Genomic DNA, 72,089 nt, shown 5'->3' on the forward strand with positions numbered 1-72,089 from the left:
TACTCCCAAGCTCCAAGGGCCCTTCCATTTTACCTATAACTTGTTTCCTAAGCCCATTCCTTCTACAAATTACTACCTGTGATTTACCCAATAAATGTTCCCTTATAGTTGGAGTCTTGGCTCTGAATTCTTTCCTAGCCAGAACTCAAGAACCAAGGTCCAGTCTGACGCCACTGGTCAGACACCAGGTCCCCTTCCCGCCATCGACAACACTTCCACATTTACTTCTTTATATTCTTCATAGTATCTTGCTTTGTCCAGTGTTATTAGCAAATCAATTAAAAATTAGCAAAATATAATGATAACAATCAATAAGTGCTTATAACATTGCAAGCACTGGGTGTTTTAAATGAATTAAGTTATTTAATAATAATTTCAACATTTCATGGTTATTAATATTACCCATTTTACAGATGAGGAAATTGAGGCTTAAAGAGGATGCTTAGGTTTTCTCAGTGAGTGGTGAAGCTGGGCTATGAACAAGAGTTGCTTGCTCCAAAGCCCACCCCCTAAAACACTGTGGTTACTTTTCCAATTTACATTAGCACAATCGGAAAGCATGAGGAATTAACAGTAATTAGAACAAATTTATTACTTTTAAGGCTATTTTTTCCCTTTTGATATATTTGGGAGATATTTTACTAAATAATGACATTATATTTCTAAAAATTTACTTGAACATTTTATTTTGATATTGTGGCATTTGATAATAAAAGTAGGTAAATTAATTTTCTGTTAATCATATCTCCTATTAGAGAGTATAATTAATTTTAATAATGGAAGATAGTGTTGGATTTTGTAACATGTATTATATAATCATTAGACTACATAAAGGCAATTTACCGAAAGCTAATCAATGAGCGATTCCATGGAAGGCTGTTGAGAATAAAAATATACAAATCACTACCTAGCTAAATAGTGTGACACTCTCCAAACCTTGTAGTAAAGCTTAGTCCTTCCCTAACCCATCATTACTAACATTATTAAACCTAATTATAGCAGGACAGCAATTAACTTAGTTCCTTGTAGAATTAAATGATGGGCTTATTTAACTCTGAAGCAGGTGATAAGATCTTTGAGGACGTTTTCAGTATAACATATTTCAGTCCTGCACAATTTAGAGAAGCCAAACAGGAAAGAGAAGTGATCTGAGTCCCTATATATACTGCCATGCTGAAGATCAAAATATGCTCATCTCCCTTGGGACTTGGGAACATCTTATCCCTCCCTTCTGCTTATCTCAGGTAAAACGATTGCTGCATTATTTAATGATAAGAGGTATCTTTGGTGGGAGAAAAACCTTTTATAGCCTTTAATTTTATCCTCAACTTTACTACTAGTAAATGGGAGTGTATTAATTATTAGCGTTTATTTAAAATACTTTCCTAGCGTTGCCTTGGTGTAATGCACCAAATAAACCAAAAGATGGCTCATGCATGGAATATTCTGTTTATAGTTGGCATACCACTTTGTAATGGGGTTGCAGGTAAACGGGAGTACATTCAGGACAAAGCCACTAGGGTGCTCAGGATACTCAAGGGCACATGGTAAATAAGTTGAAGGAGGCAGGTTGTCCAACTTTGCAGACAGGGGCCCTAAAGGGCCAGTGATAGCCAGTTTTCATAGTTGATGGTCATAAAGAAGATGTAGAACAAGACTTAATAGAAACAAAAGGTATTTCAAAATTAAACTTTTGATGTAAAAGGGGGAATTATTAAAAGTAACACTTGGCAATTGTTTAATAATAATAATGATGATAGAAGAAAATTATAGGAACTAAGAGTGAAATTGTAATGGAACTACTCCATCACTCTTTAGAGGTAGCCACTGTTACTACTTTGGTGTATAACCTTGCACATCTGTGACTTACTTTTTTCAGTGGTGCATTAAAGGTTGGGCTAGAGCAGTGGTTCTCAACCTTGGCTGCACATTAGAATCACCTGGGAATCTTTTTAAAATCCTGATTTCTGGGCCTCATCCTCCAGAAATTCTGTTTCTTTGTTACTAATGTTGTGGCCGCACCCCATAACAAAGAAACAGAAACAGAGACACTCATCAGCGATATGAACCATTACAGATTGAAGTTTTACTATTTTCCTTTGGTTAGGTCTCAAATGCTTGTCTTTCTAAAGTATTAAGAAACATTGCTGCTGAAACCGATGTTTCTGACTATCTCTCTCCCTTCCTCTCTGTAAAAAATCAATAAAATATATTAAAAAAAAAAAAAAGAAACATTGCTACTATATTCCTGGTTTCCAGTCTAGGAATGGGTAACACAAGAATAAAACCTACATTTGCAGGTAAAGGATGACACTGATTTTTAACCTATCTGACCAAGATAATTTATTCTTATGGAGAGTTTCAATTACAGAAAACTATACTAGTCTATTCTTTAAAATTATCATCATGTTTTTTTTATAAAGTAAGCTATTTTATGTACTCATAAATCTCATAAATACTTAATTTTTTTTTTCTCAGAGACAATGATGCTGGTGGGCATTTGCTTCATGGTACTGCTGCAACAAGCAGCCAGCATGGTAAGAATTTCACTTATAAGATAGATTTTAAACTCTATTAAGAAGAGTATCTTACCCATAGTTCATGGTGAATGGACATCAGCAACAATGATGGTTCTTTGTTATGGGGTGAGGCCACAACATTAGTAACAAAGAAACAGAATTTCCGGAGGATGAGGCCCAGAAATCAGGATTTTAAAAAGATTCCCAGGTGATTCTAATGTGCAGCCAAGGTTGAGACCCACTGTCCTAAACAAATATGAAGCTATCATTTTTGCTTCCTAAGGTTAGCTTAACACATTTTAATTTCGTTCAATTCATCAACCACTTATTTAGTGTCTACTCTATGAAACATGGTGCCAGATGCTGGGAATAGTGCAATAAATTAGATTAGCATAGGACTGCCCACATAACACCTCAGAGTAGTAGAGGATGAATGAGTCAACAGGTAACTTGAAAAGTATGACAAGTGCATTGTGAAGGTTAAAATGAGGTTCTGAAGAATGTTATTACTGAGCATTGCTATTTAAAAAATATTCTAAGCATTTTGTCTTTTTCATCTCATTTAGTCCTTATGATAATATAATTAGTAGGATTTAGACCAATAATGAGAGAAGATAGAGGTGGAGAAGGGAATGTACTTGAAGAGAAAGTTGCATCTAGTTGAAGTGTAACAGATAAGAGAGCATGGGAGTTTGGGCATAAGTCAGTTTGGAGTAAGAAGAGGTAAAAGACAGCTGAAACCGGTTTGGCTCAGTGGATAGAGTGTGGGCTTGCAGGCTGAAAGGTCCCAGGTTCGATTCCAGTCAAGGGCATGTACCTGGGTTGTGGGCACATCCCCAGTAGGAGATGTGCAGGAGGCAGCTGATTGATGCTTCTAACTCTCTATCTCTCTCCCTTCCTCACTGTAAAAAATCAATAAAATATATATTTTTTTAAAAAAAGGTAAGAGACAATATTTTTTGGTGTGGTTAGAAGAGATGCAATAGGCAGTGGTTCTCAACCTGTGGATCGTGACCCCTTTGGCGGCCGAACGACCTTTTCACAGGGGTCGCCTAAGACCATCCTTCATATCAGGTATTTACATTACGATTCATAACAGTAACAACATTACAGTTATGAAGTAGCAACGAACATAATTTTATGGTTGGGTCACAACATGAGGAACTGTATTTAAAGGGCCAGAGGGTTGAGAACCACTGCAATAGGGGATGAGGCTGGAGTAGTAAGAGCAGGCCCAGGTCCCAGGGGCCTTATAAGCAATTTTAAGTGCAATCAGGGAGGGTCTGAATAGAGGGTGATAGAGAGATTTGCATTTCAGAAAGATCACTCCATCACATGGCAGGGAGCAAGACTGCAGGCAGAGACTAGTTGGGAACTTGTTCAGTAATGTAGGTGATAAACTATGATAGTGGCCTGTACTTAATTCTGAGAATTAATTCCAAATAGTGCTTAATTCCAAAGCACTATTCGGCTACTTTTCCAATCTATGTTAGAAGCCACAGGACAGACATGGGTTAGACAGGGAATGTGAGGAGAAGGTGGCAATTTCTCATCTGTATCCCTGGGAGATTGGTGATGACATCACCTGGAATGGGAAGCACCTGATGATAATCAGGCTCTGAGAGAAGCCAAAGATGGATTCCTCTGGGGCAGGTAGGTTTCAGGTGAGGCGTGGATAGGATCTGAGCTGGAGATAAGAGGGTTAGGGTCATTGGCACACACGTGGCATTGAAACTACAAAAGTGGGGATGGAAAGAAACCACAAAAGTGGAAAAACTATAAAGTGAAAAGGGAAAGAATTGTGCAGAATACCAAAATTTAAGGGTGAACCAGAGAAAGGGAAGCTGAAAAGGAAGGAGGGTGAGAAGAAAGAGAAGAAATAGCAGCATCACAAAGCCAAGGGCAAGAAGAATGTATGCAACATTTCCCAGTGCCACCTAGACAGGTAAGGTAAAGAAGGAGAGGTTTCCATTAGATTTACCACCGATGAGGTTGTGATGATCTTGGCAAATGCCAGTTCAGCGGGGTGGTGAGGACAGAAGACGGAGTGCATTAGGTTGAGAAGCAAGTGTAACATGAGAGGAGAAAGTGGAAGCTTTGAGAGGAGAAAGCCATATCCTTCTCCTTAGTAAGTGGGGAAATTCAATCAAGCAGCGCAAAATTTGGCTTCTAAGGTTCCACTTCCTTTTATCCTCTTTGGGAGAGAAGTCCTGGCATGTGGACTATAAGACCAAGCTGGAAAAAGGAAGGCAGAATATTCTTATAATCTGACTTTGTATTTATTTAAAGGGATCATTTTTGCTTCTAAAGAACTGAATCTTTTTTAAAGACTAGCAAGTTATTTGAGGAAACCAAAAAGAATGATGCAACTTCCATATTTCTCAAAAGAAGATAAGTAAAAACAAGTTTCATTGAGTTATTTGCCTACAAAGTTTTCTTAGTATAGTCACCAACCACATGGAGTGATTGGTATTCACACGTGGGAAGAAGTTGAAAGTTTGGAAATGCTGTTTCCTAGTCTAAAGTTTAGAAGTGCTATTTCCTTAGTTCTAGCAGTGCATTCCAGGACCAGTTAGTTGACTTAGAAAGACCCTGGGATTTAGTTAGTGTCATAGAATTTGGTTCAAGTTCTGGGTTTTGGGCTCACATGATTTTATAAGTTTAGATCGGAGAACTTTAACATGTTTAATTTTCAGGGTCCTAGTCTCTAAAATGGCATACAGTTTTGGTCAATGTAGCCATTTATTCTGGGCAATGCCAACTAAGGCGTGGCTTATCTGGTCTGGAATATCCATGAACCTTGTTTTTTATTTTTTTATTTCAATTCTCAGTGGGGATAATAAATCTTACCACAATGCATTGCTTTGAGAACTGAATTCTATAATAGTACTTCCATGAAGTGTAAAAATTAAAATTATTTTACATATTAAAAGATGCAAAGAAAGAAAATGTGACCTTATTATGAGCATCACCAGGGTTGATTGTAATGAATCAGCTACTTAGTACTCACAGTGTGTTGACTTCCAGAAAATCCATTGCACCCTCCAAGGATCTCAGTTATTCTTTGCTTTGGCTTCTTTTGTCAATGGTGTGAGTTACATATTTAAAGGTATTTTTGACACTCAGCTCTCACTGTCCACACAGCACTTGAAACCATAAATCACTGTTTTTACTGCCGAGTTTGTTAATGTTGTAATTGGAAAGGCAATACTAGTGCATATGAGAAGGTGAATGCTAGGTGATGTCTAAGTGAAAGGTTGCAGTAAGCAACCAGGGCTTAAAAAGATCATCAATAGATCCAAAAAGTAAGAAAGACACATGAGTGTACTAATAGCGAAATGCTTAATGTGGAAGCTATTTTCTAAGGATATGATGGTAGCTTTCATATGTTGCTCTCATTATTAAAATAGAACCTATAAGCACAAGGGATATGTTGTCTGTTTATTAACTTGCACTTCCAAATTTAAAGTAATCAGCTTTAGGCTACAATGAAAAAAAGAGATCCTTACATAATTCAGCTAACCTTTCTGATTCTCGGTTTTATTAATGAGTGAAAATAAGAGAGCTTTTTTTCACTCAGAGTCTAGACAGGGAATTCAACACAGATGTCTTGTTTGGTGTTGTTCCAGCTTTATTGAGATACTAAAGGCCCAGTGCAAGAATTCATGCACCAGTAGGGTCTCTCAGCCTAGCCAAAAAATAGCTCTCTGACATTCCCCCAGGGTTCCCGGATTGTGAAATGGTGCAGGCTAGGCCAAGGGACCAAACTGGTGCATGATCAAGGCCAGGGAGGGATGTGGGAGGTTGGCCAGTTGGGGAGGGACTGTGGGAGGGCTCTAGGGCATGTCCGGCCCATCTTGCTCAGTCCCGATCAGCTGGTCCCCAACAGCAAGCTAACCTACCAGACAGAGCATCTACCCCCTGGTGGTCAGTGCACATCATAGCAACTGGTCAACCAGTCAACTGTCTGCCCCCTGCTGGTCAGTGCTCCTCATAGTGAGTGGTTGAGTGGCCTTAGCATATCATTAGCATATTACTCTTTGATTGGTTGAATGGCCAACCGGACAGTTAGCATATTAGGCTTTTATTATATAGGATAATTGACACATAACTGTGTAATTTAAATTTTCTCAGTAATGTTTTGATACACTTACATACTGCAAACTGATTACCACCATAGCTAATACCTCCATCTTATCACATAATTACCATTTCTTTCTTCAACACAGATGCTTTTAATGAATGAGCAGTAACAAAGCAATATTTATAGAGGAAGGATCAGGGTTAAAGGAACAAAATAGCTACTAGTGGCCATGGAAAGCCTTTTAATTGCTAGGCCTGCTGGACTAAAGGAAGAAATAACACCAGGATCAAAATGGAGCTATCTCCTCTCAGAGATGGAGTGTGAAAGTAAGAAGGAAGTGAGCAGGAAAAGCTGTGACCTCTACTTCTTCCCACCCTCTGTTTTTCCTGTGCCTCACTTTGGATCAATCCATCCAGAAAGCACAAGACAAGGGAGCCTAGGTGGTGCAAGCCAGAGGGTCAGCTCCAGGCCAGGGGATGGGGCAGAGAAGGGTAGAGAGGGCACTAGTCCAGTGGCATAGTAAACAGAGAAGAGCCAGAGTAGAATTTACTAAATGATTTCCAGGGTTTCTTTCAGCATATTTTTTTCATTAAAAAATACATTGCCTTCTAATTATGCTCTTATTAAGACAGAAAAGGATAATTTTTGAGGTTGGCTTAAACATAAGTGTGCACACAATTCAGAATCTTTACAAGATACTGAATATAGTTGGCAGATACACCACATATTTAAAAAACACACACACATATTTTATTGATTTTTTACAGAAAGGAAGGGAGAGGGATAGAGAGCCAGAAACATCAATGAGAGATAAATATCAATCAGTTGCCTCCTGCATACCCCCTACTGGGGATGTGCCCACAACCAAGGTACATGCCCTTGACCGGAACCAAACCCGGGACCCTTCAGTCTGCAGACTGATGCTCTATCCACCGAGCCAAACTGGTTAGGGCATATTTTTTCATCTAAATAATATATCAATATACTACAGTCATATATATAATATTATCTATATATATAAAAGCCGAAGTGACTGTTACGTCCAGTCAACTGAACTACCAGTTGACCAAATGACCAGTCAACCAGTTGCTATGACACTCACTGACCATGAGGGGGCAGATGCTCAATGCAGGAGCTGCCCCCTGGTGGTCAGTGCACTCCCACAGCCAACCTCCCATGGCTGGCCAACCTCCTGTAGTCCCTCCTCCTGGCTTGCTGGCCCCAATTGGCCCCGATTGCCAGCCAGTCCAAGGGACCCCACCCATGCACAAATTTGTGCACCAGGCCTCTATACATATATCCTAAAATTTTCTGAAGTGTGAGTAAATATTTTTGCTGGATATCATTTAGCTCAAATTTTGGTTTTGCAGAATTCCAGGTACTGTTGTTTTGTTCTATTGGAACTTTCTGGTACTAATTAGGCTGCTGATATGGCTTTAAATTCTTTCATGTTATCAGATAAGGTCATGTGTAAAGTTTATACATCAATTAATCTATTGTTAAAGGCAGAGCAAATGTTGATATTCAAAAGGACACTTTCAAGTTCCCCACAAAAATTCTATGACTTACTAGTAGAATACCAAATTATGATCCCTGAGAACTTGTTGGCCCTACCTAATCTTCCTGAATCAAAAACTCTGAGGGGTGGCCATAGCTGATTTGGCTCAGTGGATAGAGTTTTGACCTGCTCTCTATCCACTGGGTCCCAGGTTTGATTCCAGTCAAAGGCACATGCCCAGGTTGTGGGCCTGATCCCAAGTGGGGGGCTTGCAAGAGGAGGCCAATCACTGATTTCATCTCATTATTGATATTTCTATCTCTTTCTCCCTCTCCCTTCCTCTCTTAAATCAATACAAATATATTTAAAAACAAAAAAACAACAACTCTGCAGGGTAGAGCCCAGCAATCTGTATGCTAACAAGCCCTCTGGGTGAGTTTGATGGTAAAGTTGAAGAACCCAAAACTCAACATTTTTTTAACTTCCATGTTGAAATAAATCAGTTGTTTCATTATCTTGATTTTCAATATTGTAACATTGTTCTTATTTTTTGCTTCATTTTAAAGTCAAATACTTCAGTTTTCTCTTTTTTGACTCAACATCCATCAGTCCAAATGGAGATTATTAATAAGCACAATGACCTTAGAAGGATGGCAAGTCCCAGTGCCAGGAACATGCTTAAAATGGTAAGTCCTGTCTGATTGATAGATTGTTATCAATTAGCATCTAACCACGTAACAATGAATATTAAACTATGATCTATCTATGTAAAATACTCTAATCTCTTTATTTCCCTAGAAAAGTTACCATATTGGTTGGTAGTTAAATGTAACACTGCATTTGAACTGGAAAACATTGACTCTCAATAAAGGATGGAAGTATAATTAATGGGCAGTGAAAGAAGCCTTGTAAATTATATTACTTGAGTAATTAGATGCTAAACAACTAATAAAAACTTAAACTATATAATAAAATATGGTGTATGGGTCTAAAAATTATATTCTTTCTGTTATTGGTGGGGTACCCTCTGTGTTCCCACCTGCTACTGGTGGAAGTGGAATTCTTGTGATGTCATGAGAAAAGGAATTTTCTGAGACTCGTACAGGAAAACGAGTGCTATTTACTTGCATGGAATTAAACCCCTGGGTTTCCAAGGTCTCATTTCCCTTCATCTCACCATGGAAAAAGTCCAGCCTTATCTTCATCAGAGCTAGAATTTAAGCCACTGCCTAGCATTTCTGCCCCGTATTAAAGCACAGTCCAGTGCAGTCCAGCATCTGGCTAGGTCAGCTTGTGTTCCCAGCTGCAGTCCATTGCCTGTAGGGTCCCTATGTCCATGGGCCATGCAGCTGATAAATCTACATGGCTTTGGGAGTGCACAGTGAGTGATGGTCAAGGAGCAAGAGAAAGCAGGGAGCAAGAGCACAAGAGCAAACAAGCAAGAGGAACAAGCAAGAGGAAACAAGGAAGAGAGAATTCTTTGTCTGGGGATTATAGCCAGGAGCTTAACCAATCAACCCTTCAGGATTTCACTTGTTTGCAGTGTCTCTGCCTTTTTAGCCAATTGTCTTTTCCCCAAGTTAGTACCTTCCCTACATCACCCCAACTTCACTGCACATGTGCCCAGCTTCCTTCCCCCAGTGATTTGCAGAGAATGGACTGCTGGCTCCCTGGGGAGTGTAAAGTTGCAGCTTCCTGGTTAAGCTGCCCAGTTGACCATGCCTATAATGTCTGACCTTCCCTTTGCTTTCTTCCTACTATTAATATTAATAAACATGTTAAGAGGGTAGCACTGCTCTTCAGCTATGGTCAGGTCATATGTTATAGAATGTGTATGGGTGTAGGCAATACATTATGAAAGGGAGCATACACAGAAAGTGTTGATTAGCATGGTGGGGAGCCTGGAAACTGAAAGGTGAGGCAGTCTGAGGTATTTAAATATTATCCCAGGAGAATATGATCACTGACTCTAGGCTAATTACTTAATCTGAAGGAGCCTCAGCTTTCTTGGCTATTAGTGGAAATGATCATTAAACTTTGCTAACCTTTGTGAGGATCAGTATAGAAATGCCATTGTAAATAAAATTCCATTAACATATGAGATGTTCAATAAAATGTAGTTACTGTTTCTCTTCCCATTTAAGTATTTAAAGTGCTATCATATGATGAATTAAATGTGTTCTGAATTTCCTCAAAAGGCTGATCTAGAATTAACAAATCATAGGTATTTGGAAGTTATACTGTATATACCTCAAGAGATTTTTAAAAAAGTCTATTTAGAAATTAGCTGTCTTAGGAGGTACTGAACATATATGTCCATTGCAGACAAAATGTATATTTTTTTGGAAGAGAGTCCTATAATAAATGAGAAATAGAATCCATTATCTTTCTGGTTCATGCCATTGCTGAGACACTATGAAAGTTGTTGCTAAATCTAGACTATAGGAAGGAATTTTCCTACTGACCCGTATGTTTAGCTTTATTTCTGAGGAAGTATGTTGTGCCCAATGTACAGGACAAATACCTCCTGACCATAATAGCTAATTGACATTGCCTTCTCAAAGGTACAGGCTGTCTGCTCTGTTCTGAACATCTCTTCATCTTAGACTGGAACTTTCCCCCCTCTCTCTAGGAAGTAATGTATAGTAATTTTGGTTTAACTTATCTGAATTATGCTAACACTCAATTCCTATTTGGATTTATTTTCCTATATCTTTCCTATTTTTGCATATGAGATAAGGGTAGACATTTATTTTTCCCCATATTTTGTACTTCACCTTGTTTTATTTTATTTAGTACAGCACAAACTTATTAATGCTTGTTATAGCATCTGGCAATATATTAATGTATATGAAGACTGGTGCAAAGGCAACAGACATTTTGAGAAAAACAGCACATACTTAGTTCTCATTTCTAATTAAATATCCATAACCACAAGCTGTGCTTATCCACTTAATTGGGTTTAAAATATTTTTTCCCTAAAATATTTAATCTGTGACCCCATATGGTAATGTGCTTCCTTATAATTAAGTGATTTAGAAAAGCAAGAAATGTATCTTTTGGTAGAACAATGGAAAAATAAGAAATACTAGAAAACAATTCATCAAATAGGCATTTGTTTTAAATGTGATCATATACATCATGATTGTGTCATGAATACCTAATATTTTTATATGTTTTCAAATGTTTGTCATTTACATCAAGACATGGAATGACGTAGTTGCAAGGAATGCTGCAAACTGGGCAAGCAAGTGTACCTTGTCTCACAGTCCTGCATCTGAACGACGAATCAGCTGTAAGTCACACTTCATCAATCAATAAAAACCAAAAATTAAGCTAAAATTCACTGAAGCGGTGAGCTATGGCAGCTTGGGAATGGTGATGGAGATTTTGTCTGTTGGTTTTAACATCATGACCTATCCTCTCACACAGGAACCTTGCTTCCTTTTGCTTCCTTTCTTATATTCCTTTGTTTTCTTTTTTTAAAACTCTTGTCCTAAAATGTCATTACTCCTGCTACTCCAAGAAAAAAGAAAATGACTCTAAGTTAGAGATCCAAGGCAAAAGCTATAGGGGAAGGAGGAGGAGACAACAAAAAACATTGTTTTAATTTTTTTTTTCTGAACTTCAGTTCATGTAGATACTCGTCATTCTTATTTAGTCACAAGCCAAGTTTATTCCTGAAATCTAAAAACAAACAAACAAACAAAAAATCCTCTCACTTATTACATTGTAGTCAAATTTACCAGACTATAAATTCCTGGTGAAAAGAATTATTTATTTTAATATAACTTTCCAGGGCATAAGTGTAAATTATGTTCATGAAGAATTAACTCTCTACCTTACTTTCGAGGCCCTCAGTTTGCTTCACTCTGCAAGCCCACCGTACCCAATCCTGTCTTACACTTTTTTGCTAAAATCTGATGGGCCTCCTCGCCACCGCTCTTGCATTCATGGCTTTGATTTCATTTTCCTACGGGATATACCATCTTATGTCTGATCTATTTGCTGTCTGCTTCACATGTGCTCCTCTTAATTCTCTAGCTAAAGAGCGGAAGGTCAAAATCATGTCCCCTATATGCATACTATGAAGGCATAGCAGATAATAATAAATACTTACTGTTTGTTAATTCATTTACTAGTGTTGCCAAAATGGGATCTGTGACTGTGTTAACCTACACCATCAGCTTGAAAATGAATCATTATTTACATATTTTTAAAATGCTATTCATATGTGGTTGGGAGGGAGTGATTCCAATTCATAGAACTGAGCTTTGGAAATTGAAATTAGATTTATTCAATCAGTCAGTGAAAGATTTTGAAGGTGATATTGATCACAAAAACTAAAACATAATATTCTAATAGTTTTCTATGAGAATTATTTGAAACTACTGGTTTCACTATTTTTTCATTGTCTTTTCTAATTTTTAGCCATTGGTTGTGGAGAGAATTTATACATGTCCAGTAGTCCCAGATCATGGTCAGAAGCAATCCAATCTCTTTATGATGAAGTTAAAGATTTCAAATATGGATATGGAAGTACGCGAGTAAATGCTGCAACTGGCCATTACACCCAGGTAAAAATGTAATGACAAAAGTTTAATGTTTTTTTTTCAACTACCCTCCCAGAATTATTTATTCTGCGCCGTTTATTCTGGAGATGCTAAGCATACATCTTAGCTATGCAACCTATATGTGAGTGTAAAAGCTGCCCTATTTACAAAGTATGTGCTACCCATTAATGTACATAAACATCAACCCATTATCTCTTGGGTACCCACCAACTTCATCTGCTTATTGTGATCTCAATTTACCACAATGGATTTTTTAAATGACAGCTCTGAGAATAAAGTAATGAATGACATTAATTATATTTAAGCAACACTTTGAACAAGTCTCAAGCTATTTTCTCTAGACTATCACAGGATGAAACACTGAAGAGAAAAATAATAAAAAAAATTAACTCATATATGCAAGTTATTTTTAGTCGTTCAATAAGTATTTTTGTATTATATATCTTGGTCCCCTAAGATTATCTACACACACACACACACACACACACACACACACACACACACCAAGATCAATAGTTTCTTCTCTTTTCCTGCAAAAATCAAATTGTCCTTAAGTGACTATCCCCTTATTGCCCAGCATGCCATTGTCCATATATTTATGAATTTAGTGTGATTCACTGTTATAAAAATGTATCATGAATATATAAAGCTTGTTGGATGTTAAATGAACCCCCATAGCTGGAAGAGATATTTTAAAAGAATACTCATCAAGTTTATAAATTTAAAAAAAACTGAAGGCAACATTTTTCAGTTTTTAAAATTCCCTTCATTGATAACATCTAATAAGCAATTAGGAAACAAAGCCTACAATGTGAACAGCATGAGCTTAATTAAAAATACTATTTTAAACTTTTCTCTTACAGCTCGTTTGGGCCACTTCCCACCAACTTGGCTGTGCATTAGCCCATTGTCCTCACAGCCGCTTTCAGTATTACTATGTTTGCCAGTATTGCCCTGCGTAAGTATAGCCCAGAGGGCCACTTTGGGCAGATGGTAGGCCAAATGGCCTGCACCTTGAGCTATAATCCAACCCCTTTCATCAATCTGAGGTTCTAAGGTAGCTTCATGGAGAGCTTTGAGGGTGGTTTTGAAGAAAGGAGAAAATTGGAAAAGACTGGAAAGGCCAAGCAGTGCATTCTAAGGATTGAAAGAGCCATGGAGATATTGGTAGCAAAGTCCAGAAAGAATGGGCTCTGTGGTCCACAAGGCTCAAGAATAAATGTTGGCTTTGTCACTTACTAGTTGTGTGACCTTCAGTTCATCAATAACTTAGCAACTTGGAGTTCCTTTTTCCTTATCTAAAAGAGACAATGGCAATACATTTCTTGCAGTGTTTTTTTTTTCCTGAGAATTAGACATAATAAGCTATTTTAAGTGCTTAGCATAGCTCATGGCACATATTAGATTCTCAATGAAATAAAAATTCATCCAGTACAGAAGTAAGAAATACTCTGTGAGATGCCAAATCCAAAAATTCTTAGGAACCTTGCTACAAACCTGTCTTCTGGTGGCATACCTTTGATTTACTGTGAAGATAGTGGAACCCCATCTTCTTTTTTCTGCATATATTTAAATCCTACCAATTTACCTTAAAATTTTCTTTGTGGACCTAACCTTCATAAATGTCTCCATTTTATAACATGTGACTCTTGCTATGTATTTTTCTCCCATGGCATGATACTATATTACTTCGTGTTGTCACTGTTTCTGTCTTTCAAATATTCCATCGCCAGCGGGAACGTGTTTAATACCATCAGGACCCCATACAAAATAGGGAGACCATGTCAAGACTGCCCTCATCATTGTGATAATGGGCTTTGCAGTAAGTACTATTCATTCTGCATCTTTATGTGCTAATGTCTACATGGGCATGACCTTGCTGAGTATAACAGTCTCAGAATCTGCCCTGATATATGGATGACCTCATTCTGCTTCTGCCCCCCACCCCCTTTCCTACTTCAGTCTTTTTGATCTTGGCAATAAAAATGGAGCTAAAGCCCAGTTGGTGTGGCTCAGTGATTGAGCATTGACCCATGAACCAGGAGGTCATGGTTTGATTCCCAGTCAGGACATATGCCCAGGTTGCAGGCTTGATGCCCAATGGGGGGCATGCAGAAGACAGCTGATCAATGATTTTCTCTCATCATTGATGCTCCTCTCTCACCCTCTCCCTTCCTCTCTCTGAAATCAATAAAAACATTTTTTTTTTTAAAAAAAAAGAGAGCTAAAAATGAAAGTGGTAATTTCAGCTACCATTTGAGAGTGATGACTACTAAATTAAGATAGACTTTGAGGTAGTCATGCAAAGCAAAATAAACCATGCCAGTGTGGAGATGAAATTGCCCTTTAAGCCCTTCTAGTAGTCAGTTCTCAGTCAGGGTGGTGAAAGGTAAAATTACTTGAAACTCACTATACAACCTCAGAGAGGCTCAGGCTTGATTTGCTGTTGCTCCTAAATAAAAGCCAGGGAACAAAATAAAGGGAAACTCCATGTTGTTCTCTTCAGTATGGCCACCCCTACACACACACACAGTCACACACACACACACACACAGTCACACACACACACAGTCACACACACACACACAGTCACACTCACACACTAGCATACACTCACATATTCTGCCAACTACACCACTTGCTTCCTTCCTCACAGCTGCATTTCCTGGGAAGCAAGCACCTACAAAAGAACTTTGGAGTGCTTCAAGCGCATGCATTAAATGTTCCTGCCAGTCTTCTAGGAATCCCCAGACACTACATACACATATAAATATATCCACCAGAGCTACTGCTGGGATAGGATACTAATCATTTGTATGGTTTGGTAAATGGGGTATGAGTAGGATTTGTCTTCCATTTGCTGCCCTTGCCCCTTTGTACAATCTATTCATTTCACAAGTAGATATGGCAGCACTCATACCCACAGGGCTAAATAAGTAGCGCCTGAAATATATTGTTAAAAATAAAAAAAATAATTATTTTATTTTGTTATTTTGTTACTATGCACCTTGTTGGAACATGATAGTGAAATTTATTTGATGTCATAAAGTCCTGGGTGTGTGAACTCTGTCTGCCACATCAGGTATATTTATTAAGCAGTTTAAGGCTATTAACCCCCATGTGTGTGGTGAGCTTTGAATAATAGAGTATATAAAGAATAAATGGGTTTCCCCTGAGATAATGTAGTTTTGGATAACTGATCCTTCAATCCAAGAAGCAGCATTTAATTTACTTTTTATTTCATTTTAGCCAATCCCTGCATGAAGGTGGATAAGATAACGAATTGTGAATATTTGGTCAGACAAGTAGGGTGTGATCACACACTCACAAAAGCAAAATGCCAGGCCACCTGTGAATGCCCTTCTTCAATTAAATAAAACACATTTTAAGGCTGATTCTTCATCTCAAGAGCAAAGTGACTCCACTTAAAAACTACTGTAAAAATGCCATTGTCTTTTTCTAAATGATCAAATAAATTTTGAAAAAAAAATCTTCTATTGACTATGTCCTCTTTCATCCATTCAATGTGAGGATATCTGAATAAAGAAAACCAGGTAACAAAAACAGTACATTTAGTATCTGTGAACTATAAATTAAAAATATAATGCTGAATCTAATAAATTCTTTAGTCATCATAATTGGTAACATGTGCTAAAAGCTTTTGTGCAACTTATGAATAAATGTATTCAAAGCTTTTAAAACAAACTCTTTCCTTCACTAAGGCATTAAACAATCCATTGATGAGCGTATGCACTTGTATCCTAGAAGAGCTCTGTTTTGGCTGGTGTTCATAGGACAAAGATGACAGGGGAAGATGCCGATACCAATGATAATTTAAAATATAAACATATCTAAGTCTGTTGGCAGAAACATGAAAGAATTTGCTAAAGTGATAATTCAAAAACACTTACCCAGTCACTAGACCTAAATTAATTCACGTATTTGGCTCCCCCAGTTGAGGGGGAGGCCATGGCTATGTCCCTAGAGCAGTGATGGTGAACCTATGCCAAGCGTGTCAGAGGTGACATGCAAACTCATTCTTTTGGTTGATTTTTCTTTGTTAAATGGCATTCAAATATATAAAATAAATATCAAAAATATAAATCTTTGTTTTACTATGGTTGCAAATATCAAAAAATTTCTATATGTGACACGGCACCAGAGTTAAGCTAGGGTTTTTCAAAATGCTGACACGCCGAGCTCAAAAGTTTCGCCATCACTGCCCTAGAGAAAGGACCCAGCAATGCCATCAAAACATATTCCATGAACTTTTTGTTAAGCCTTCACGCAAAGGAACCCGGGCTATCTATCAAGGTAACTGGCAGGAGTGGAAAAAGATTTTTGTGGTTTATTAGATCTGGACTTAAAACTAATGCTGATCTCCAAAGACCTCAAATACTACCATCGCACATAGATCAGAATAAATATTAGAAAGGTCAAGATAATAAAGTCCTGGCCCAAGTGTATCTCAGAGTAGCAGCATTAGGACGGCAGACTGATGCTATAGGTAATTCTCCAGTTCCAAAAGATGGAGTACAAATCCATACACTTAGCTTGGCCAATGTTGAGCATCAGCCATGAACTAAGAAGTCACACTTTCAATTCCCAGTCAGGGCACATGCCCGGGTTGTGGGCTCGATCCCCAGTGGGGTGCATGCAGGAGGCAGCCAATTGGTGTTTTACTCTTATCAAGATTTCTATCTCTCTATCCAGCTCTTTTCCTCTCCCTCTAAAAAATTCAATAAAACATATTTTTTAAAAAAATCAATACACTTAGAAAGTCTCAAATTCACTACATTGGTTTTCTGACCCAAAGATTTAGAGCTATCATGGTAGCCAGGGCCAAGTGGAAGTCCATGAAACTAGCAAGATAATAAGCCAAAAAGAAATTTAAGTGACTGGGATACTACCGAAATTTATGTTACAATCAATACAAAATTCAGTGGTCATAATTGTGACCCCATCCTTGTCTATTTAGCTAGTGTAAATGCTAAATGGCTTATGGATAATAACTGTAGACCAGCGAGTAATTATCAACGCTTTCATCTCATGGCACACATAAACCAATTACTAAAATTCTGCAGCACACCAAAAAATATATTTTTGTCCCAATGTGACAAAAAATAGGTATGCTTTGATTCATTCACATTGGATGGCTACTATTGTATTGGTTATTGTCATTTTTTTATTTGACCATCTAAGGAGGAAGTGGTTAGTGCATCTGACTAAATAGGCATTGCATGTTTTAAAAATTCTTACAACACACTGGTTGAAAATCGCTGTTGCAGTGGACTATTGCAAACTTAACCACACAGTGGTACCACTCACAATGGTGATTCTATATGCCAAATCTTTATTACAGAAAATCAACAGATTCCCTGGCACCCGGAATACATCTATAGAATTACAGTTGCTCTTATTCTATTACAATCAGCAAAGATAATCACACACAGTCTCCCTCTATATAACAAGGCAAATAGTACATACTATACCTTAGTACATAGTATACCTTTGCTATCTGTCTACTCTTCCAATAGTGCTTCTATTAGATTCACAAGGCATCTTGTTTAGTGCCATAGTACTGCATATTGCTGTTTTAAGAGCTGTGGCAAAAAGATAAGGTTTTGTGTATATTGTGTATATTTCAGAGACCAGTATAATGAACACCCATGTGCTCGCCTGCCAGCTCATGAAACAAAATATTGTGAAGTTGAAACTCACTGTAGCCACCATGACCCCTGACTCTTCCTGCCTCTATCTTGAATTTGTTGCTTCTCATGCCCATGACTTGGTTACTACATATTTTCCCATATGTGTATTTAGTATTGTTTTTCATATTTTTAACTTTTATGTAAATGCTGCCAATACTGTACATACCATCTACAGCTTGTCTTTTTTATCTTAAAACTAGAGGCCTGGTGCAGGAAATTCGTGCATGGGTAGGGTCCCTAGGGCTGGCTAGCTATCAGGGCCGATGGGGCCTTCCAGCTGCTGACTGAGGCCTTCCTTCATTCCGCACTACCCCCAGGTGGTCAGCACACATCATAGCAAGCGATTGAACTCCCAGTCTCCCGGTCAAACTCCCAAGGGGAAAATTTGCATATTAGCCTTTTATATAGATAGATTGTTTGGGAGATTTATTTATTCTTATGCTATCAAGCTGTTCACACTCATTTTCACTTTTGTATAAACATTTAATTGTGTTCTCCAACACTAGATAGTCATCCTCTTTTTCATGTACACTTAGAAAGTCTCCAGCTTTTTACCCTGACATATAAGTTTACACTGAACATTTTTACACAAGTTCTTGTAAACATGCTCCAGCATTCTCTGGGACTAAAATTGACAGGCCAAAGTAATTTGCATCTTCCTCTTTACTGGAACTTGCCTAATTATTCTCCGAACTAGCAGGACCAGTTTACACTCCCAACAGCCAAAATAGGATTTCCAGTTTCTCCATGTCCATAAAACACGTGGTTTATTGTATTTTTTAAATTGGCAAATATGATACCATATTATGGTTTAAATTTTTATTTCTTTAACTATTAGTAAGATTGCAAATATTTTTAATGTTACTTGGACTTTTGGCAATTCCTCTGTAGTGCACTGTCTGTTCTCAAAGTGTTAATATTTTTTTTAGCCCACACAGAGCTGAGATTAAGAAATAGTTATATAAGGAGATTTAACCTGAGGTTTTCTTTTAGTTGATGAGAAGCTGGGTTTGAATTGAGTCAGAAGGAAAGAGCCTTGTAGGCTGATGGTATTACTTCAGGCAGAAGCCATTGTTAATAGACTGTTCTATGCAGAATAATCCAATGTCAGTTTGATGGGGGAGTTTCCATAGAAACTCATACAGAAATTGCCACATTATTACTCCTGAACAACACCTGTTTATATGGTTTTCCTACATGCAAAATTGTTTCATTAGATTTTTTTTTTTTAAAAAAACAACTCTTTTTAAAAGAGTGATAAATAGCCATTTAATTTCCCATTTACCTTACAATTGACTTTTCCTCCAAAGCGTGTGTGTAAATAAGCAGCCTCATGATTCCAACTCATAAAAATGCCCTAAATCCAGTGACAGGTCCAAAAGTACATTGCAGCTGGGTCAGGGTATCCTAATGTGAATGTATTTTTTCTAGGCATATCCTTGAATTTGTTAAAGAGGAACAATTTCACAGGCTCTAGTGTTCCTGTCAGACACAGACAGTCCTCAATAAATATTTTGAGTGAATAGTGAGATTAAAGAAGGATACAGAGGGGATACTGCATCATCAAGTTCCTTAGTTGTAAACTATAGAAACCAAATTTTCTTCTTAAAGAGAAAGTGGGATTTGTTGGACGGGTACCAGGCTGCTCAGAGAACCAACCCAAATGTCAGGAAACAAGTCTGACCAAGGCAAGCTGAGGTCACAGGTAGAGGGCACCACAGGAACCTTCCAGATAGAAGACCTACTGTGTTTACAAGCAGCCCCCAGGTGTCAACTCCTGTGTATTTTGCATAGCTGATCTCTAAATTGACTGAACCCAGGTCACAGGCTTGAACTGCCAAAGTGAGGTGGGGGAGGGCTGGAAATATCCACCCAACTTGAGTTTCTCCACAATGGAAAGCAAGACCTTTATTTAAAAACTCCCTCGAAATAGAAAGTGTTTGAGTGTGGGTAGGCAAAAGTGACAGTAAGAATAATAGTTACATTTAATGTGTCCCTACTACGTCCCAGGCTTTTTCTTTCATATGCACTGTGATTGGGATCCTCATTATGACCTCTGAAGTAAACAGTACCCCCATCTTTTAGAGAGAAAAACCAACCACAGAATTTCACTTACTCAAGTTTACATTGCACTTGGGACCAGAAGCCAGACAGTTTAGATTCAAGTCTGAGGTACTAAACACTGAACTGTACTATATATCCCCAGATGCTTCCCAACACCCCCTTTCCCTGCTTGTCCTAATGCCTGAAGTTTCCGAGTACAGTTTGGGTTGTAATCCTCTAATAAGAATCACTAGTGATCCTCTATTAAAAACTTCAAAACCTATGGTTCATCTACAGTATGAAACATTTTACCATCTTTAAAACTCAAGAAATAAAAGTGATATTCTAAGACATATAGTAAAACTGTAATTGAAAAATAAAAAATATTAAAGTCAAATAAATAACATATATGGTTAAGTTTTAAATGAAAGGTTATTATGAAGTTACTGATATTAAAATATAAGACATATGTGGCTATCAAAACATATTTACATATAAATATATAGAGGGAGCCCAGAAAGATGAACACCAAACTATAGATATGGGAGTGGCATTGAATGATTACAAAGTTTCAAGTGGTATGAATGATTTAAAAAAGACAAATTTGTTTATAGCTTTCATCATTTGAAAACTGAAACTAAACCTAAATATGCATACATATGTATGTATACATATACAATTATTATATTCCTATGAAGGGGAGTACTTTTTCTAGGATGGGAATAATCCCCAAACAACTTGGCAGAAGAGCGCCAAAACCAATTAGTCAAATACAGAGAACAGCAGTTTCAGAGTCAGACAGACTTGCATTTTACTTCGGGTCCTCAACTTTTCTAAATGGTATTAGACTTTGGGAGTCATCTGGTGTCTGGTTTTCCCACTTGTAACATGACATTAAGAAATGAACCCCCCTGGCTGGGCTGTTTTAAGGGTTATAATTAGCAGGTGTAAAGAGCCTGGTAGTTATCTGGTGGCAGGGGATGTTAAGGCCACAAAACACTTACTCCAGTGCGTGGGCGCCTGAGGCTCAGCAAGCTGAGGCAGATTGATAAAATGCTATGGGGAAAGGACCAAGTCCTGGAAAGAAAAAAAAAATAATAAAGGTCTGTCATATTTTCTGGGAGGCCCTCGGTTCCAACCTTATCTTTGAGCAGCAGCTTGCCTGGTTTCTGGGACTTCCTTTCACTTAAGCTGTCTACTCCCTTGGGTGCAACGGCCACTGCACTAATCGGGCGGGATCTCTCTGGAACTGAGGTGCAAGTCTCTGTCCCCTGCCCTCCTCCGCTACCTCCTTCTCTTTTGTTCTTTATTTTAATCATTACAGTGGGATAGCAGCTACTGCACACATATTTATTATTAGTGAAGCAAGGGAAGCATGTTTGGGACGTATCTTTTCTTGGAAACACTGTGGAGAGTGATTCCCCCCAGTTACAATTAATATTCAATAGTGTATTAGTTTTGGGTGTATAGCATGGTGGTTAGATAATTATATAATTTACAAAGTGATCCTCCCAATAATTCTAGTACCCACTTAGCCTAACACGCAGTTATTACAATATTATTGACTGTATTCCCTATGCTGTACTTCACATCCCCGTGACTATTTTGTAACTACAAAGTTGTACTTCTTCACCACTTCACCTTTTTCACCCAGCTCCCCAACACCCCTTCCACCCAGCAACCCTCAGTTTGTTCTCTGTTTCTATGAGTCTCTTTCTATTTTGTTTATTTATTTTGTTCTTTATATTCCACATATAGGTGCAATCTTATGGTGTTCATCTCTCTCTGAGTTATTTCACATAACATAATGCCTTCTAAGGTGCATCTATGTTGTTGAAAATAGTAAGATTTCATTATTTTTTTATTGCTGAGTATATTCCATCATTTACATGTATCACTGCTTCTTTATTCAACCTATAGATGGGCACTTAGTTTGTTTCCATATCTTGGCTATTGTAAATAACACTGTAATGAACATAGAGGTGCATGTATTCTTTCAAATTAGTGTTTTGGATTTCTTTGTGTATATACAAAGAAATAGAATCATTGGATCACGAGGCAGTTCCATTTTTAAGTTTTTCAGGAATCTTGATATTGTTTTCCATAGTGGCTGCACCAATCTGCATTCCCACCAACAATGCATGAAGGTTCCCATTGAGAGAGAGGCGGGAGTAGGTGAGTAGGTAGGAAGAGATCAACCAAAGGACTTGTATGCATATATGCATAACCTATAGACAACAGGGTGGTGGAGGCCTGGGGCAAGGGACTGGGGCAGACTATAGGGGGTCAATGGGAGAAAAAAAGTGGACATATATAGTACTTTCAACAATAAAGATTTAATAAATAAAAAATAAATGGGAAAAAAGCAGCAGTGGTCTAATTTTGATCAGTCATTGATATCAAAATAAGCAACTCCAATGCAAGTTTATAATAATAACTGTTATCCAAATGTGCATATATTCAGAAATTGAGATAAAGAAATGTGTCATGCCCTGACCGGTTTGGCTCAGTGGATGGAGCGTTGACCTGCAGACTGAAGGGTCACAGGTTTGATTCCGGTCAAGGGCATGTACCTTGGTTGCGGGCACATCCCCAATGGGGGATGTGCAGGAGGCAGCTGGTCAATGTTTCTCTCTTGTCGATGTTTCTAACTCTCTATCCCTCTGCCTTCCTCTCTGTAAAAAATCAATAAAATATATTTAAAAGAAATTGTGTCACTTACTTGAAGCCACACAGCAAGTTAAGGATCAACATAGGTTGAGAACATGGCTTACTCATTCTTGATCAGTTCACATTTACCTCACCCACTGAAAGTCTCTGAAGCTCGAGAAGAGAGCTGTCTCCCATCATCGACACTTCAGAACCGCCCTGCCCCCAGCCTCTTCCTTTTGTGGTTAAGAACTGGCAGGAGAACTTTCATCACACTACTGTTTACCTTCTGCCAGACCTTTGGTTCTTCCAAGCTCCGTAATTTGAGCTTGATCCTCAGCTTTGCTCAAGCCCAAGGGATCCAGATGAGAAGCCCTGGCTGACTGAAGTAATGAGAGAGTGAACAGCACTATTAACATTACTGTTGGGATTCTATATGTTTATCATTTAAACGTAATTCCTTACAGCATGGCTGTCTCTATTTCCCTTCATGACATGATTGGATTGCCTTTGAGCTGTTTTTTTTTTCTTTTCTTGGAGACTGCCCTTAATTTAATTCACTCAAATAATATTTATCAATTGTCCACTGTGTGGTAAGCACGGTATTGATTCTAGATAACAAAGATTTGCCAGTGAAAAAGAGGAAGGGATCACAAAGTACAAATCGGTAATTACGAAGTAGTCAATGGGATGTAAAGTACAGCTTCAGGAATAGAGTCAGTAATATTGTAATAACTATGCATGGTGTCAGGTGGGTGCAAGACTTACCGGGGGCAACACTTCATGAGTCATAGAAACCATTATAGGAGCCAGTCTAGCCAAGATGCTGTACAACCTGAAATTAATGTAATATCGAACATCAACTATAATATCAAAAATTTAAATGCTGTGCAAAAGAGACCCTGCCGCTGTCTTCAGGAGCAACAGGCCAGTGAGGGGAACAGCCATGTAAAACGTGTCAGCTAAATAACAAGCACCACATAAACCAGTGATGGCGAACCTATGACACGCGTGTCAGAGGTGACACGCGAACTCATTTTTGGTTGATTTTTCTTTGTTAAATGGCATTTAAATATATAAAATAAATATCAAAAATATAAGTCGTTGTTTTACTATGCTTGCAAATATCAAAAAATTCCTATATGTGACAGGGCACCAGAGTTAAGTTAGGGTTTTTCAAAATGCTGACACGCCGAGCTCAAAAGGTTCGCCATCACTGACATAAATACACACTTTCTTATGGGAAGTGCTGTGACAGAAAGGTCCTGATCCCAGGAGAGGGAATAGTGAGAAGCTGGGTTAAGATGGGAGGTCAAGGAAGGCTGCTGAGGATGTCACCTTTCATCTAAAAACTGAAGGATGATGTGTGTCTGGTGCAGGATGTGGGGAGAGAATGTGTGGAAAGAATGCTCCATTTATAAAGAATAGCTTGAGAGAAGAGCTAAAGAGAGAAATAATTATTTTCCCAGATTGTTCATGACTCAGCTTATTTCAATAGGAAGTTCTATGCTCATAAGGGCAACAAATGTGAACTACTCAACCAGTCAAATGCTGCAGTATATGTAGCATACTTTATTATTTTGTTCAATTTGATTAGAGAGCATAATTCCCACCAATGGGCGGGACATTTTAACCAGTCTTGCCCGTGCTTTTTTTCTTGCAATGTCATTGGTGTACCTTTAACATGCAGTCCACACACAGAGCAGTCCCTCTGCTTTTATCAACCTCCCGCAGCCTGTGAAACCCACAGTGTGCCTCTGTCCTTTGCCACCAACATGAGGTTCAAATTCCCTCTCATGGCCATTGGCCTGGAGGTTGCCATGATTGTTTTATTTGGATTATTTGTTCAGTATGAAACGGATCAGAATATTCGCCAGCAGCTCCGCAGCTCCAATTCAACAGATGTGGACAGATTCTTTGAATTATACCCTCGTGAGTAGGCAATCTACTTCTTATACATTTTAGGTTCTTCAGGTTCTCAGAATGTGAAATTTTTGAATGCTGTAGCCACTTGAGCTCCACATTGGAGCCCCTCATAGAATTATGTGACAGTTGTAAGTACTAAGGGTATTATAAGTCTATGCTGTGGCATCTGGTCTCTGTAATTACGGTGTTTAGATAGAATATGTGTCTATTAAAATATCAGAACAAGAAGCTACAAATTAAAATAATTGATAAACTTTTTGGGTTGCCTACCCATGGCTAAATGGCCTTATTTTTCCTTTGAAGTATTCATTAGTCCTGCAAGGTATAAAAATATCACATCCCACCGAAAATAAAAATAAATAAATAAAAAATAAATAAAAAGGAACTTTGGAAGAGAGAGAGTAGAAACAAATTGAAGTATTTTGAAGAGCAGCCAGGATTTTTTGGAGCCCTAAGATATAAGAAGTAGTCATTTGGGATCATATAGGATATAAATAGCGCTTTAATTGAAATGAATGTGCTCATGGTTTTATAATATTCTGAAAGGAAGGAAGTTTGTTCCTTTGAGATGAAAATTGTGAACACCTAACATTTTAAAAGCAGAATCCTTCCCTGAAAATGGTGACAGAGGAAAGAATGAATTTAATCTCAAGTTTGGAAGAGCAAGCTATGAAATAGTTAATATGACAATTACTACCATACATACACTAATAGCCTATGATGAAGCAGGCCTGTTTGGTACCTCAGTAACCATGAAAGGCAGTAGCAATATATTTCTCTTATCTAGATTGTTTATTTTTTTAAATGAGGCTCAAACAATTTTAAACAGTTAAAATTATTTAAAATGGTAGCAATGCTATTATAGTTTCATAAAAAATGTATAAGCTTTTAAGAAACAATTTGACATTTGTTTTCTCATTGATATACATTTCGAAGGAGTTTTTAAAGTGGGGAGTATTCTCATGTAGAAATGATCTAGAGCTACATGACTCAGCTGAAATGCACAATTGCAAGTTAAGAGTTAGAACCATAAAGTGGAGAGTCAGACTTCAAGTCTAGTTCTATGTACAGTATATAGATGTCTAAGAAGGTCCTTGATTAAATAATTTCATAATTTTCAAGCTAGAAAATAAACACAAATCAGAAGTTTGTTCAAATCTACATGCTTTTGTACATTTCACTTATTCATCTAATAAGTGTTTTTATTTCATACCAAGCATGTGCTACAGCAAACTTATTCAGAGATAAAAGAAATATGATCTCTTTATTCTAAAACTCTGTTATCTGGTCCACATGTAAACAAAATATACCAGATAAAATGCCAAACTATGATCTAAGATGAGTGTTATTGAAGCAAGGTTATCTTGAGAGCCTCATAATTTGCATAATTCAAGCTGAATTCTCTAAGTTCCAGCATAAAAATTTCCTAGGTAAAACTTCAATTCAAAATTTGAGGGTAAAAAATAAGTTGGAGAGAATTACTAAATATGCTCATTTTGTCAGTTGCTTAGCAATCATATCACCCTTATACTTTGCTTGCAAAAAAAAAAGGAAAATTAATTCATTTCATGATTTATTAAGAAAATATTTATTAAGCTCCCAATTCTTGTAAAACAATCTTCAGAGCTCTAGGTTCTAGGAAGTGAATAAAACAAAACGATGTAGGCAATGTCCATGCCTTTATGAAGTTTATGTTCCAGGAAGACTGACTACAAACATACAAATATATATGTATATTAATATTTATAAAAGTATTTATTTTTAATTTATATATGTACACATACATACGCTCACATTTAGATGGTAATAAAATGCCACAGCGATACATGAAGCGATATTAATGAAATAGATACATCTGAACAAGGGAGGATGTCTTTTCAGCCTTTCACAACCAGGGTGCTGCGACAGAAGTAAGTCTTAATAGGCCAAGCTACCATTGCTTGCAATTAATTAACTTCTATCATATGCATCTAGAATGATACCAATCCTGTATTGTCCTTGAGAGAATTATAAAATAGTCACTTAAATTGTCTTATTGTCCCGTGGTTTAAATGAGAAAGCTGGTTGAGACAGGCAGTTAATGTATAATCTAGATCAGCGATTTTCAACTGGTGTGCCACTGCACACTGGTGTACCACAAGAATTTTTAAAATATGTAATACCTGACCTCTTTTTCCTTTAGATTGTTAAATTTTAAAAGTTTCAATGCTCAACAGAACAAGAGCTGTCAGCAGTAAATGCCCTGTCTTGAACCATAAATATATCAGTCATATAATAGAGTTGCATCTTATTGGTCATGATATGTAATAAGATTGCATCTGATTCTTGGTACCAGACATTCTTAAATACAAATAGACATTTGATTTTTTTAAAGTTACTTTGGATTAAAAAGGATATGTAATTACTATTATTTTTTTGTAAATCAATCAACATTATACCTATTTTTTGTCACAGTGGCAAAAAATATGTTTTTTGGTGTGCCGCAGAATTTTAGTAATTAGTTATGCGTGCCATGAGGTGAAAGGGTTGAAAAGCACTGGTCTAGATCTTTCTGCTTTAAAGTGACAGTAAATAAAACTAAAAGAAGCAAGAGAGTAAGCCATATCCTAGATATTTGGACAAGGGCGTTTTATGTGGAAGAAACTGCACGTGCAAAGGCACTGGGGTATTTAATATATGTAGTGAGCAAGTGGAGAGAATAGTCAGAGGTGTGAGAGCCTGGGTGCTGCTTGAGCATTGTGAGTTCTTTGTTTTTATGCTGAGTGAGTTGAGAAGCCGCTGGAGGACTTTGAGAGGAGGATCTGTTTGTTGTGACTTCGGTTTTTAAAGCTTTCTTCTGGCTGTTAAGTGGAGAATAGATTGCAGCGGGTGACAGAGATGAGTAGAAAGGCATATTAGGAAACCAGTCCAGTCACCCAGCAGAGACATGATAGCAGGCTTCACCAAGGTGGTAGCGGAGGAAGTACTGAGAAATGGTCAAATGTTAGCCTGAAAGTGTAGCAGGCAGGATTTTCTGATATATCAGCTGCGTCAAACATGAAAACAAAAATAAAGGAATCTAAAATGATATCAAAGGCAGGATTTCTTTTCACTCTGTAAAGGAAACATCAAATTACAGTTGGCAATAATAGTGATGATGAACAATTATTGTGTTGTCCTTGAAACCAACAAAAGTTTCTTACTTACAAACAGTCCCCCCCCACCCCCCCACACACACACACCACCACCACCACCATGACGGTGACCTCTTCCTCACTTATAAAGCAGTGAGGCCAGGATATGGACAGGGGGTGGGGGAAGGGAGGGAGGCTTCAATCAATAGAGGGTGCTGGGCATTAAGCAAAACACACAGTGAAATTTTACATGGGAGGCATCTTCACTCCTTCAAAATGCTGTCCATAACCCAATCTATACTCAATTCAACATTCTCTCTTCTATGAAGTGGAAACAAGACCTAAAATTATGGCTAATACTAATCTTCTAGGTCACCAATATTATCCCTGGTTAAAATATTGTGTAGAATAGCCCCAGGAACTACATGATTGTGGTTGTACATGTATATTTTTTCCTACATTTTAAACAATGAATTTGCACAAAACTTGTAGAACAGCATGTTGTTGGAGAGAAGATTATTAAATATTAACTCATTAAGAGGCAATGTTCAAGTCAACAGATGTTTTGGGGGGCCTCCTGGAGCCTTACCCTGTGCCAGGTGCAGGGATTCAAACAGAGAGGAGGTCAGTCCCTGCCTAAGAAGCTACAGCGTATTTCTTTTCTCTTTTTTTAAAAAAATATTTTTATTGATTTTAGAGAGGAGGAGAGTGGGAGAGAGAGATAGAAACATCAATGATGAAAGAGAATCATTGATTAGCTGCCTCATGCACACCCCACATTGGGGATCAAGCCTGCAACCTGAGCATGTGCCCTAACCGGGAATCGAACCATGACCTTCTATCAGGGGTCCTCAAACTACGGCCCGCGGGCCACATGCAAATACAAATATTGTACTTGTTCCCGTTTTTTTTTTTTTTTTTTTACTTCAAAATAAGGTATGTGCAGTGTGCATAGGAATTTGTTCATAGTTTTTTTTAAACTATAGTCCGGCCCTCCAACGGTCTGAGGGACAGTGAACTGGCCCCCTGTTTAAAAAGTTTGAGGACCCCTGTATCTAGTTCATAGGCTGATGCTCAACCACTGAGCTATGCCAGCCAGGTTCACAGTGTATTTCAACAGTTCTCAATTGCAATGTGGTAGAGCATACGAGTTTTTCACAAATAAGTAAAGTAAGATATTTGTATTTTAAACAAATTCAATCAGATATCTCTTTCTCATTTCCTTGCATACTGCTGTGCTTTTGTGAATAATAATAATAATAAAATGATGTTACTTATACAGGCCTGGGATTAGCATTCATCCCAGGGCACAACCATGGAATGTGTGGCACTCCTGAATGGCACTTCATGTCGTGAATAACCCGACATACGCATTTGATAAACTAGCTCTACTGGATGCTCTTTGGCTGCCATGGCATCTAGCAAAGTGTTGGTCACACTGTTGAGGCAAATAATTTGACAAGGAATAAAGCTTGACCATGACTGTGAGCTAATCCTTGCTAACATGCACACAGACTGGAGAAAAGTAAAGTTTAAGAAGAAAGCCCTTTGAGGCTTGTTAACATTTTATTAGAGATTCTACAAACACAGTGATGCCTATGAGACAGTAAAACTATATTAATGATCTTTTGGTACTTCATTACATTAAAATTCACTGGTCTATCTTGCACTTTGAATGGATCTTTTAGCAATGGGTGATCTTATAGCATTCTATATTGTTCATAAGAAAAATATTAATTCATGGCTATGCAGGTATTCCAAACATTGACATATTTCATCCATATTATTTTTAAGTATACTTATTAATATCATCAATAATCTCATCAGGAAGCCTTTGGGAAGTATTAGAAAGCTAATAAGCTTGTAAGTGACAGACACAAACTTTCCAAAACTCTAAATGTTTAAAAATTCAGTCAGTATTCCTGGCAACAAGTGCTGTCATTTTTTTTTATCGAAATGATAGCCTTACTTCATTCATTTTTCAGGAAACATCAATACCTATCTGAAAAACCATAGTCTACATCAGTCTTTGTTCTAAGTAAAAATGGAATTCCATGAAAAAAGGTGCTCATTTCATTCTTAACTCCAACAATAACAAAAGTGCCTTTTGTTCTGAGAAGACCATCATGTTTCAGTAGTACTTTGTGTGTAACTACATTTCAGCATACAGATTCATAGATAATATTAAAAAGACATGCATGAGAAAGTCAATAATTAAAATGAACAATTTTTACTGCTTCGTCGAGGAATTATTAAGAAAAACTGGGTCCCCCAAGTGTGTGGTGGTAAAAAAAATTCCCATGACTACTTGTATAGTTTGGTGTCACTTCTTTTATTCATGCTAAAATGCTAGTAATTTTACGTGCCATTATGTTTCACCATCTGTGGAAATACCAATATGCTGAAAAAGGCAAATAACATCTTAGAATTACATGCAATAATTTTAATCTATCAGACCCCTGATATCTGCAAATTACATTTTGATAACCATGTTAGATATAGGTAAACTGGAAAAGGGTGTACATAGCAATAGAAACTATTTTGTGAATATTTATATTAGCAATGGATTAAATACAATTATTTATTTTTAAGTCTACATCTAAGACTTTGTTTCTATATTTATTCAGATATCATTCAGTTCATTTGTTACCAAAAGATTTAGCAAATCTAGATGTATGTTTCAGGCAAAGGGTAACTCATTTATGCAGTGAAAAAAATTCCTTGGAAATTGCTGCCATTCTAAATATTACCTAGAATTGTTACAGTGCAGTATTGTAACATACTATATGTGGTTTATGAGTTTACAATAAGATACCAGCCTCCACTGGGTCCCTGTGTGTTGCCTTTGAATTGAATAGTTTTGTCTACTTAAAAAAATAGCAAAAGGCACAAATAGAACCCAAATTTTGGTTTTTACGTACCGTTCCCCACTCAGCAGCTCTTTGGAGAAATTGCTAGTTCCAGGTCAGGGTAAAGACAGCACAAGGTAAGCCAAGTGCATAAAGGCTAATGGGATGGGAGTATGTCAAAAGAAAGCAGTGTCCTCCTTGAGGGAGCACTAACTACACAAATTAGGAATAAACAGGATATTAAAAATAATAATGATAATAGTAATAGTAATAGATCATGTCACATTGAGACAAACAGGGAGCTCATAGATATATTCCTTAAGAAGAATTAGGGGAGAAGGAAGAAGTTTTTTTACAGAGAATGCCAATTCATTAATTTAATTGAAGTAATAGATATAGAAAATTAACATGTTGTAATTAAAAATATAGTAATTGATTCCAGCATGGTTTATCAATGGCTGTAAAACGATTAGGTGAAGAGTTATTGGAGAATACATAGTCTGAAAGAATTACCCCAGAGATTACTTAGTTCTTTTTTTAAATATATTTTTTATTGATTTCAGAGAGGAAGGGAGGGGGAAAGAGAGATAGGAACATCAATAATGAGAGAGAATCATTGATTGGCTGCCTCCTGCATGCCCCTCACAGGGGATCAAGCCTGCAACCTGGGCATGTGCCCTGACCGGGAATCAAACCATAATATCCTGGTTCATAGGTCAATGCTCACCTACTAAACCATCACCCGGCAGGCCAGAGATTACATATTGATTAGAGGGCAAAAAGTACATTCATAAGGAAGTGATCTCCCAGAACAATCTTAACCAAGTGCTCAAACTTACCATCACAGTAACAGGATAAAGGAATTATGTGTCACCTGGTGTGATAAAATGGGAAGTACATAATACCACTTGTATCACATTCCTACCAAAACATTTTGTTGAATTCTAATTATAGTGAAGCAATCAAACAAATGCAAGCTGTGAGACATCCTATATAATAAAAGCCTAATATGCAAAGTGTCTGACCGTTCATTCAACCATTCAACCAGTTGCTATGATGTGCACTGACCACCAAGGGGCAGACACTTTGACCAGTAGGTTAGCTTGCTGCTGGGGTCCAGCCAATTGGGACTGGGTGAATTGGGCCGGACACACCCTGGAGCCCTCCCATGGTCCCTCTCTGGCCCCAATCATGTACCGGTGGTGTCCCTCAGCCTGGCCTGCAGGGATTGGGCTAAAACCTGCTCTCTGACATACCCTGAGGGGTCCTGGATTGCAAGACGGCACAGGCCAGGCCAAGGGACGCCACTGGTACATGAATCCGTGCACCGGGCCTCTAGTCTTTATATATAAAAGACTAATATGCTAAGTGTCCATCTGGGTAATGATGTCATGTAGCACCACCCAGCTTCCTCTCCCTAGCAACTAGCCTCCTTGCAGTTTCTTCAGCCCAGGAACACGACTTGCTTTATAGCGAGGTTAAAACATTTACACTTTAACTAAATGTCTGTGAAGCGTTTTTCCATTCCTCATCTCATTTGATCCTCACAGAAGTCCTGGAGTAGGTAGATAGGAGACTCGGTGGAATCCTATTTTCTTTTCATTAGCCAGAAAATGGAGATTTAGAAAGCTTGGAAACTTGACCCAACTGAAAAGAAGTAAGAAATGGTGGACTTTGAAAATGACTTCAGGTTTTCTTACTGTGCAGAATATAGTCAAACACTGCTGCAGTTAAACATTTTACCCTTTGTTCTCCCTGAGTGATCTACAATAATAATCTGCTCCATGTTGATATTTATTGCTGTGTTGCTGACAATTACTTGAAAGAGAAGTTGGGGTGCTTCACTGGGCTGAAAAAAGTTTAGCTACATCAGAAAGCAGGTCTAATTAAGCAAGTTTATTATATATATATATATATATATATATATATATATATATATATATATGGCTAAGTTGACTTGTGCATGCATGATACATATAGAACTCTCGCTAGCGCCAATCACATGTGTGTGTTTTGATCTGTCATTGTCAATTGTGAATTTGGTTGACACTTCTACTTCGACAAAACTTCATGACCAATAAAAAGCATGTGAGAAAACTGATCTAAATTAAGAGTCTAAAGACATATAACAAAGAAAATGTATGAAATTTGAATGGATAATGGGTCAAAAAACCCTATAAAAGAACAAGTTGGGACAGCTTGAGAAATTTAAATATAGATTCTATATTAGATGATATAGTTGTATCAATATGGTATTTTTTGGATGTGAGAATAATATTGTGGTTATTTGTGAGAATGTACTTTTGCTTAAGAGATTCATATTGGTTGTTTGGAGCAAAATGACTTTCAAATGGCTTATAAGAATACATACATGTAAACCTGAAGAAAATATTTATGATTGATAAATCTAGATGAATAGTATAGTGTTAATTATATTATTTTTCTAAATATTTGAAATATGTGAAATTAAAATATTTGGCAAGTGGAGGAGGAAAGATTCTATCTTCAGGATACTATTCTCTGAGAAAAGAGTTCAACAATCCCAATGGTTCAAAGATTGGAACTCACTAAGAGCAAAAAGCTATGTGGATGCAAACACCTTATTGACCCTCAACCACTGAAAAACAAAATATAACAAGAAAGCTAACAAATGCCTAACTAGAAAGTGAGCTGGGTAGTTTTTAACACTTTATTCAGAAAACAATATCCTATCTAATAAAAGGGTTATATGCAAATTAACCATCACTCCATCACAAAGATGGGAGTGCCCATAGCCACAAGATGACCGTGCCCTGTCCTCTCAGCCCCGCCGGAGTCCCCCAGTCGTGTTGGGGTGGCCGCTGAGAGCAGGCAGAGTGAGTGGCCTGGAAGAATACTTACTTTGTCGCTGTGGCGATGAGGCAAGCATCCCTGGTCCACTGAGAGCCTCTGGGCAGCGGGCACGGAGCGGCGAGGCCCCGCAGAGAGCAGAGAACCACAGGGAGTGGGCCTAAGCTGTCAGAGCTCCCAGATTGGAGAGGGCTCGCCTGCGGGCTCCCAGATCGGAGAAGGTGCAGGTCAAGCTGAGGGACCCACCCTTCACTGGGCCTCTAGTTTCTGAATAAAGTCCTATAGTCCCAGTTAGATCAATTCTCAGTGGCCCTCACCAGTGGTCCATTTATTCACACATGATAGGCATTTCCTGAAAAGCTACACATGCCAGACTTTCTGTGGGGATCTATCATGGACAAGCACCTCATGATTTTGACCTTCAGACTTGCACTCACTTTCTCCTGAAAGAGTGCCTAACTGGCAGTGCTGGCTCATTTGTCTATCTGAATAAATGATAGGCGAGCACATAGAGTAACAAAACAGGTAAACGCATAAACAAATGACATAAAATAAGAGGACATGCACAGTGTTACAGCCGGGTCTGGTAATACTGTGTAGAGTATCTGGTTGGCCAGGTAAAGAAGTTTTGGGTGTGGAATGGAAAGGATATTGTAGGCAGCAGGCATACACAGGAAATAGAGGAAAAGAAGAGTTCCATTTCATTTTGTCTGGCTGTCAGTGATGGCAGAGGTGAGTTGGAATAATCAGTTGCATTTTAAGCATGTTGAATTATCAGGGCTTGTAAGATATCCTATTGCAAAGCAAACGTGGAAGTAAGGTAGAACAGAAACAACAGACATTTCCAAATTTATTTTGGAGGCTAAAATCACCTCTGATTGAGAATATCTGATGTAGATGTGTCTTGGCAATTCTTAGACCTGTCAGAAGACTTCACATTCAAACCACTAAGGGAATTCCTTTTTTTCCTCTACAAAGAAGGTTCTTTATTCCTTTAATGGAAGTCTTGAACCAGAACACTAAACTTGTGGCCCTATTCCTAGTCCCCACCCACAGAATCTTATGGCAGAATGAAAGATAATACAGTATCATAATTATTTATAAACCTTTTAATCCATATATTTTATATAGAATCATTATCTGTCGAGAGCTTTCACAACTTTGTTAGCTCTCTTTAGCAACAAAATAGATGAGGTCTTAAGCCCCCTTGGAGCAGAAAGTAGTAACAAGAATTAAATCAGAGAGGAAAAATATTGGAGCACAGTTAATATGAGAAATTCCTCCCTCCATAGAAAATGTCTGGTTTTCCATCAAAGGGGAATGGGGACAGAATCTGAAAAATTATTGCTACCAGTGTGAGCCATTACAAAATCATATAAAACAATTTTTTCAATAGTTGGTTACTGACTGCTTTAAAATCATGCCCTGGCCTGTGTGACTCAGTTGGCTGAGCATCGACCTGTTCACCAAAAGATTGCCAGCCTGATTCCTAGTCAGGGTGCATGCCCCAGTTGCAGGCTTGATGCCCTGGTGGGGAGCATGCAGGAGGCAGCTGATCCATGTTCTGCTCTCACATAGATGTTTATCTCTCTCTGTCCCTCTCCCTTCCTGACTCTCCAGAAGTCAATAAAAATATTTTAAAAATAAAAGAAAATCGGTAGATCACAGGAAGAACAAGAGTACTCTAATTTATAAAAAAGCAAAGGATGTTCAGGAAAATAACTTTGTGTAATTAAAAAACAACAGTGAAGTCAGTAGAACTGGGTCCTTATTTTTGTTCTGTCTCTGTAGCTGTAAACAAATTGTGGAGCTGAAAGAGACTTTGGACTTCATGTAATCGAAACCTTCCTTTAAGGAGGAAAAATTGTCCACGAAAGACGTAGTAAAGCCAGAGAATAAGCTATGTACTAGAGTATATTGACTTAGTTTGTTCTCCAACTTAGCTGATGATCTATATTAAACGTCTACATAAACAAAATAAATGGAGGAAAAACAACTTGTAAAGAAAGAGGAGTGTATATGGTCACCCATACTTCAAAAATCAAACAAGTTGATCTTAGGTAACAGATGTCCAGCAGCAGGTAAAAACTGCAGCTTTCTCCTCTGTGTCTTTCCTCAAAGCTGCTGACCAGGGATGATTCCCAGAGATGGATTGTTTCCTTTCTCACCCTCCTCATCCTGTCTCTCTAGGGAGGGGGCTCCAAGGAACAATGAAATGGCCAAAGTCTCAGTGTGTGCATGGGGTTGAAAGCATGACTGACACTAAAGTGTGCCTGGATCATGAAAGACTGGCCTGGTTTCTGTCTCTTTATGTGAACATTTGCTGCACTCATACTAAACAGACTAGCTGCGAGACCAGCAAAAGAACCTAGTGACGTAATCTATGATGTCTATTCTGTTATTTGCAATAGAGTAATACTTGATATTAAGTTCCCAGGCCTCCAGGGGCCCTTTTTAAATGTTGGGAACCTTAGGAAAACCAGGCTCTTCATCCACATCTGGGTGTGATCAATGCCACAGATTAGTTTGTCGGATTTAATTGGCAATGTTTCAAATAAATGTGGTATACAAGTTGTGTAGGGGAGAAAGTCAGGAAAGTTCTGTGGAGTTGGGGGTGGGGAGTGAAGCCCATAGGGAAGATGCTGCAGATTGGGTTCCTCAAGAAACAAATTCAAAGACAGACGTTAGCCTGAAAGAGGTTTCTTAGGGAATGCCTTAAGGATCCACACCTGTAGCAGAAGGGTTTGGATAGAGAGAGGTGCGGCTTCAGCTGATCCCAACAGGAAACTCTGAGATTAGGATGAGCTAACAGGAGATGTACATGTGGTCCTTTCCTGAGGCAGGCGATGCTCATGTGAATTAGTCATGGGGCACAGGTTACCCTAAGAAAGGACTGTGACATTGACAAGAGAATTGAGAGCTTAGGGCTATCATCTAGCAGCACTTCCTACGGCGAGGGAAAAGGAAGAAATAGATCTTTCTTTTTTTTCTTTTTTTTAAAAATATATTTTATTGATTTTTTACCAAGAGGAAGGGAGAGAGATAGAGAGTTAGAAACATCGATGAGAGAGAAACATCGATCAGTTGCCTCCTGCACACCTCCCACTGGGGATGTGCCCGCAACCAAGGTACATGCCCTTGACCAGAATCGAACCTGGGACCCTTCAGTCCACAGGCCTATGCTCTATCCACTGAGCCAAACCAGTTAGGGCAGGAATAGATCTTTCAGTGCTAAGTGGGGGATCTGCCCAGTGTATCAAAGCCTCTCCTGCAGGAGACAGACCCCAGGGTCATCGTCTCCCACCCTAAACTCACCGTGGGCTAAGCCTGATGGGAGAACAGAGGTAGAGAGAGGCAAGAGGTAGTAGCAGGTCTCCGAGTGCTGGCGAGGCCAAGACTCTGCCTTGGTTATCCTTACACCCCACAGTGCTCCATGCATGGAGGAGCAGGTGTCATCAGGCCTGAATTGAAATCCTGTGTCCACCCTTTGGGTAAATTAATTGGATGCTAATGTCAGGTTCCTTTGAGATATAGCTTCTAGGCATGTTCTCCCTCATGCCTATTTGCACTTAAACATCAGGCCACAGTGGTTAATATTAATTCAACACTTATAGGTTTAATTTAGCTCCGGTTTTATATTTGTTCCCAGTTTGGTCTTAATTTGCTTTGAGTATCTATTGAGTTGAACCATAAGAAATTGCCAATAGTCCAACTTTCATTGGTAAATTCAATGCAAAAATGTCAATTTCATATGGTTCTACCAAATATATGTCTCACCAACTAAGCTGTAAATTTCTGGAGGAAAAGGCCGTGTTTTGACAATCTCCATTTAGTCATGTGTTTCATTTATATAGCACATTACTGATACTCCCTCCCACAGAGGATTATCCCACTCAGAGTCACTCTGTGAAACAGGATCTTTTCAGTATTGCAGATGAGAACACTGACGCCCACAGAAAATAAATGATTTGCCCAAGGTCACACAATCATGTGATAGAATTTGGGAACCGGAGCCTATATATCCAGATACCAAGTCCAGTATTTGCTTCCCCGAAAGATACAGCCTTCTTTACATCAGTTTAGAAATTGCTAACAAACACATTATCTCATTTGACTCAAATAGTGATTTGGTAAGATTTCCAGGGCTGATACTATTATTTATACACATTTGATATTGGAGACTAGTTCATTCACTTAACCATTATTGCCTTTTTTATTATATGCAGGCTTTTATACCAAACCCTGGGGAGTAATGAGTGAATATGTCCTAATCTCTTAAATAAGGAAACTCGCTATATAGTGCAGAAGGACACCTCATTGACCACCTGTTACAGTGTGACACATGCTAAATAAATGCCAACACAATGTGACTGATGCTAAAGCTGAAGTATATACAGAAAGCTGTGTGAAAGACACTAGAAAATATTAATTTTCCCTTGTAGTACTGGGAAAACCTACAAGAAGGGGGTGATGCTTGTACTGTGCTTTGTAAAGATTTCTTCAGGGGAAAGGTAAAGGGAAACTCTTCATGCAGAGGATGAAGAACACACTATGATACTACACAATGTTCCAAGAAAAGGCTCAAACACTGAATAACTTTCCCAGGGTCTCATGATTGCCATTGGAACCTGGCCTTTGGCTGCCCAGTTAATGTTCTCCCTTTACAGTGTCTTGCACAAAGGCTGTCGCATTAAATAAATGGGATATTCTATGATATAACACTTCCTTTGTGCTCCCCTAATGCAGATTTCCCCCCTTTGCTTTTTTGCAGTGTTCCAAAATGTGCATGTTATGATATTTGTTGGGTTTGGCTTCCTCATGACTTTCCTGAAGAAATATGGCTTCAGCAGTGTGGGCATCAACCTACTGATTGCTGCTCTGGGCCTCCAATGGGGCACTCTTATGCAGGGGATCCTGCACAGCCATGGACATAAAATCCACATTGGAATAAAAAAGTAAGCATTTTTTTTTTACTTTTCAAACATTGTGTTTTCAGAGCAATTGTTTCTCTGCTTATTCTCTTGACAGCCAGTCTCTGAGCTAGCAGGCAAATTGTCTGCCTTACACAATAGAAGATGGTTGGGATCCAAGGAGGCAAATCTATGTCTTGCTCTACTGAGCTGGATCATACATGACTGTCTATGTCTTCTCTGGTCTGACTTTAAGGGCATAAAATTGTTATTCTTTTAATGTCAGCTACAGGGAACGCAAATCTACCATTAGTCATTTTTCTAAGTTTATTTTTGAAATGCAAATACTCTAGAAAATAGGTCATTTATCAGATCAACAAAAATAAAGTAAAACCCTAAATGAGATAAAGATCAGGTAGGTTAAAATAAAGGAAATGTTAGAGTGACTAAGGAGTGTACAGTGAATGGAAGAGAGGAGGGGTTAGGAAGTGGGAGGAGCCAACAGCAGGCCTGGGACAAATGACTGATGAGGACTGGCGTGGAAAAGGGCCTTGCACTCTGCGTAAGGTGATGCTATAGTTTATTACAACTCACAGTTTTATTTGGGATTTGCATTATTCTTTAATGTATTCTTTCTCTTTCCCTTAGCATGATAAATGCAGATTTCAGTACAGCCACAGTTCTGATTTCTTTTGGAGCTGTCCTGGGGAAAATAAGCCCACTCCAAATGCTGATCATGACAATCATCGAAATTGCTGTCTTTGCTGGTAATGAACATCTGGTTGCTGAGATATTTAAGGTACGTGTTAGTGGATTTATACTGGCCTAACTTTGGACATGGTTTGTGGTCACAACACATAATGGATGCCCACTCTATGTAGGGACAGACCCTGGCAAGAGTTATATCACAGAAAATAGTAAAAACAGTCCTCATTTATTTGAGTGCCTACTGTGAACCAGGAGTTTTATAGACATTTCTCGTTTTGTCATCACAACGCTATAAGGTAGGTGTTATTTTTGTTAATATTTACACAAGAAGAAAAACAAACAATCATGAGCACAGATACTAAATGACTTGCTGGAATCTAAATTCAAACCCAGATTTTTCTAACTCCCAAACTCTTCTTACTGCATTATATTTCCTACCAACGACCAATTCCTATTTCTTTCTCAACTACTAGGTAAATAGTCTTTCCTAAGTCTTTTGTTAAGGCCTAGGTCAAATTTCTTCTTCTCCATAAAAATATCATTGAGAAGCCCAAGAATTAGAAATAGGATATTCCTGGGCACTCTTCAACAGGCTGTGTATGCTTCTATTGAACATTTAATTCAACAGCAATTATTTTGACAACCTTCTAGGTATCATGTGTTGGTGCTTCCATAACAAGCAAAAGAGTTAAGGTCCCTGTCATTACAGAATTTACAATATAATTGGGGAGACAGACATCAAACAAACAAGCATACATTCTCTGACCCACTCACAGGCATGTGCATATGTGTGCATGTGTGCATGCAAACACACACACAAATATTACTATAAATTAGAATACATAGGATGAAAAAATAAGTAGAGGGGGCCATGAGAGAATGTAACTGAAAGACCTGATTTAGACTGGGGAGACAAGGGAAGGCTTTCTGAGGAAATGACAGTTCAGCTGAACCTGAATGGCACATGGGAGTTTACTGAGTAGGAAAATCTTAAGTAAATTAATATAGTATCATATTCCTGTCTTCGTAAGGACAGAACAATGCCTCGGGTTTGGTACTCTGAACATTCCCTCTAGGGGCAGGAAATGCAGAACATTGGATCAATTCCACACAGTATGCTAAAAGGGACCTAACATATATTCAAATGAATCTTGGACCTCTGGCTGGCTAGTTTTCATGTCATCATATAGCAGAGTGAAAAAAATATGGGAAAGACCCAGGCTTTTTTTTAAAAAAATATATATATATTTTTATTGATTTCAGAGAGAGAAAGGGAGAAGGAGAGAGAGAAACATTGATCATGAGAGAGAATCATTAATCGGCTGCCTTCTGCATGCCCCCTGCACACTCCCCACTGGGGATCAAGCCCACAACCCAGGGATGTGCCCTGACTGGGAATTCAACCCAGACCTCCTAATTCATGGATCATTGCTTAACCACTGAGCCACACTGGTAGGGCAACCTAGGCTTTATGAAGCTTCACATCTTTAAATTGCAATTAAGTGAGTTTTATCTGTAATGTCAAGTAAATGCAAACATTATCTTTGTTTTGTATCACAGGCAAGCATAATATTTCATGGAGACTTACCCTAACCTGGAAACATAACCTAAAATGTATTGAGTGCCCACTAAGGACCAGAGTACTTTACAAACGTGGTCTCATTTATGCTAGCTGGGAAATATTTGCCCATTTAACAGAACCTGAGATTCAGAGAAGTATAGTAATTTGTCTAAAGCCACATCACAAGGAAGTACCTGACCTAGAATTAAAATTCAGTTCTATGTGGCTCCAAAGCCTAGTGTTTCTATTCAACTATCTTGCTTTCTCCCCTTTTCTCTGACAAATTCTTTCTCTCTTGATCTACTTTTTTTTATTGCTAAACCCATAAAGCAGTCCTTTCATTGACTTTCCTCCTGTAGCGAGATTCAGATTCACCTTCTGCATGAATGTTTTGCCCCTTCAGGCCACTGATATTGGAGCATCGATGACGATTCATGCCTTTGGGGCCTACTTTGGCTTGGCTGTGGCAGGTGTCTTATATCGACCAGGCCTGAGACGGGGACATGACAATGAGGAGTCTGTGTACCACTCGGACTTGTTTGCAATGATTGGTGAGTAGTGATGAACTTGCTCGCTTCTTGTCTCTTTGGTCAGGCACGAGGGAGGGTGAACTCCAACACGGCTGTGAAGGTCTTCAAGGAGGAACGACCTCTGAATACTACTTTTGTGTATTCTGACTCTCCTCCTAACTCTTAGGTAACAAAGCCTAAAAGTAGAGACATTATCAGTCTCCAAGGTAAATCGCCTCCCCTGGATTGTCTCTCATATTAAGATCTAATATCTCTTTTTGTGGTTTACTTCAGGGACTCTTTTCTTATGGATATTTTGGCCCAGCTTTAATTCGGCCATTGCTGAAGCTGGAGACAAAGAATACAGGGCCGTGGTAAACACATACTTCTCTCTTGCTGCCTGCGTGCTCATAGCCTATGCATTCTCCAGCCTTGTTGAGCACCGAGGCAAGCTCGATATGGTGAGTGTCATATGAACCCCTGTGGGGAGGGAAAACATTGTCTTCTTTTCCCTCTGAGCTCTTCTGGCTGGGCCTAGGAATTAAATTGACATGAGACAGATTAACAAGAGAAAATAACTAGACTTAATTATGTATGTACAGATGGGGATCCCCACGACTATGTGATCTGAGGACAAATGGGACAGCTGAGGCTTATATGTCATTTTGAACTAAGGGGGAAAGGGGATAGTGGTTTGGACTTCAAAGGGGGAAGAAAGCAATTCACATGGAGGAGGAGAAGCAAATGTTTGCTAAACAAATGTTTATTGGACCATCTTTAAGAATAGGACACAGAGAAGACTGAGCAAAAAGTCCTTGCTGGGCTTCTCCCTATCTATCACACCTAGTTCATATTGAAAGTAGAGTTATCAATGATCATAGTTTCCTTCCTGGACCAGATTCTCTATCTAAATTCTTTCGGCAGCTACTGGGAAGATCCAAGGTTTTTCTTGAGTCTTTTATTTCTTAGAATGAGCCAACTTAAAATACACAACATCCCAAGGAAAAGCATATGTTGGAGTGGCAAAGGCTCCCCTTTAACCTCATGGAAGTTTCACTAAGTGACACGAATGGTTGGTCATTTCAGCTTCTCTGCTAAGCTGCCAGGACAGATCTCAACACTGCAGACCTTGAAGAACATTCTGAAGAGAAGTGTTCATTCTTTTCTTCATCAAATTGGTACTTTGGAAAATTAAAGTGTTATCAAGAAACTTACAGTCTAGGAGTGAATATAATCATGCAAAAAGAAAAGATTTGAGGCATTTTTCTCTACTAATAAAGCTAACTGTTAATAAAGCTATCACCACGTTCTTAGAAAATCTAAAACAGGACATGTCAAGAGAAGCAAAAAGAGAGTAGAGAAGGAAAGTTGATTCTATTTTCCTAACTGCAAATATTCCTCTCAAAGAAATAACAATTAAATGCAATGTGGGATCCTGAATAAAATTCTGAAAAAGAAAAAGGGCATTAAGTGGGAAAACTACTGGAGTTCAAATAAGGTCTTGAAGAGTATTAGAGCAATGCTAATTTTCTAGTGCTATGATTATGTATGATGTTAACATCTTGAGAAACTAGGTGAGGGATATATGGAAACTCTCTGCAGTATTTTTGCAACTTTTAAATAGTCTAAAATTATTTCAAAATAAAGCATTTTTGCCCTGGCCCATGTGGCTCCGTTTGTTGGGCACCATCCATGCACCAAAAGGTTGCTAGTTCGATTCCTGGTCAGGGCACATGCCTGGGTTGCAGGCTAAATTTTTGGTAGGGGGCATGTAGGAGGCAGCCAATCGATGTTCCACTCTCATATTGATATTTTTCTTTCTCTCTTCCTCCTGTCTCCTCTCTCTCTAAAAATCAATAAAAATATTTTTTAAAGAAAATAAATAAACTTGTTTTTTAATGCCCCAAGTTGGTCCTTTGACTTTGTTGCCTGTGAGCTAGAGAAATGGCAGTGAAGGAGTGGTCCTCAGAGCAGCCACTTTTCTTTTCCAACTGGAGGGAGGAAAAGAATATTGTCCCTTTATCAAGCAATGCTCTACAAATTGCTTCATGAAGGAAAATTGGGGGGGAAATTATGTGCAAGTGGTTCTCTTTTTTAAAATATGTTTTTATTGATTTCAGAGAGGAAAGGAGAGGGAGAGATAGAAACATCAATGATGAGAGAGAATTATCAATCGGCTGCCTCCTGCACGCCCCCTACTGGGGATCAAGCCCACAAACTGGGCATGTGCCCTGACCCAGAATGGAACGTGACCTCCTGGTTCCTGGGTCAATGCTCAAACACTAAACCACATTGGCCGAGCTTGTTCTCTTTCAAAAGTACTGCGGACCTTCCTCCTCGTCCAGGCAGCAAGAATAAGATTTTCCTGAGGAATTCTGGTAAACAGAAATGGGCGACTCTCCTCCATCCTCAAATGTCCTCTGTACAATGACACTTGGAAAGCTGTTGTCTTTCATGTGGAATGCATGCCTTTAAATGTCTCTATATTCCCTCTCGAATCCTGGAATAACAGAGACTCAGAAAGCACACAACAGCCACAGGCCTCTGTTGGCTCATGACAACCACGAATGTGTTCCCAAACAGCACCAACAGGCAAAACCTGGATAGAATGATTGCTTTGCTCACTCCTCACCCTTCCACTACACGTTCTCTTATTTCCGCACATCCCTCCCCACACTGGTCTCTGATCACTCATACACTCCCAAGAAACCCTGGCAAGAAAGATACTCTGTGAACTGCTTGGAGGAAAGGCTTTCTGTAATTATATATTTAAAAAACTCATTTAAAAAATAATTCATAGTCTTTTCAACTGAATATTGTGCCCTGGGGTCCCTGAGTCCTCGATTCATTCAGTCCTGAACTTTGCCTGTTCAGCTCACTTCACTCATGTTTCTGGGCTCCCTACAGGTACACATTCAGAATGCAACCCTGGCTGGAGGCGTTGCTGTGGGCACTTGTGCGGACATGGAGATCCACCCATACGTTTCTATGATCATTGGGAGCATCGCAGGAATGGTCTCCGTACTTGGATTTAAGTTTCTGACTGTAAGTATGACAGATGCTGAGTGAAACATTGATTCTGCACCATCATCTTCTCACATCCCACCAGCAGAGAAAAGCTGTGACAATTGCTTTCATAAACATCTCACCTTGTTGCGAGTCATTTGCTTTCCTGTCAAAGGCCCCATTCACATCTTAGTGTCCAGTGTTTATACTCTTTCCTGATTTCCGTTGCGTAGCTGGAAAGAATCCAATATTGGTTATTTATCTCTTGGTAGGATTGAATGTCAAGTACTGTGTTTCTTTCCAAAGTACCATTAAAGTTTTTTTTTCTAATTTAAATTCTTTATTGTTTAAAGTATAACATGTCTCCTCTTTCCCCCATTGACCTCTCCCCGGCCACCCCCACGCCCCAGCATGTGCCCTCACCCCCCCTCCCCATCTGTGTCCATTGGTTATGCTCATATGCATGCATACAAGTCCTTTCGTTGATCTCTTACCCCCTCACCCCCCCGCCTTCCCTCATAGGTTGGACAGTCTGTTCGATGCTTCTATGACTCTGGTTCTATTTTAGTTGATGATGTTTGTTTTGTATAATTAAGAACTCTGTGCTTTTTAAAAGGGGACTTAGGATAAGATCAGTAAGTAAGAAGGAGTAAGAGTTCAAATCACTTGCCTTCAAATCCGTCCACCAAACACTAAAAGGAATAGTTTTGCTACCAGTGTTTTCAGATTATTTGGCTTAAGTCGGTTTTAGACCTGGATGGAGAAGTGGACTGTAGATAAAATGTTTCTTGCATTATCTTTTATTTCAATTATAGAGTCCTATATATCTAATGAAATAAGCTTTACCCTTTTTTACTATTTCAGCCAGTTTTTGCTACTAAACTGAGGATCCATGATACATGTGGGGTCCATAACCTGCATGGCTTACCTGGTGTGGTAGGAGGCCTCGCAGGCATTGTGGCAGTGGCCTTGGGAGCATCTGACACGTGAGTGAAACAGTGGGTTTTCCTGCCTCCCCTCCCACCATCCAATAATGTTTCCTCTCACTCTGTGAAATCCAGTGATGAGAGAGTTTGTTCTTTAGCAGTCCAGGCCAAAGCTGTAAGTATTGTCCTTACTGAAGAGAATAGAATTTATTGGAAGATGTCTTAATATTATTAATATTTCGGTTTTGTTTTGTGGTGTATTTTTTGTGTAAATTAACAGTGCTAATTTAAATTTATATACCATAGACACTGTCTTCAAGTAGATAGGGCAATTTGATCATCACCATCAGATTACAATAGGCTTACTCTTTTACTTGATCCCAGCAAAATGGGGCATATTGAGCATACGTGATGAGCTCAGCAGTAGTTTCCATCCAACTCACACAATTAAGAATGAGTCTGCCGAAACCGGTTTGGATCAGTGGATAGAGCGTAGGCCTGCGGACTGAAAGGTCCCAGGTTCGATTCCGGTCAAGGGCATGTACCTGGGTTGCGGGCACATCCCCAATAGGAGATGTGCAGGAGGCAGCTGATCGATGTTTCTCTCTCATCGATGTTTCTAACTCTCTCTATCTCTCTCCCTTCCTCTCTGTAAAAAAATCAATAAAATATATTAAAAAAAAAAAAAAAAGAATGAGTCAGCATAACATGGAAAGCAGTTTGATCTGGAGAAGCAGGAAAACTGGTGTGAGGCTCCAACTTGTCTACTAACTAGTTATGTGGCCTCTGACAAGTTACCCAACCTATATCCTCTTCTGGCTCTGTATCCTCATCTGTAAAATTAGAGAATTATACCATTTGTTCTCTAAAACCCATGCAGATGTAGATTCTTCCCAAAGGGGGCCTAGGTGCTTATTTAAATGGGCAGAAGAATGGCTATCAATGAAATCCAGGAGCATGGAAGTGGTATCATAAGCCATCCGATGTCACTTTTAGGAAACCATATTGAAGCAATTTGATATGAGTATCATCCATGCCAAACAGCTAGGAAGATCATAGAGTGCAGATCACTCAGAGAGCAAGAAAGGAGGAAACAAAATGCTCAATTTTTAAAGACCGCTCAAACCATGAAGAAAAGGTGAATGTGTGTTTGAAAATGTCTCAAGACAGACAATAGTGAAGTCAAGGCTTGAGGGGTGAAGGGGGCAGTGGGGTGGAGGAAGTCAACGGGAAGTAAAAGGGGGGCATCTGTAATACTTCCAACAATAAAGATAAATTTAAAAAAAATAAAAATAAAGAAAATGCCTCAACATTACTACCAGCTAGAGTTGCATAATTTGAAAAGAAAAACCTCTTCAATTTTAGCAGATTAAAATTTAACCCTGTTGAGACCAATAATAAATATTTAAAAAACTTGCTTATTCACATTTCCTACCAGATAAAATGTTTCATTCTTCCATTTGTATATTTGACTGAGTTTTCTGTATGTTTTATTTTTTTACCCCTTTTACAAATTTGGAAGGCATCTCCAAAAATATGTACATATTATTTCAGTTCTCTCCAGCACCTAACAGGCTTTTAAGACCAAAACTAAAGTGTTTTAATGCTTTAAATCAAGCATGATAAAAGCATGCATCAATGAGTCCAACTCCTAGGGTTATAGTGTATAAACACTGCAAACACTCTAAAGAGGCGCCTCATGATTAAGAACAGAGGAATTATTGAGCATCATTCCTAGACCAGTCCCACAGATGCAGTGAAACAGTCTATCTGGCTCATGAGCTGGATCTGACTGGGTGTCCAGATTTGGGGTAGGTTTCAAGGTTGAGAGTCTAGTCCTTGGGTCTAGGTTTAGCAACAACTTCTCAATTTACTCAGGAGGAGTTGTGGTAGGGAGGGAAATTATGGAAGGCCCATTCAGGGAGGTAAAACTCACATGCCCCGTGCACCAGTTCATATACTTAGTCCAAGAGCCAAGACTATTAACCCACATTGTGTCTCTTGAGAATACTAAAATGCAAATCAGGTTTCTTGGTAAGCATAGGACAATGAGAAGTTAATAATGCTGTTAACTTCTTTTTAAACAAGTGTTTTTCAAGCTTATTTTTATCATGGAACACTTTTCATCAAATATATCTTTTAATATCTTGTAAAAGATCTTGGCAAATTCTGGTAAAATTAACAGTAATCTTACAATAAAAGAAAGTCAAACAAATAAGTATATATTAAATGTTATATCTCATTAGTAATCAAAGAAATTCAAATGGAAACGTTACCAATTCTTCAGTTATTAAATTGACAAGATTAAACAAATGACAAAACAGAATGGTAGCTAAAGTAGAGAAATGGGGACATAAATGTACAACTTTGAATTAGCCCATGTGTAGTTTATTAACTTTTACCAATAATCTCATTTCTAGATAAGTTTCATTTTAGAGAAATTATTGGGCAAGTTCACAATGTTCATAAAAGGATGTATTCTCACAGCATTTAAAAATATATAAAACACTGAAAGCAATCCAAATATCCCACCTATAGTTGGATAGTTATAGTACATTTGTACAGTGTAATACTCTGTAGCAACTAAAATTATGATCCAGATGACATTTACTGCCATAAAAAGACATTGAGATCTAATGGGAACATTAGTATTATAATATGATTGCATTTTATAAAACTACATGTTTTATATGTTATACTGGTAAAATTTGAGGGAAATTAGTTTCCCTTATTTTTTAATTAATGTTTTTAAAATTATTTTTACAATGATTATGTATTATTTCTATAATTTTCATATAGTAGAAATATTTAAACCCTTTAAATAAACAAATAAAAAGAAATCTGAATTTAGTGCACCTTTCCCTTAAATGATGAAGATGAAACCCCAACACACTCTCATTTTCCAGTTGGTTACTTTCATACAATCACTCCTTCAATCTTTCAAAAAGTGTTTAGTGATTGCCTGATAAGAGAGGCATGTGCTAAGGAGATTCCTACATTCATAGTACATTTGTCATTCATGTAGCAACACCTTTTGCATTCCAATAGCTTACTATTACAGTCTTTAATTTCCAAAGTTGAAGTATATTTTTTACACATTTCATTTTAAGGTAACTACTTCTAAGATGACATATAAAGATATACTTTAGTGTCTTTAATGAGTTGTCTCTACAATATTTGTTAAAATGAGCTTTTTTGACCTTACTGACTTTTTAATTTCATTGTAATTGCTGCTATTGGGATGGGGTAAGGAGAGATAGAAGCTCATATTTGTTGTATACATTACTCTATCCTCAGTGCCTAGAAGAGAAACTGGCATGAGAAGCTCAGTGAATACTTGTTGAATGAATCAGATCACGTATCAAAACCTGATACCAAGTTTTTCAGAGAGAGAGAAAGAAAGAACTCATGGACATGGAAAACAGTGTGGTGACTACAGGGTGGAGAGGTACTAGTATAGGTGGAAGAAGTCGTAGAGGGGATAAATGGTGACAGAAAAACTAAACTAAAATAAATAATCATAATAACAGAAAGCAAGATTTTTATATTTTATTTTATTTTATTTTATTTTATTTTATTTTATTTTATTTTATTTTATTTTATTTTATTTTATTTTATTCTATTCTATTTTTTGTTTCCTAGGTCTACCCCAGTCATGCAAGCAGCTGCTCTGGCTTCTTCCATCGGAACAGCTGTTGTTGGAGGGCTGATCACAGGTCAGCATAAAAATAAACACTTCCCCATAGCTTATGCTCTCAGCATGATAGATTATTCATAAACATATCAATTGGTAAATTTGAAAATGTACTACACTTCTGACAACAGTCATGTAAGTGCAAGGGGATGCTTTTATAACAGTAACTACTTTAATGTAAATATTTACTTAATTACTATGCAGGTACGTTTTCTCATCAGCGTCAGTGTCATAACATGACTTCTCCCCACCTTCACAGGTTTGATTCTAAGGTTACCCATCTGGGGACAACCATCTGACCAGAACTGCTATGATGATTCTGTCTTTTGGGAGGTACTGTTCTCTATTCTAAATAAGGATGTAAATGATGACTCCACTAGCGAGTTTTGCTCACCTCAAGCCTAGATGTGTGTATGTGCATTTGTGTGATGAAAGTAAGTGAAATCCCATTAGATAGAGAGAAACTAAGGCAATGTGTGCAGACAGATAAAATCAGAAGTAATGGCATTTTCCAAAGAAGATATTATATGAAGAAAAGACTGAAGCAAGTGTCCTTTCATTCCTCCGAGAGTTATTTAAAAACCTACTCATTAAAATAATAGGGACCCTGGGCATGAAATTTTATAACATACAGAAGCATAGGCAAAAGCTGGTGGAACGTAAAAGGTTGGAGAATCTCAGTGAGTTCACAATAAGAGGTTCTTTGAGTAACAAAACATCAACCTCTTTCTATCCTCCGGTTTCTACCTCTTTATTGCACTGTAAATAATTTCTCCCAAATTATTTCTGCAAAGCTTAAGAGTGAGAGATGTTTGGGTGTGTTCAGCAAGATTTCTGGGGAGAACAGACTTGGGAAAAGGGAATGCAGTCAGGGTGGGTGTGGTAAATATTTTTGTTCTTTCTTTTTTCCCCAACAAATTTTATAAACTATTCTTTCTAAGCATGGAAAATAATTACAGAAAATACCTTATTTCAGTAGTAATCTCTGACAGGCCCAGTGAAAGAAGCTTATAAAATGTCCTAACCTTGTTTTCTTTTAAGGTCCCTCGGTGGAGAGAACACGACCATCATTTCCATGAGCATCATGGCCACAACCATTTGGAACCTGAACTCTAAGTTTCATTCCTCTGCCTCAGCTTCCTTTCCCTTCATCTAGAATCAAGTTTAAATGGACAAAAAGCATCCAACGAAAATGTGGACCAGAATGGAAGATCCTAACCTGAAAATGCCCAGTGTAAAAATGTCTTAGCATAGTGTTGTGTTTTCTCTTGATATTCACTGATTGTTTAGTTGAGGGCATATGACTCATAAAGCAGATGGTCAAGCCTGGCCAGTGTGGGTCAGTGGTTGAGCATCAACCCAGGAACCAAGAGGTCACTGGTTCAATTCCCGGTCAGGGCACATGCCCAAGTTGCTGGCTCAATCCCCAGTAGGGGACAGCCAGTCAATGATTCTCTCTCATCATTGATGTTTCTATCTCTCTCTCCCTCTCCCTCCCTCTCTGAAATCAATAATCTCTCTCTCTCTCTCTCTCTCTCTCTCTCTCTCTCTATATATATATATATATATATATATATATATATATATATATATATATATAGTCAAGACTACTCTTGACCAGTGGGTAGATACAAGATGAATATTTGATGCATAAACATATATATTCCCAATGGAAGTAGATTTATATAGAATCCACACTTTCTAATCATATCACTTTCTTAAATGTAGTTACTATGTCTTCAGTCCCAAAGATTATACAACTAAAGCCAATGAAACAATAATGTATGTATACATGAATCCACTTAAGAAATATGTATTGAGAGACTAGTTTTAATTGCAAGTGCTTTTATCTAATGAAAAAGAATACCAAAAAAGAACTACCTACTATCATTATTTCATATTAAGATAAAAAGATAATCCTGACATCACAAAATGGTGTGGACATATTCAGAATAAAAGACAATTATTTAAATTAAATAAAATTTAACCTTCATAAAAAACTAATAAATTCTCAAACATACTTAAAAAAAAAAGACTGTAAGGAAGCTCCATCTATTTTATTCTTTGATTTGGTATTTACATACCTAGCTAATTGATTCTCTCTTCCTCTCTTTCTCCCTCAAATCTCCAGAGAAACATCATGCAAACACACATGATGTTTGATCGCTGTACAGATTCAAAAACTAGAAATACATAGAGCAGTAATATGATTGTTTTGGTAGTGCTTTCTTGATTTAAAAAATGGTAAAGTTAGTAATGTTATGTCTTTGCTTGAATATTCTTATGCTTAATTTCTTTTGTATGTTTACTATTTGCCAAAAGAACTCACATGTTGTCTGACCAAAGTCTATTTTGTATAAAATTTCAATGAATTAAATATTATTCAATATTTAATATTATTCAAATATTATAAAATATAGCATTAGTCTTTGGCTCTCCTTTTTTTCTTTCTTTTTTTCTTTCTTACTTTATTTTGATTATAGGAATTCATTTTAATAGCAACCACATACACACACATGCACGTGCACACACATGTACTCATCATATTTAATCCATAATCAATCTAAATAAATTGTTACATTATTATGTATTCACTATAAAAATTAAATTAATGTTTTATAGGATAAGTTTTAAAGAACTGAGTTTTAGAAAAGGTAACTCATCATTATATTTAGTCATATAAAATCATTTCTAGGAAAATAAAATAAATGTTTCTTCTTTCTGAAAGCTTTTAATATTTTTCTTCTATTTCTGGTATCCTGGAATCTTTCCAGGATGCACCTAAACATCACTAAGAAAAACAGCTTTGTTGTAATTAATAGAACTTCAATTCCTGAATGCTAGAAATTAAAAATTACAATAGCAAATTATTAAACACTAGAGGTTGGGTGCATGAAAGTCACACACTGAGGGGGTGGGGGAGTAGGGCGTCCCTTAGCCTGGCCTGTGCCCTCTCTCAGTCTGGGAGCCCTCGGGGCATGTCTGACTGCCAGCTTAGGTCTGCTCCCTATGGAGAGCAGGCCTAAGCCAGCAGTGGGACATCCTTAGTGCTGCTGCGGAGGTGGGAGAGGCTCCCGCCACCACAAGTGCTCTCACCAGCTGTGAGCCAGGCTCAGGGCTTCTGGCTGAGTGGCGCTCCCTCTGTGGGAGCACACTGACCACCAGGGGCCAGCTCGCATCATAGCGACCGGTCATTCCACCGTTCGGTCGATTTGCATATTAGCCTTTTATTATATAGGATTTTATTCCTCTGGACAAATAGTTTATTTATAGTATTTTCCTAGACACATAGATGACTTCCTTTACATGTACATCAGTTTCTCTTTCCTATGAGCTTTTGGAAGTGTGCTCATTTATAAATAGGAAGCCCACTGTCCCCTCCTTGCTGAGCATCACAAAGAATCATTTTTGCTACCAGGATGTCCCAACACCTTTCCTTCTGTGCTGGTCATAATGCAAAACTTGCGTTTACTCAGGTACTCTGTAAATTTGATGTGCTAAGGAAGTGGGAGGTGATGGTCATCACCTCTGACTTGTGAACACTCCCTCCTATCTTCCTGTAATGCAGTTCTGATAAACTGTAACATTTTATTTTTTTTTAAATTCTGAGTTAGTGGTCTTTATTTCCAAATAGTGCATATCCTCTTTTTATCTTTGTCACCTGGAATTCAATGATGCATTTTAATCTGAAGATTTAAGTCTGCTTCTGCTCAGATAAGCTCTCATACTATTTCATAACTTCCTCTGCTTCATCTCTTCATTTTTCTTCTTTTAGCACCTTTTTTATTCACTCAGAAAGTCAACTCCATTTGTTATCCAAATCTATTATTTTCTTACCTATTTCATTGGTTTTAACAGAGAATCTCTGTTCCTTTTATTCATCTATTGTGTGTGTGTGCACGCATGAGTGTGCACACACACAAGTTATGGTTCATCTGTAGAGGTCCAGCAAAGTTTTATTTTTTTGTCTGTGTGTGTGTGGGCATGCATGCCTGTGTGTGCTATGCTTGAATCTCCTTGTTTTTATGATTTTGCATATTGAGGAGCAGGAACTTCTTTTTGTTCAAGTTCAAAATCAAAATCTAACCCAGCTCTGTCAACACTTAAATAACATCTATATGCTATCTGGTAAAAAATAAAACACAAAAAAACAACAACAATAAGCATTTAAGATGTCCAGTAAGGTGCAAAATTGCCATTCTCTGGAGCATTTTCTCAATCCATTGAGATTTTGGCTTCCCGGCAATTGACATCAGTTTGGCTCAAATAAACTCACAAAAATTCTCTACAGGTTTGGACATTTCTTATATTGAAAGTGCAATTAACAAACATGGTAATTTCTATATTGGATATATTAGAAAGACTATAAAGACAATTTACTAAAACTACAACAAAAAGGAAAAGAGAAATTGCCTTTGCATTAGGTACGAACCAGACAATAATAAAGATTGGAAAGTATACAACATGATCTAGAATGTCTCTTCATTAAGATTGCTTGTCAAGTTTCTTCATGCTATTTAAAGAGCCTGAAGCTGAACATCTTAGATACCTGAACATTTTAGCTGAACTACTTTTTGTGTAATGTATGCCAGGAAGAAAATGGGAAATTTTTATCAGCAGACTCAAAGGAGAGCCCTTGGCCTTACAACAAAAACTGGTGAATGAATACATACGTATGGATTTTTATTCTCTAGTGCCTTTTTTTAGTTTGAAACACATTTTTAAATAGCATGCCAATCATTAGATAACAGGGGTTTGACAATGATGACTTTTACATCAACTCTGTGCTCCAGGAAAGAGCAAAAGTTAACAGAACCCACCCTTTTATGTTTCACAAAACAGCTTATTGGGAAAAAAAAAACCCTTCCCCACATAATTTAGATAAAACTCACACAAGCTCTATGATGATGTCAGGCACAAACCCTACAAATTCCTACTGAGGAGGAGCAAATTCTGTCATCCCAAAATATGCCTTTTGAGGATATTGATTAAGCTGGTGATTTTTAAGAACAAAAGACACGAAAAAGAGCCTTTTACCTCCTCACTTGTGAATTCAGATGGAAAAATCTGCTCCGGGAAGAGAGATCACCTTAGCATAAGTGTAGCAGACAGGGAGGAACCTGGCCAAGTCTGTTAGACTCCCTTCTGCATCCCATTGTTTCTGGGGGACCCAGAAATAATTTGTTTACCAAATGTTTGCTCCTTCTTGTCTACCTGTGGATTACCTATCTTCTCTTTGAAGTTCTAGACCATTACCCCCTATTCCTTAGCTCAGGGTGGCACTTGAGCCTCAACTGTCCGATATGTCCTCAGGTTACATTTAAGTCAACTCATTACCTGATTTGAATCAATTCTTATGGAACAGTTGCATGTAAATATGTAATAAATTTGGTTTTCTGTCTTGTTTATCTGTCTCCTGTCAATTTGTTTATTAATCAGCCAGAAGAACTAAGAGAGGAAACACAAGATGATTCTGGCTTTGGGGTAAAATATTCTCTGAGCTACTACTACTACCTCATCAAGCTGCTCTTTCATCCCACTTGCACACACCCTAGTCTTTCTGGTCTTGCTCACTCCTTTCAACATATTTTTTATATTAATTTCAGAGAGGAAGGGAGAGGGAGAGAGAGATGGAAACATCAATGATGAGAGAGAATTATTGAACGGCTGCCTCCTGCATGCCCTACTGAGGATCGAGCCTACAACCCAGGCCAGTCATGGCATAAGAATCGAACCATGACCTCCTGGTTCATAGGTTGATGCTCAACCACTTAGCTATGCCAGCTGAGCTCCATACTCTTAAGATACTTGCAGACTTTATTATGATCACAACCTTCGCATTATCACAATAGTCCCTTTCTCTCCTTTGCAATAATCATTTTGAATTAAGTCTCTGTACTAAATCTGTTGTGTGTGTTTTATTTGACAAATTTTGTCAAATGTTGAGATAATAGATTTTTGGATTACATTGATATACATAAAGTTAGGTTAAATTTTGCACTAAGGAAAAACATGGGGAAAAAAATCAAGTTTGTTAAATTAATTAAACAAGGAGGTCATTAGACCAAAGTGGCTTTAATGCCGAGAGGCCTATGTAAGCAAACCAAAATCTAAGCCTGTGAACACCTCAAGATTACAAAATCAAATGCTAAGGATAACCAATTACAGACAGACAGCTAGGCTTTAGGCTATAGACAATTAAATAATTACCTTATTTTTGGTATTGCCTTTTCTGTAAAAAAGTCTTTCTCCAACTTCCTGTGTGTGGAGCCCTCCTAACCACTTCTGATTTAGGATTACCTAATTTGAATCAATTTTTGCCTCAAAACTCTTAAAAGGTTTAATATGCCTCATTTGATCTTTTAATAAGTTCAAGGGTAAATGTGAAAATGTAGATAGAGATTTCTACTCATTTGCTTTAAAGATTCTGAAGGGATATTTATGTAAATATTCATAACCTAAAAGTATAAATGCTGTATGTCTATCCATAAACCCAAAATATATTTTATTTTAGTCTCTTTTTAAAAATGTCTTTCTAATTTCCTTTTTACTGTTTCCTTTAACCTTTCATTGCACTAGAAGGCATCCCTTTCTCTTCTCTACGGCTTCTTTGTGTCACTGCCCCTCTTTACCCCCAACTCACCCTTTCCACATCCTCCTGGTTTCAGGCTCCTCTACCTGAGGGAGAGGCCCAAGGCCTAGCCCAACTCCAAGGCACTGAAACAATGATTGGGGGGATGTTTATGCCTTATCTGTTCCAAAATCATAAAAAGTGGAAAATAACAGTACTTAGATTCATTGGAAGTTTTTTGTGGGTGTTTTTTGTTGTTGTTGTTCACATTTTAAATCTGAGACATTAGTTTATAAATTATTGACTGTAATTATAGACAGTTGGTGAAAATTTACCTGTTTGTAGACTTTACCAATCTTTGTTTCCACCAATAATCTTAAACCCTTTATTTTACAATTTGAGAAGGTTTTGCCTAGGGAGGGAAGGATATGAGACTATACTTTATTCACCTGGGGATTTTATCAGAACTGAACAAATATTTTCAAGAGCCATAATTTACTGATTAGGTAGCCACTTTCATCAATGACTGGTTACATTTTTGTATAAGAGATTATATATATATATATATATATATATATATATATATATATATATCCTCTATTACTCTATTTACATAAAGTACCTAGTAAAGTGCTTGGCATGGAGTAGATTTTTTTTTAAATAAAAGCTTCACCTTTTCTCTTCTCAAACGCATTTTGCAGAGATGGATGTGATTAAGAGAAAGGAGGCCTAGTACTGCCTTTCTTTCGGGGGCGATACACCTTTCATTTGTTTTCTGTCCACAACAGAGATGCTTCCATCTCACTCAGTGATTGGCAGAAGGGAGAGTACGTTGTCCAAATGGTGTTATTAACTTAGAGACTGAGATTTTAAAAATTTGAAACACAAAGAGCTAGACTCAGCATGGGAGCTCTCTGCAGTTATATTCTTCTGCCACCTGGAAAAAGCTGATTTGAAAGAACCTACTTAATAAAGCATACAGAGATGCAAACAATCCACAAGGATTTTTAAACTGATGACGAATCATTCCTGAGTCCCAGCTACCCATGCATTGCTAGGTTCCGTAAGCATAAACATGCTCATAAACGTGGGTTTCTGAACTTATAACTGACAGAGGGAGAGTCAGGGAGACATCAAGGACTATGCACTCTTGTTGAAACGATGCCATGGCTCCAGGCTTTCTAGAAATCCACTGTGAAATCCTCCAGGCTTTCTAGAAATCCTGAATCACAGAAAAGGAGTAAGACGCCACGGTGACGCTCTCAAGCTGTGGTGCAACACAGTTCAGCTCAGGGTGGAAAAATAAAAAATAAAGATCATTGGTCCAACTGGCTGGAAGGGGTCGCTGTGGAGGCAGGATGGCCGGACCAGGGCTGGTGCTCGGGTGCAGCGGGTGGAAGTTGTGGTTCCAGGAGCGAACGCCAGGTGGCAGTGCTGTGCCTGCGCTAGTAAGCGCCCAGCGCCAGCGGCGATGTTGTCAGCAAGGTGATCCTCGGCGCCTTCTCTGCTCCCAGGGACTCTTCCCCGCATCCTGGCGCTGTGTGCGGACTCCCACCGCTGCTGCGCGCCCGGCGCGTGCCCCGCGCCTCCCCCCCTCCTCCCCTCTCCCCAGGCGCCGCCTCTCGCGCCTGGGCACCCGCCAGTCGCCAGTCGCACCGTTGCCAGAACCATTGCCAGCCCGCCGCTGTGACGCAGTGCCTCTACCTGTGGTCCTCGCTGCGGGTCGCCTTTGGAAAGTACTTATTAGATGCATGTCAGCGTCTGCCAGTGTCCTATGCGCACACTGTCAAGGACACCATGCCCATCGGGGTGGTCCTCCCTTCTGATCCTCATGAAGGAGAAGCAGAGGACCAGGTCCCTCATCAGCATCATCAGCGGCTGCCTGCTGGCCGCTGTCTCCAAGCTGTAGTGTGACAAGCTGGGGCTTATCGGTGCTTTCTCAACCACACTGCGCTTCCTGCTGCAGAATATTTTCTCCATAAAGGTTCTGAGAGAGTTGTGGATCTGCCATTCCTAGCTGCTGAACATCTTGGGCTGCCACACCTTCTTCTTTGTGATCCCCACTTGGGTCCTGGTGGACCCCTGCTTTCCTGGTCAGCAGGGACCTGACCTAGTGTCCCAGTGGCCCTGGACACCCCTGCTCCTGCTGTCAGGACCTCCTCCCCATCAGGACAGGGGACACAGCAGTAAGGAGCACTACCAGAGTCCCCTGGAGATGTCTCACCACAGCGTCCTCTTCCCCCAGCAGGGGGACTGTCCAAATGACCACAGTAACATCTTAGCAGACCACTTCCCAAACTCAGACAATTTGAACGACTCTGAGGTACAGAGCCTAGCGCCGTGATTTTCAACCACAAGAATTCTGAAAACATGCAATACCTATTTAGGCAGGGGCACTCACCTCTTTCCCCTTAGATGTCACATTTACAAATGACAACAGCCAACACAACGATAGCCGTCTGGTGTGAATGAATCAAAATTATACCTCTTTTTTTTTTTTTTTTTTTTTTTTTGTCAGATCGACAAAATTTTTGTTGTTGTGCCGCAGAATTTTAGTGTTAGTTTATGTGTGCCATGAGATGAAAAGGGTTGAAAATCGTTGGCCTAGGAAAGGGTGGACCATTCTATGACTCCTCCCCCACCCCCAGCAGGACCAGAAACAAATGATAACCAGTGAATGGAAGCCCAGCCTCGGGGTCCTGCACAGCCATCAGAGGACTCTGGGGTTCCTGGCCCGGGTCAGCAGGAGGCCCTCCCTGCAGTGAGGACCACTGCCTTGTGGCTCAGGCGTTTCCTGCCTTCTTCCTGCAGCGGTCATCTGTGGGTGGGGGTGGTCATCGGTGGGGGGGACGCTATGGACAGCTTGGCCAGGTCTTACCTTCCTGTGAGCACTTACTGCCCAAGTATGTATTTCAGAGTCCCTGTTCTGCTTCCCAAATATTTCCGGATAACACCCAGGAAAGTTGGGATTGCTGGGGATACAGACCTTGGAGTGGGCAAGGGATGAACTCAGTTTCCCCATCAGTCCCTTGGCCATTAGCAGCTACTGGCAAGTGCTCCCAGGAGAACAGCTATTGCCGCGAGCATGGAATTCTTGGAGGCTGATTCTTTGACCTGCAAGTCAGAGTCCTGGGTTTTGGCATCCAGAGGGAAGGGCTGAGCTGGCCAGGGTTCCTCTTGGGGGCACTAAGGAGGGGGTGACTGTGGGGCTGGGAGAGGGGTCATTAGGAAATCTTATTCAGTGTTTCAAGCTCTATTTCTGTCTTTTCTGGTGGGTTTTCACTGCTGTGGCGACCTAGCAGGATGCTGATTTCATGAGGCTCTCTCATTTTTGTAGGAATGTTTTATAGTTGTGTGTATATAAATGCACACATCCCCAAGAGGGGATGCATGAGGACTGGCTTTTACACTGGAAACCTTTTGTTTTTAAATGTTTCAAAACAAGAAAGTTACTACTGGTGATGCCTGTCTTGACACATTTCAGCACTGGGTAGGAAGCAATGAGCTGTTGAGAAGCACCTTCCGAATGACCACAATCGCTGAAAGGGGAATGATCAAGAATGTCATCTCCAGGGCTGATGTGACAGACAAGAGCACCGTGCTCTGATTCCATGGTCGGTTCTTGTGGTGTTTACATTGGGATCTGAATCGTGTCCTGGTGAAGGGGAGAAGGGGGGAGCACCAACCTGGATCTGGTTGGCCAACTCAATTCCTTTGGTCAAGAAAAAGTTTGGGTTTTGGCAAGTGCACATCATTGGGAGGATGATGTGAGCCCAGCGGATCCCCCTGTGTGCTGAAGTCCAGGTCAGGGACTCCGTCAGTCCTGGCAGCACCAAAGACTGTGTCCTTGCTCCCGGAGGAGACCACTGGCTGGACTGGAGGTCTCTATGGTGATGGCTGCTTTCTTTCTTTAGCACAGCCCGCAATAGATGGATGGGGTCACCATTTACCTCCTGGGGAGTGAGGCATTTCCGTACAGAGAGGAAGTGATATAGTTTATGCTTAACTCCTCCTTGGTTTGCTTTTGATAACTGTTATTTTTGTATCTAAGAGGTTCTGTTTTGCCAGAGCATGAAAGGGCTGCTCCTGAGAGGTCTCAGATGCCATCTGGCCTGTCAGTTTATGAGCCACCAGCCTCAGGAGTCCCTGTTGGTTGTCCTCATGCTTTAGGGTGATAAGTTTCGAGATGATTGCTGTCCGAAACCTTCGAAGGGTGCGATGGGTGCCAAGAGCTAGCTGAGTGCCCTCCGCAGAGGCAGTTGAATCTACAGTGTTTTTCTCTCACAGGTGAATGACAAGCGCAGGTAATTTTGCACTGCAAAGATATAACGGTGGTTGTCTTTATGATTAGAGTAGCTGACTCCTTGAACATATACTTGAACTCCAATATGGATTAGGCCTCCATGCAGGTTTCATGAAACTTCTGTGTTGCTGAAAGTTGTATATTTGTGTGTTTGTTTTCTAAAGCAAGATCTGCTGGTGAGGGGAAAACGATTGACTGGATTTATTATGGTTTAGAAATTAATCAATGGGACACTTAATTCCATTAAAAACATAAAATGAAGATCCGTGTGTTTGGCTCACTTAGAGCATTTCTTATTAGAGATGCCAAACTCAAATGCATTTTCATCTGTGACAATCTGTAATACATTGACTCTGAGGTGAGAGTCATGGCATGAATCTACTGAATTTTATATTTAATGCGCCTTCCAAAAAGAAAACATTACTTATTTCCAATGTTCTACAAAGAACATTTTGATATTTGTAATATATCACTCCAGTTTGAACCTAAGCATAATCTTGACCTCTTAAGAAGTAGTAAATAATATCCTTCATTTATACCCATACCTGAAACAGACTTAACTAAATATAACATAAAATCAATTAGTATGTATGCATCAGGCAGCTGGCTTCTGGTAGCTATGAGGAAGTCATTTGTTCTTCATTTTTCAAAAGTATATTTTGACAATTGCCAGATGAATAGTTAGTATGCATAAATAATGAGGTGCATTATGAAGAGACTTAGAAAATTAGCAGAATGCATTCACTAGACTTTTCTATATGAAAAGAATGAAAGAAAGCATAGTCTATTCAGGAAATGGCTATAGGCATCAAGGAGGTCTTTTGAGAAACTAAGCTAGAAAGATAGCTTGTACAGGTGTTCTCAGTCCTGGAGTCATATTAGAATTACCTGGGTGTCTAAATATATGCTGATGCATAGGATCCTCTACAGAACTGTTACAGGGCAGGACTCTATGTTTAATTGCCCCAATCTTGCTTTTTTTTTTTTTTTAATAGTTGATCTACAGCAAGAGCCTTGCTCCTCATTGCAACATATTCCAATTCTTTCTCCTTTCTCATCATAGAAAGTTGCCTATTTGCCTCTTATAGTGCTTGATTTCCTGTTTCCTTTTCTCTTGATGTTTCTCCAAGTTTTTCATTTTTTTTGCTTTAGTTTCCACATGTCGATTTTGAAATTCAGTAGTCTCTCCTCCAATTAAGTTGCCGCCTGCCTCAAAAGTTCATTTTCGCTCACTTTATTAGTGAAATTGTCACTGAAAGAAAAGAATTAATCACATTTTGCTTTGAATAAGAGCTCTCTTTTTTTTTTCTTAATAGGTTTTGTCAAACATCTGGTTTCTCCTTTAGCTGCTTAATTTCTGAATCAATTTGTTCACGGTCTTTTAGTTCAGAGGTGGCAGCAATTGAATCAGACAATCTCAGGTAATCTTTCTCTCTTTCTCGAGGATTCTAATTGTTGCTCCCTTTTCCTGCATTGATTTTCTCAGCCCTTGAAGCCCTTCGGGGAGCAATTTAGAAGGCTCACTGAATTCATCAGATTTCATTGCCTTCAGAGAGACTGCATTCTGCGGTCATTGACCCGGTGGAGGGCTGTGGTGAAATAAGCTCAGACTGACCTGAAAGACCGATGTTGGCATTGCAGAGCTGCCCTACACTGAGCTGAGTTAGTGCTGGTTCCTTCTCCAAATGCTGGTTGTTGTCAGTGAGATTGTTATCCTGGTTTAAGCCGCTCCATCTCAGTATTTTATTTTCCGCAGCAGGCAAGTGCTTGTTGCACTGTCGACGCTCCTTCCGTGGATGTACTTTGTACAAGGCCAGCTCCAGAATTTCCTGACCAAGTGCTGACTGAAGTCTGCAGCGTATTCTTTAGCACGGTTTGTTCTTTTTTTCAGAAGTGTGATGCCTAAGTCTTTCTATTGAAAACAGCAGAAGCGTGAGGGTTGATGTCATTAAAGCGTGGGGTGCGGGGAGCGGATCTCCCCTCTTGCGGGTTCTTGTCTCGTGAAGTTTGAAGAATAAAATCCGAGGACTGAAAGGACTTGTTAGTTAAAAGGGTGGAGATTTATTGGAAGCAAATACAGACTCCCAGGTAGGGAGGAGTTTCCAAGGGAGTAACTCACCAAGTTCCTTTTTTCTAAGGTTTATAAAGGCTGCTGTTCTTTGTCCGTTCATGCTCCCTTCTAACTGGACCCCTTCCCCACCTCATGACCCCGGGCTTTTCCAATTGGTCAGTCTTTTGTAGAATATCAGCTTCAAAGTCCAAAACCCACGTGGTGCCGGCCCCCTTTCCTCTCCCCCTTCCCTTGCAACGTTCCTCTACCTCATGTAAACACAGGTTTCCCACTTTCCAGCATCTGTCCACGTTTCTCTCTCCTCTGTGAAAGTGTGTTTCCTTTTCCCCCATACTCTGTGACTTTTCTTTATCCTCTGTGAATGTCTTCTTCTCCCCTTATCCTGTGGCACCTTTCTCTTCTCTGTGAACGTATGTCTTCCTCACCCCTTATCCTGTGGCACCTCTTCTCTTCTCTGTGAATGTATGTCTTCCTCTCCCCTTATCCTGTGGCACCTTTCTCTTCTCTGTGAACGTATGTCTTCCTCTCCCCTTATCCTGTGGCACCTTTTCTCTTCTCTGTGAATGTATGTCTTCCTCTCCCCTTATCCTGTGGCACCTTTTCTATTCTCTGTGGATGTACGCCTTCTGGCAGCTCCAAGCCCTCACCTATGTATTCCTCCCCATGGACCTTCTTTATTCCTAAGACTCCCTAATGCTGCCTATTTTATCCCTAGAATTCCTTTTCTCATCACCAGGGATGGTGATGCAGTGGTTTCTTGGAGGCTAATTCCAGGTCATAAATGCAAGAAGTTTCATCAAAAGGTTGATGGAACCTTGAGGCTTCAGCAAGGCTGAAGATAAATATTATTGCCTGCTGCTGGAATAGCTGAAAGCATTTCCCCCAACCTGAAAATCTACATGTTATTACCTGCTGCTGGCCAAACAGCTGAACAGCTGAAGGCAGTTCCTCCAACCTGACAATGCCTACTGTATACCAAACTTTACCTTTTGATATGTATATCTGCTTTGCTATAGGCCAAAATGTGGGAATAAAAAGCCCTGGGTCCGGAGATAGAGAGAACTTGGTTACTGAAGCTAGTTCTCCTCTGGATCCCCAAAATGTCTTCCAAATTTATATTTCATGCCTAGTCTCTTTATTAATTTACACGCAGCCCCTTCTCCAGATTCCTGAACCTTTCTAGATGCTCAGAAAGACCCTGGCAGTTGTTGATGGTTCAAAGCCTTCTCCAGAATTTCCTGACTGAAGCTTCTTCAACTTATTCTTTAGCGCTACCTGTCTTCCTTGCAGAAGTGTGATGTCTAAGTCTTTGTGCTGTAAGCAGCAGCAACATGTGGGTTGATGTCATCACCACTGAAGGTGATGTTGGTGTTGATGGTACAAGTCCAGCTCCAGAATTTCCTGATCGAGTGGCTGACTGGGGGATTCTGCATCTCATTCTGCAGCACTATCTGTCCGTTTTTTTGTTTGTTTGTTTGTTTGTTTTTAGAGTTTGATTTCTACATCTTTTTGTTGTAGTTTATGTCAATAAGTAGCATTATGCTGCTTCATCTGAAGCTCTGATATTCATATTTCTGTTCTAGATCACTACAAAGAGTTTCAAGTCTTTTATTCTCTGCTCTTAAAATTGCCCAAGTAACTTCCACCTCGTTCCTCTTAGAGTCAAGTGTCTCTACTTATTTTTCAAATTTTTACATCAGCACCTCTTCTGTGAAGTTAGAGATGTGTCTGTGAAGGAAGCCACACAGCCGCCCACTTGCCCCAGGGAATGGCCATCGCTGGGGGTCATAGAACTGACCTGGTCACTCTGCCCAAAGCATCCAGCCCCACCAGACAACCTGGCCAACTGTCCAGGAATCACTATGTGGGCGGAGCTAAGGATCAGATCGCAATGAGCTGTTGCTAAGCAATGCCTGTGGGGGGGGGGAGTGCGGGGGGGGGGGGGGCGCTAGGGGGGAGGCTGTCAGGTGGAGGCACCTGGGGAGGAGGAGGCTTGGCCTGGGCCTGAGTGTGGGGAAGCATGGGACTTGGTTGGAAAATCTATAAGGAGGAATTTCTGAAAGGTCAGAGGCCTCTAAGGGGACCTTGCCAAACGGAGCAGACACTGCCTTGACTTTTCCAAACTGAGCCCCTGGATGTTTACTGGAATCTTTATGTTTAGTCTTTAGACATCCTTGCTTAAAGGACACTGCAAACACGTGTGTCTTCTCAAAGATACTTACCTTGCTGATAGTATCTAATAGGTAATTTTAGTTCAAGCTGTTGCTACAATAAAAGCCTGAGGAGGCAGGTGAACGGGACTGTTTGGTTTCTCTAGCCAGGCAATCCCTTAACCCTCTCTTTCACAGAAATGTGTGTCAGAGTAATCATTCATCTATTGTTCAGGGTCTGCTTGTCTGAGGAACGCAACGAGATGCATTGGAAACCTCAAAAACAAAGAGTAACCGTTCAGTAAGTCATTGGAGTCCACTGGGGATTTCAAGTTCAAGAGGATTGTTTCTCAGCTAAGGTTTCACAATGGGACAATTGTCCACAGAACAACAATATATCGCAGTGTTAAGCAGTTATTAAAAGCAGGTGATGCCTTTGTTACAGAGGAACTACTAAAAAGCCTATTACAGACTGTTATAATTTATAACCCTTGGTTTCCTGATGCTGGAATGCTAGACCTTAATCTCTGGGAAAAGTGGGCAGAAATTTAAAGAGAAATCAGGTCCAGGGAAAATGAGTGCCCTTGTCATCATTAACTATGTGGGCTCTTGTTCGAGCTGCACTATACCCACTTCATATTGAGGATCAAAAGCCTACAGAATGCCAGGGGGACTTACCACGACCCTCCTCCTAAAGTAGAGCCTGTAATACCTAAAACCCTGCCACTGGAGGAAATAGTTCCCAATCCTCTGCCTCCAGTGTGGGAGAGTCCACCAACTAGATCCTTGATTATGGAATTCAAGCAAGCCATGTTAGAAGGAGAGCTTTTGTTTTTATTCATTTTTAAAAAATTCCTTCTGATAACTTTTTTCTTTGTAAAGAAAAATTTTAAGTCAAAGATATTAAACCAAATTTTATAACTACTGCTGGAGGAATATTTTCTTTTCAAAATTTTTTACTTATTGATTTTAGAGAGAGAGAAAGGAAGATAGAGAGATTTGTTGTTCCACTTATTTATGCATAATTGGTTGCTTCTTGTATGTGCCCTGACCAGAGATCCAACCTACAACCTTGGTATATCGGGATGATGCTCTAATCAACTGAGCTACCCAGCCAGGGCTATAAGGAATATTTTTTTTATTAGGGGGACATAATTATCTGTTTAGATCTTTAAAAAATATTTTTTTTCTTGTAAAAATAATGGAATCCAGTTGTTTCCTATTTTGTATTTTTTATATAAAAATAACATTTTCATCATTCTTCATGTTGCATTTTAGGAGACTGGAGAAGCTGGATGGCAGAAGGGTGAAGTTAATGGTAAAGAAAGAGTATTTCCAGATAATTTTGCTGTTCAGATAAATGAACTGAATAAGGACTTTTCTAGTAAGCTTTAATTTTTCAATGATGATAAGGTTTAAAGGACCCTTTGCCAATATTTATTTTAAAACAGGGTTTTTAGCCCGACTGGTATGCTCAGTGGTTGAGCATCAACATAGTAACCAGAAGGTCACGGTCCCATTCTTAGTCAGGGCACATGCCCAAGCTGCAGGCCAGTAGGGGGTGTGTGGGAGGCAGATGATTCTCTCTCATCATTGATGTTTCTATGTCCCTCTCCCTTTCCTCTCTGAAATCAATAAAAATGTATTTTAAAAAACAAACAAAAACAAAGGGTTTTACATTGTTATTGAATAATTTTAGATTCGTATCTTCAGGTAATTTACTTGAATTATAGTAAGACAAAACACTATTTCAGTTCTGTGTTTTTTCCCTGGTTTACATTGGAAAGTGACCTTTAATTCATTACTTTATTACAATTAAAAGGAAAAAAAGCTGGTCATACTAGCTAGACAAATTAGACTTGCTTGGAATAAGTTATATTTTATTTAATTTTGCTGAAAATATCTTACCGTTATTCTATCAGTGCAATTTTGGGAGCGTAAGAAGAGGTTTTTGCCTTCTTATTGGATTTGATATACCTATTTCACTACTTATGGTTTATAAAGTGAGGCATGGAACTGATTTATTTTTTTAAATATATAGAAGGAATGAGAGTTAGAGAGCAAACGCACAGCAAGGCAGTCTGCCACGTTTGATTTAGGCAATGCCGAACTCTCTAATCTTCTCAGTCTCGCATTTAGTTAAGTCAGTTACCAGAGGTTACTCGGTGGAGGCTCACACTGTCTGAGGCCCTTCCTTAGCTGGATTTGATTCACTATTGATTCAGCCTCCAGTGTGCTTTATTTTTATGCTGTTTTTGATTGAACACATTCTTTTTGTCTTTTATTAGGTGTTTATACAATATTGATTATCAATTATTTTTAATGTAGAAAATCTAAATGCACATACTTAGAAATGTCTCAAGCTTTTAACACATTAAATAAGGTCTTAAAAACAAGGGAATGCTTATATAAATCTAAGAGAATTTGAGCAAATTGAGGAAACACCTATGTTCACCTTTAATCTTTTCTTTGAGAGTCCTGAAATGTCAAGAATGAAAGCTACATATATTTACTGGCTGCTCGTTTTAAAAAACAAAAAGTATCTTTCTTTTTTCCTGCTTCCCCTCCCCACCCCCCACCCAACTCAACTGTTAAACACAGTGAAATGATGCAAATGAATCTTAAACTATGGGATGTAAGACAGCATGTTTTTGTTCATCATTAAGATATGTAGATTTATATAACTCTGATAATTTTTGAGATATTTCAATTTTGATCAAGGAGGTATTTTTTCAGATAGAATAAATTTGTTCAAATAGAATAAATTTTGACCTTTTGTGTAGTTGTTAGGATTTTATTTTATAATTTTAGCAGGTAGGGGCTGAGGAGAGATGTTAATATAATTTTGATTTTTAATGATCAGTTTATTTTAACCATATTTAATATAGGTGTTGAACTGTTTTCACCATTATTATTTTACTAAAAACCAAAGAAACCACCTCCCCCACCTCCCCCTCCCAACCCCCACCCTCGCTAAGGGTCCAGGTTTGTAAGAACACCATTATTCAGTTTGCTGTTTTCATATATGTAAGTTCTAAAATGGTAAAATTGGGTCTTAGCTAAACCATGTATTTTATTACCCCAGAAACAAATATATGTGCTACATAAAAAAATTTAGATATATATAAAAATTGTGTTTACATGCATTAATATCTGTCATTACTTTTTAAATATAAACTGTATAAAGTAGGGGTCTTAAAAATAATATGTATACTTTAGTTCTATATAATTTTGAGTTAAGAAAATTGACTAAGTTTAAATCTGCTGACAAAACTTAATATATTGACCTGACAAATTATTCTAATTTTTCAGATGAAACCCATTTGTTAATGTGTCAAACAAAAACTGATTAGTTTATGTACTCCTTTTTGAGAGAGTGTGCTACGATGAAACATATCAGATTTTATTTTATTAAACAGTTGAATTAAACAAATCTATAAGAGTTTTCCAGGGTAATTGTTTTATAATCTATAAATTTCAATCTCCAATTTCTGATTTTTTACAAATGCAGTACAGTCTTTTTTCTTGGAAGTTTTGCTTTTAGGGGATATATGCAATACTTTCAACAATAAAGACTTAATATATACAAAAAGAAAGTTTTGCTTTGCTCTTTTTAGGATAATGGATATCTTCCTTTATTCAGCTTTGTATTTGCACCCAATCCCAGAGCAAGGAGAGCACAATATAAAAGTAATGGTTATAGTGGATGGTGTTGAATACTTTTTAGCTACTAGTTAAATGGGACTTTTAAAATTAAATAAAAGAGCATTTTAAGCATTGAAAGATGCCCTATGCTGAGCTGAATTTGTGCTACTTTCTTCACCAAATTTTTGACTCTAGAAAGTTTCTTTTCATTTTGTTTAATATGTTCCTTTAGCTCAAAGTTCTCTTTTTGGATATTTAAATTATATTTTGGTGACAGGTTTAGCTGATCTACTAAATTTTGTGTTTTATCCTCAAGCTTCTGCTTGGTTAAATACAAATCATTAATAGCCAATTCACTTTGAATTCACTTTTATTTCTGCATGCCTGACTCTTTAGTGTTTTATATTTTATCATCTTAAAGTTGATGAACTGTCTTTTTTTCATCATCAGAGCTAGTTTTAGTTCAGTGATGATGCTGTCTCCTGCCTTGTGCTGTGCTGTTAGCTGACCTTTTATCAAAACGGGGTGAGTTGTAGGTTCTTGTTTCTGTTGGGTCAACTCTACTATCTCAGTTACTATCTGATTAAGCTTGTGGTTCTTGGCCTCCAAGTCACATCTTAAATGACTTAATTCTGATCTGAATTCATGTCTCTTGCTGTTGTACTTCTACTTCCTTCAATTTTAAAAGAGATAGTTGAAGTTCTCCCTTTTCTCAACTTAATAATACATTTTCATCTTGTAAATCTTGAACTCGTTCTTTAAGTTTCAGGTTGTCATCAGTAAGATTGTTACCCTGGTTTAAGCCACTTCATTTTATTATTTCATTTTCAGCATCAGACAGCGCTTGCTGCACTCTGAGCACTTCCTCCATGAGAAAACAGGCTCAGAAAGGTAAGCAATTGGCCAAGGCCACTAAGCTAGTAAGGGATAGAGCTAAACCCAGACAAAGGACTTCTGAAGCCTGTGCTTTGATCATACGCTATTCCTACACAGATAATCTATAGGAAAGAAGAAATCTGAATTGGGGTACTTTTCTGGTCTTAGTTCTTTGATTCTTTGTAATACTTTATAATATCTCTATCAATTTTTTTTCATTGGTAAGGAAGTTAGACTAAATAATTTACAAAATAATTATTTTTGGAATTATTTAAATAATGGCCTGTTTAGATTTCTCTGTGTGACATAGTTATACATAAGTGAAGATTTTAGGGAATACTCTTTGTTTCTTAGTGCACATCTATTTGCAAACAAAGTATTTTCCTAGACTTTCAGCAAAGATGTGATAAACTAAAACCCTACTTGGCTTCCATAAAGAAAATGACCACTAGATGGCAGTCAAATACAGCTCAGCTTCCTTTCTGTGGCGGGTAAACCACAAACACAAGAAGCTGAAAATAAAATCACAGAGAGCTCCTATTCATGAAATTCACCCAGAAAAAAGACATAACCACTGCACGCTCCTAGCCCCCTAACTTCCATGTGATCGAGTGGAAGACCTGAGGCCTTGGAATCGGACTGATTTGGCTCTGAAAACTTCTCTCTAAAAATTAGTAGCTGTGTGAACTTGCAAGTCACTCAAATCTTGTGACCTTACCTATAAGAGGCCCCCCAAAAAGCAGTGCTACAGTTTAAAGCCTTTCCCTCTTATTATATACTCAGAGAAGAGTGAGAAAGAAGCCCCGAGAGCTTTATGCTTGTGTTTTCCCTGGGAAAGCAATCATGTCGCAACAGCAGCCACCAAACCAATTTGCCCTTGTTTGTCATTCCTGTTGGAGGTAGGTGCCATGAAGGCTCCTTTGACCCAGGTGGCTGGGTCCTCCCCCTTCCCCACCCATGTGACTTGCCATTGACTGCCCTTGGCTCTGGGAGCTGCTCCTCCTTCTGTTTTGTCCCGCAATATGTTCCTAGATCCTCCAGGCCAAAGAGAACAAAGTCCCTCCATGGTCATTTGTGTGACAAGGTCATTATTTTTGGAATTCTTAAAGAGATTGTAGTGGAACATGTCTCATTTTGCCACTTCTGTCTTTCCCCCAAGGGCCTAGTATGATTCACACAGAGCTGACCTCTGACATGACAGCCCCGAGTGGGAGGCTGGTGGGGAGTCCACAGGGCCATGACTATGCCTGAAAAAGCAAATCCATTTTCAGCTGATATCTTAAGCAGACAATGACTTTTCTCTCCTAAATGGGTGAGCATGTCCATCTCATGCGGATGACATGACTACAGGGTCACAGAAGCAGAGAACAGTACTACCCCAGAAAGGTTAGGGTCATCTGAATGACTTCACACATGGGACAGGTGATGTGGGATGACAGAGTGAGACAGCATCACACAGCTTTCCACTAACCAACAACATCACAGCCAGCCAACTGCGGGCACCCTGGGGAGAAGTAAGTCCTTCCATGGGTAGCAGTTGGTAAAGATCAGGGCTCACAGTCATTTTGAGCATGTGACAAAACTAATAATTATGATTCCTAATAGTGATAAAGGCCCCAGTGAAGGAGACAAACAACAGGGAACACAGAAAAGTATTCAGATATAAAAGGGACCATTTTCTTAATCTCATGAAGATTATTACCTGCCCCATGGGGAGAGAGAAGGAAATGAGAATGAAATTAAATAATGTATAGTCACTTAAATCCATTGCATATGTTAATGTATGTGTAGTGCAAAATGTTTTATGCCTATTGATTTTATCTTGATTTAAATCCCTTCTTCCCACTGATAGCAGGAAAAAAAAAACAAAATTAGTCATCAAAGGCAATAATATCACCTGGTATAAATTGTTGTATATATTAAGTAACCATTAAAACCAAGTTCTTTTAAGGCTGTTTCTCCCCACCTGGGGGCCTTTGTTCTTAGTGTGCGGCTGCGGTAGAGAAGAGGAGGCACCCTTTTGGCAGCAGAAAAAGGTGAGACCTCGGGTCTGTACGTGCCCCTGAAGCCTTCTTGGGCCCCCAGGGCAGTATCCTCACTGATCAGCTCTGGCCTCCTGTCCTGTGTCCACTGAGGTGTCACTGGTCCTGATTGTTGTTTATGGTATCACTCAGAATGCACTTGGTTCCCCAAAACCTCTCCTAAAGGGTCTCTGAATGCAGTGCTCCCTCACCCCACCCCAATTCTTCCAACAGCTCCTGAAGTTTCCCCTAACTAAGGCATCCAGAGTTGTGTGGGCCAGGTTATACCCAGCCAGGAGAAGAGAGATCTTTATCAATCACCAATTTCATTTCATTCTTTCCTTTGCGTAAGCAACATGCTGGCTCCTCTTGAGTTCATTCCAGAAATGCTCCATTTCTCTGCACAGCATGTCCTGGGAAGTGGAGCATTCGCCCCTGGTTCTTGGCTCGCCTCAAGCATCGCTGTGTATCTGTGAGCCCCTTGTTTCCCTCCGCACTTTTCCTCCCCAGTTGAGTATTCACCTGAGAAGATACTTGCCTCTCATCTCTTGCCCTGACCTTGCTCTTGCTCTCTCGTTCAGGCCCCTCCTGTCCCAGAGCCAGAAGGGCTCTGCATTTGTTTGCTTTTGCTGCTGTGATCACCACAACATGTGTCATGAAACATCAGAAAAGTCTTATCTTACCTGCTGGACATCAGAATCCGACCTGGGTCTCACTGAGCTAAGTCCAGGAACTGGCAATGGTGAGTTCCGTTCTGGAAGTGCCAGGAAAGAATTTGTGTCTTGCGTTTTCCGGTTTCTAGAGGCTCCCTTTCTCTGTCCTCAAAGCAGCAATAGTGGGTTGAGTCCTCGTCACATTGCGTCCCTCCACCTTTTTGTGCAGCCACTTCCTTCTCTGACTCTGACTCTCCCCTCCTTCTTTCTTTTAAGAATCCTTTGTAATCTTCATAATCCCCCCAGAAGTGAAAAGAAAAGAGAACAGAACAGAACAAAGACCCTTTACCTCTTGTCTCCTATGCAGCCTGGACTGGCTGCACACAGCATTTCTGGAGATCTGTAGTAGCCCCCCCAGGAGAACCCCAAGACTCTGATGCCCCACATGGGAAGTTCTAGGCCAGTAGAGACTCTCATAGTATTACCACTTTTGAAATTGTGTTGACTACATGGCATTACCACCACTGCAGTTGTGAGTAAAGGGTTGGCAAACTGCAGACAGAGAGGTGGCAGGGCCGGCCAGGGACCCGGGGGGTCTCCCCCACACCTGAGCAGTGGGGCTGCTGCTCTGAGGCGGCCTCTAGAGAAACACTGGCTTCACCGTGGTCCTTTGTCTCCCTCAGGTGCAGC

General features: G+C 39.0%; 2 protein-coding genes, 1 long non-coding RNA gene and 1 pseudogene across 4 annotated transcripts; all 4 read left to right on the forward strand.

Moving 5' to 3' along the window:
- The first annotated feature begins 1,170 nt into the window (after positions 1–1,170).
- Positions 1,171–16,165, forward strand: LOC118660325 (serotriflin-like). The gene is given in 9 exon segments (XM_036317577.1): positions 1,171–1,230; positions 1,232–1,244; positions 2,479–2,537; positions 8,668–8,787; positions 11,306–11,396; positions 12,533–12,678; positions 13,539–13,633; positions 14,409–14,497; positions 15,925–16,165. Coding segments are annotated over 9 exon segments (801 nt in total). The 3' UTR covers positions 16,053–16,165.
- Positions 16,166–24,791: 8,626 nt separating this feature from the next.
- On the forward strand, positions 24,792–50,537 carry RHAG (Rh associated glycoprotein). Of its 2 annotated transcripts, XM_036317904.1 has the most exons (10): positions 24,792–25,010; positions 38,567–38,750; positions 39,354–39,504; positions 41,378–41,525; positions 41,778–41,944; positions 44,391–44,528; positions 45,354–45,475; positions 49,058–49,131; positions 49,369–49,442; positions 50,151–50,537. In XM_036317904.1, exons 1-10 carry the CDS (start codon positions 24,854–24,856, stop codon positions 50,223–50,225), a joined length of 1,290 nt encoding a protein of 429 aa, XP_036173797.1. In that variant the 5' UTR covers positions 24,792–24,853; the 3' UTR covers positions 50,226–50,537. The 2 variants fall into 2 exon arrangements, 1 of the variants encoding a protein (XP_036173797.1); XR_004968919.1 differs by lacking the exons at positions 49,369–49,442; positions 50,151–50,537 and adding an exon at positions 48,713–48,863 and having other exon boundaries at positions 24,794–25,010; positions 49,058–49,120.
- A 2,025-nt stretch (positions 50,538–52,562) lies between these two features.
- On the forward strand, positions 52,563–59,287 carry LOC118660761 (annotated as a pseudogene).
- Positions 59,288–61,292: 2,005 nt separating this feature from the next.
- On the forward strand, positions 61,293–71,478 carry LOC118659803. Its single transcript, XR_004968708.1, has 8 exons — positions 61,293–61,404; positions 61,740–61,856; positions 64,440–64,505; positions 65,483–65,522; positions 68,300–68,374; positions 68,681–68,740; positions 70,712–70,761; positions 71,328–71,478. It is a non-coding gene; the product is annotated as an uncharacterized LOC118659803 (long non-coding RNA).
- The last annotated feature ends 611 nt before the right edge of the window (positions 71,479–72,089 follow it).

The sequence above is a fragment of the Myotis myotis genome, unplaced genomic scaffold, assembly GCF_014108235.1.
Source record: "Myotis myotis isolate mMyoMyo1 unplaced genomic scaffold, mMyoMyo1.p scaffold_m19_p_7, whole genome shotgun sequence".
Taxonomy (NCBI): Eukaryota; Metazoa; Chordata; class Mammalia; order Chiroptera; family Vespertilionidae; genus Myotis; species Myotis myotis.

Bases quoted from the DNA above. Each gene is read 5' to 3' on its own strand.
- RHAG (XM_036317904.1), top strand. From the start codon at position 24,854: ATGAGGTTCAAATTCCCTCTCATGGCCATTGGCCTGGAGGTTGCCATG. The intron at 25,011-38,566 runs GTGAGTAGGCAA...GCTTTTTTGCAG, and splicing joins ATTCTTTGAATTATACCCTC to TGTTCCAAAATGTGCATGTT. The intron at 38,751-39,353 runs GTAAGCATTTTT...TCTTTCCCTTAG, and splicing joins ATCCACATTGGAATAAAAAA to CATGATAAATGCAGATTTCA.